Raw genomic sequence first — 72089 nt, 5'->3', positions numbered from 1 at the left:
GGAACTTACTTTGAATAAATCAAATATAAACGGTAATAACTGTCGTTTCATAAATTTAGATATTTCAGATTTACACGAGAAGCTCTATACTAAAATTTACGACAAAAGGGACGATTTGTCTTTTCTTATTGTTAATTTTCCTTTTTTTGGATGGTGATGTTCCTTTGGTACCATCTTACGGTGTTTATATATCACAACTCGTTCGCTATGCCCATGTATGTAGTGACGTTTTGGATTTCAATGAACGTAATCTATGTATTAATGGTAAATTATTAAGACATGGATTTCGTTACCACGAATTACTTAAAACCTTTACTCAATTCTTACAAAGATACAAAGATTTGGTCAGTGAGTTTGGCTGTACCTGTAGAACACTTATTTCAAACGGGATAACACATCATAATTTTTACGGAGATGTTGTTTAGCGAGCCCGGAAATTTAGATATCATCCGGGTAAACTAATCGATCCTTTAAATAAACCTTTCCTAAAAGGTTACCAATTCAACACTGATATTAGATCTTTAAATACTGTTTTTATTGGTATAAATATTGATTTTGTTATCAGTAAATTACATCCAAACTAATATTATTGTAATATACACATACATATGCACATTCAAGTTTTTTTTCTAGATGCCTCTCTGGTTTTGTTGTGTTATAAGGTTGCTTTAAGATAAGATAAGATAAGATACATTTTATTTCCAATAGAGGACCATAATGGGCAAAATCAGGACAATTGAACGGCGACCACAACTTAAGCGGTACTATAAAAAACATGTTTGATGGAGCATCGTTTGTTACGACTAACAGTAAATAATTATCAAAGGTACCAGGATTATAATTTAATACGCCAGACGCGCGTTTCGTCTACATAAGACTCATCAGTGACGCTCAGATCAAAATAGTTATAAAGCCAAACAAGTACAAAGTTGAAGAGCATTGAGGACCCAAAATTCCAAAAAGTTGTGCCAAATACGGCTAAGGTAATCTTTTCATGGGATAAGAAAATCCTTAGTGTTTCGAAAAATTCAAAGTTTTGTAACAGGAAATTTATAAAAATGACCATATAATTGATATTCATGTCAACACCGAAGTGCTGACTACTGGGCTGGTAATACCCTCGGGGACGAAACGTCCACCAGCAGTGGCATCGACCCAGTGGCGTAAATAATTATCAAAGGTACCAGGATTATAATTTAATACGCCAGACGCGCGTTTCGTCTACATAAGACTCATCAGTGACGCTCAGATCAAAATAGTTATAAAGCCAAACAAGTACAAAGTTGAAGAGCATTGAGGACCCAAAATTCCAAAAAGTTGTGCCAAATACGGCTAAGGTAATCTATTCATGGGATAAGAAAATCCTTAGTGTTTCGAAAAATTCAAAGTTTTGTAACAGGAAATTTATAAAAATGACCATATAATTGATATTCATGTCAACACCGAAGTGCTGACTACTGGGCTGGTGATACCCTCGGGGACGAAACGTCCACCAGCAGTGGCATCGACCCAGTGGCGTAAATAATTATCAAAGGTACCAGGATTATAATTTAATACGCCAGACGCGCGTTTCGTCTACATAAGACTCATCAGTGACGCTCAGATCAAAATAGTTATAAAGCCAAACAAGTACAAAGTTGAAGAGCATTGAGGACCCAAAATTCCAAAAAAAGTTGTGCCAAATACGGCTAAGGTAATCCACTACTATTCATGGGATAAGAAAATCCTTAGTGTTTCGAAAAATTCAAAGTATTCTAACAGGAAATTTATAAAAGTGACCATATGATAACTAATCCATCGGTTGTGGTATAAGAGGCTATAGCTATTTAAACAGGCAAGTGTTCCTTGTGCAACTTTTTTAATACGGATATACTTTAGCATTTTACTTTTGCAAATTCGGACAGAAATGTTCTACAAGATAGTTGATGTACTTGACGTAGAAGATTAGTTAGTTTCGTTAATCAGGATGACGAAATTGTAGAGTCGTTACTTTGAAGTATGAACCATACCATGCAAACTCTAAATGCGTGAACCTCTTGATGTGCCACATAGCAGATTATATGTTTAAACTATACCAGGTCTTCAAATATGATCTATATTGTCACATATTTGATCTAAACTAATGTTGTCATTGTATGACGAATAGACTTTTTGTAATGTATTTCCTATAATTATGTACCAATATATATCCTTTCTTGTAGATGTTCTTTAGAATATGTAAATATGTGTATGTAATGTTTGTGATGTTGTTCGTATAATATGAATTGTAAAAATCTTTATATATATATATGGAGGAAATAAAGATAATCAATCAAACAACCAATCATGCATACTATTACGTATATCCCTGGTCTCTTTATACTCCGTGCCACATTAAGCAATTTTCCAGACTATACATGTGTTCTAATTTCCAGATGCAAAAGAAGAGTTCGAGACCAATCTGTATTACTTATACTCATCAAACTAGGCAATGACTGATATATGGTTTACTTCTTTGGTAGACATGTAATAATCGAGACGACAGAAAAAAGAAGTGCATGTGGTTTTAATGAAAATTAATAAATGACCGAAATATAAGCTGAGAAAAATTATTGGTTCAAATCAGAATCCAAACAAATCTGAAAAATGACTATTTAAAATAAACCAATAGCAAATGGAAGTGAACATATAAGTAAGGTGATTCAATACATCTTTACATGGTCTCCCCAGCACATTTAACATGTTTTAACATATTCCTCTTATTTCTGTTGCAGTTAATTTATTTTTTCAAAGGATCAGCCAGTGGGTAACTGTGGGTCTTAGCAATCATCAATGTATAAATAAATCACGCGTTCGTTGTGTGTGTATGTGAACATGTGTGTGAAGAAAATGGAAAATATACAAAGAGCAACATTCTCATCAGCGCCTCATTATTTTTTTTTATTTTTTTTTATCTTCTCACGTAAAGCATGTGGTTGGATGTTTCTAAAAGCAGGTTTTAATGCAAATATTTTGGCCCATAGACATATTTACCAATATGTATTATTTCATTTAGTCTGTCAGGTTCAAGAACATGTAGACTGTTCACCCCAAAGTGAAGATTGAAGTGTTTTAATGAATGAAATATTATGTCATTATTGTACCTTTGTCTGTTTCTAATCATACGTTTTTACTATTGATCATTAAAAACTGACACAAAGAAATCTGTTATTATTTATTATCCAATGAAAAATGGTCAAACGGGAAATATTATATTAAAACGTATGGTAAAACCGCCTTTGTAAAATACATGAAAATTCTTTCAAAATTCCCATTATAAGTAAAGAACAATATAGACTAATAAAAGTCTGACCCTATAATAATAAATGTTTAGGGCAAAACAAAATGAATATGAATATTTGATTATAAACTGATATAGTAGGATAACTCGTCAAACTGCAATATAAAACGACATGTTTATGTATAAAATGTCAGAATATCTACGGTGTCGCCTCAATATTACAATCTTATGTGATGTTTAATTTTTGTTCACAGAATAGACTGAGGATAACAGGTAAGAATTCAAATTTTCTAACACCAAAGTATTGATAATGCTCGTCTTTTTTCAGTTTTCTGAATTTTCAATACAAATTGGTATCATTTGGGTTTTTTTGCATGTTATTTTTGTTGGACTTTTAATTTTCCATAAGACGATTCTGTTAAAGAGGTATATGTATATGACCAAGTTTTTTCACACGCAATGGAAAATTTGTTGAAAACATTGAGCAGCTGGAATATAAAAGTGTTGAAATAATATCCTTAAACGAGTTTGCAACAATACAAAAATGTATTATACATAAAATAAGGAAATGTTATTGAGCTCTTATGTTGATACTATTTCGATTTTTTGTAATAAATTATTTTTTTCTTGAAATGGAATAATAGAATTTTGGCTCTTTCTTATTAGAATTTTTTTTTTTTTGATCAAAAAGCTATTAAACCCCTAATTTTGAGTTTCTTATAAACATTAATAATTCGACTTATGAGTTTGAATGTCCCTTTGGTATCTTTCGCCTCTCTTGAACGCATGTTCAGACATAATGCTCATAGAATTTCAAGTTCACACATGAAGTTTGTACATATGGAATGTATAGTAAATATTGAACACTTTCTTTTGGAATAACATCATTCGATGTTTACCCTGTTTCAACTTGTTTTATATTTAGTCTTTATTTCCTAAAAATGTCACTAATGCAAAACAAATCAAAAGCTTTGATGAAATGAATTAAATTCCATTTCAACGACAAAAATTACCAGACATATATTTTCATCTTTTCAAACTTTTTGGCTGTGATGTTGTAGGACATGATCGTTTCATTTTAATCTTTTATCTTTTTGTATGAAGAAGAAACGAGTTTCTATAACACGTCGATATCAATGCTTTCGTAAAATACAAACTGGAATTACTTTTAGTACATATCATTTCTTACATTCTAATTTTAAATATAACAGCTTTTGTTCTGTCAAGGATATTTGTTTTATTTTGATTGATATAAAATATTACAATATGTTTAGCGGTTGACGAACCAGTCATGGCTCCCATTACCATTAAACTTTGCGTAAAAATGTTCTTTGATAAAGTGAAAATTCGTCATTTTGGCATAGTGTTAAAATAAATTTATTTCGGGAAAAGCTTTCTATTTCCTAAAAGTCAGTATAGCTGTTGTTAATAGTCAATAATATATATGTTCGTGTGAGTATGTGTTTTTTTTTTGCAAGTGTTATATGCGTCGTCAAAGTGCTTTATTGAAGGAATAATTGCAGTACTTTCGATGTAAGAATTTCACCATTGTCGTCTGCTTTGAATAAAAATGTTGTATGAATATGAATAAAAGAAGATGTGGGTTTTATTTTTTTTTATATGTGTATGGTTAAAATTGACAGTCTGTATAATAATGTGAATAATGTTTGATTGAGCGTTGTCTATGTGAAATAGTAATCTCATTTGAACTCGCTTCGGATCGTAACCTTTGCTTTACTATATCTATTTTCTCATAGTTAACACAACATTATTCTATGAATAGATAGCGCTTGAGATAAATAATCACATGAAAAGATTTCAAAAAATATCTCATTAAATATGTATATATATGTACACTTGTAAAGTCATGATAAATTTTATATATAGTAATACATTTTTTTATTTTTTACAGAATCAGTATCATATGGGTGTTGCACGTCTGTTCGTCCTGTTATTGATACTGACTACAGCGCTCTGTAATCATGCCACCAAAACAAGATGCGGACGCACAAGAACTGGACGACTAGTGTGTAACAGAGTTGCAGTGTCGCATAGAACAGCCACAAGAACGTCTACATCATCAAGGCGTACACCTACTAGGACTCAAAATAGAGGTTTTCTTGGTCGTTTCAGTGGTGGTTTCGGACCGAATGCAAGAGTTGGAACAGGATTATTTGCAAGCGATCGATTTTTACAATCATCGTTTGGAGGAGGTGGTGGACCTTCAGCGCTTAGAGGGGATCTTTTGAATAATAATCTGTTTTTTAGAAGACAATTTGGTAGAGGACCTTTCCGCAGTATACCAAACGGCCCACTTGCAAGTTGGTCAAGGTTGCCATTTGGATTTATCTAAGGTAAACGTTTTTATCTGTATCAATTATATAAGATACATTCGATCTGTATCAATTGTATAAGGCACATTCGACCATAATCATCGTCGTTGTTTAAACGTAAAACAAATAATTAACTAAAGAAAATACGAATATGTTTTTTGTTTTGTTTTTTAGAAGTAGAAAGTCAGATAGCTTGGTTGCATGCATTTTCATCTTTTTATAGCGATTTGAATATTTATATGCTATTATCCCGCAATTTAACTCTGTTGCTTCAATTGCAAGCCGTTGCTTTGGCTTTTCCCATGCAATTTACATTAGCCAGAAAATTACCGATAATAGAATACCAAAATGAATAAAGGTGTTAATATTATACATATTTGTACACCTTTATTCGTATAATAAAATGATTGATGTAAGAATAAATAATATCTGACCAGACAGCTCTTCATCGGACCATAATGTCCTCAGGCACCGGTAGAAATCATACTGAAATCGCTGACCAGTTCATTCTGTAATCAGTGTTATTTGTGGTGATTAAGTCTTCCTTTACAACTGACCAGAGAAAGTAGAATATTATAGTTTTAGTAACCTTACATGTAAAAAGCATCGCGAAAGCTTGTAATGGACATGAAAGTAACACCAATGTAAATAGTGTGATTAACATCAAAGATGTCATTTCAATTAAATTTAATATTATGAGACTTCATGAAACCTGTAGGGAGTATTGTTTCTGATTTGTTTTCTCTCTTGAGTGGCAGTATGCAACCGACAGCTGTTCCTATCTTAGCCAGCTTCCTGTAGTAGCGAGCACAATTTGTATAGGGTAGGTTTTCTGGGAACGTGTTGGGTAGTTTTCTGAGAACGAGCTTTATAGAGTATTTTATTCTGATAAAGAGTTGTATACAGCATTTTTTTTTCTTAAAAGGTGCTGTATAGGGTGTTTTCTGGGAACGAGCTGTATATGGTAGTTTTTTTGGGAACGATCTGTATAGGGTAGTTTTTCTGAGAACGCGCTGTATAGGGTAGGTTTTCTAGGAACGAGCTTTATAGGGTAGGTTTTCTGAGAACGAGTTGTATAGGGTAGGTTTTCCGAGAACGCGCGTATAGGGTAAGTTTTCTGGGAACGAACTGTATATGGTAGGTTTCCTGGGAACGAACTGATATATGGTAGGTTTTAGGAGAACGAGCTGTACAATGTATACAGTACTATTTTCTGGGAACGATCTATATATGGTAAGTTTTCTGAGTAAGAGCTGTATAGGGTATATTTTCCTGGAACAAGGTGTATAGGGTAGCTATTCCTGGAACAAGCTGTATAGGGTAGTTTTTCCTGAAACAAACTGTATAGGGTATTTTTTCCTGGAACAAGCTGTATAAGGTATTTTTTTTCCTGGAAAAAGGGGAATATGGTAGTTTTTCCTGGAACAAGCTGTATAGGGTAGTTTAACATTGAACAGGGTGTATAGGGTAGTTTTTCCTGGAACAAGATGTATAGGGTAGTTTTTCCTGGAACAAGATGTATAGGGTAGTTTTTCCTGGAACAAGATGTATAGGGTAGTTTTTCCTGGAACAAGCTGTATATGGTAGTTTTCCTGTAACAAGGTGTATAGGGTAGTTTTTCATGGAACAAAGTGTATAGGGTAGTTTTTCCTCGAACAAGGTTTATAGGGTAGGTTTTCTGAAATATGTTATGATGAATGTTCAGTAACTCGTTTGTACATATAATAACTGACATAAATTTAGCAAAATATGAAAGTGCAAATGTTATACTAATGATAAAATAGAGGTACTCTCGATGTTCCTTGTACTTGGCCAAAATAAATTTTATGACTTCGTGAACTCATTCTGTCAAGTGATTTACTATTCATTGTAGACCAAAGCAGTATGTATCTGTCAAAATCAAGCCTTTTGCTTTAAAGGTCAAATGAATATATTACTAAGATGAACCTAGCAAGAGTAATACAAGAAATCAAAATAAACTAGAGGTATATTCCCATAACAGAGTGGACAACCGTAGCACTTTTGTCACATCGGATGACCGTGAGGGCATTCCGGTGTATTGCTGTCGCCTAGATTTCCATTACGTAACTTTCGTGTTGGGATTGTAACCGCTCTATAAACATGATAAATACGCGGACATTATCATATGCAACTATTCCAGTCATAGTTACGTTCGATAACTCTGCATGTTACTGGTTTAATAAGAATTACGTCAAATTTACTGGTTACCCGTGTGATGATTAGAAAATTGAAAAATATAGATATTTCACCTCGGTTACCATCCATTCGAGGTTTTCTTTTATTGATATAAAATAATAGCATAAAATAATTTCATTCAGAATCGAACAATATTAATCTACATGTACAAAGGTCTTTGTCAAAACTTACATCGTGATTAGGTGCCATGTTTGTTTTCTTTGATCACGTTGATGACTTAAGGATGTACTTAGGTGAGGTTTTGGAATTTGTATCAGATTTTCGGACTCCTTGTTTTTTTTCCATACGATACAATGTAAAATATTTTGCCCCATAACACCCATTTATCTTTTCATACAATACTTAATAGCCCATAAAAGGTCATTTGCCAAAATTTAAGCAGATTCTTGATTTTTATTCTTTTGATTTGAGACACTAATAACACCAATACAAATATAAGGTAAAAGTCCGAGTCAGTCTTTTCCCGCCATATTTTAAAAATAAAATATCTCGAAAAAGAGCTCCATGACCTATCAATATTTTTAGCTTATTTTGTTCCTTAACTAATGCTCTTCCAACTTAAAGTATCAATTTTAAATTCTTGATTCTTTGAATTTCACTTAAGTACATCCTTAATATCTCCTTAATCTAGCTATGTCCTTGGGTATTATTAAACCGACAATAACGTGTCATACTTAATTGCAATATTAACAGTGAAATCAAATTGAATTTTTTGCATGGGTAAAATTATTGTCGAACATCGTCTACGTTTCAAAATTATTTGGTCGCCATTTTTTACAAAATTTTATCAAAACAAACAGCATGTATTCACTTTAACAAAGAGAAACAATGTTTGATTCTATGCTGCTTTAAGGTAAGACAATTACTGAAAACGCATGCATCCAACATTTATTCGATTTTCATCGTAAAAATCTCACAAAATATAACTTCACAAGTCGGCCCAAGCTGTCAATGTAAACTGTATCGTTAATGCATATAAATCTTTATTTTGAGTGCGAGAGACTGTTTCAAATAAATATATTAAAGAAAAGGTGAAATAAGAAATTTCTTAAATACAATAAGACACACTTCAATAAATATTTGAAATATTACTTTTTTGATTAATAACTAAATGAATACATGTCGTTTCGTTGTTTACTTCCAACAGCGGCTGCCATTTTTAAAATATTGCTAACGAATGCCAAATTGTGAAGTTTTCAATCAAATTTTGAAGCAAAAAGTTTGATATTTAAACTGATATGGTTTTCGATTTCATTTAAATGAATATGTTGTCGATCTTTTTAGGGGTTGGGAGGATATTAGTAACATTAAATAAGTTGAGAAAATTGATTATATAATAAGGTCCCATTGCAATTTTATCGCGTTTTAACGAAGAAGTCATCGGAGGCTGTGTGGTTATGTCACCTCAATTTTAAAACTTATTTTGAAGCAAGAAGTCATATATCTGAACTGAAACTTAAAACATTTTTAATTGTAAAAATGAATATACTGTAAAACGCGGGGTTGGGAGGTCAAATACACAATGTAACAAAAAAGTTATGACCGTTTAATCTATGCACCCCGTTCATTTTCATTGATAATCAATCAGCCATTAATGATATACAACTGAAGTGTAAAAGTAATAATATGAAAATGTTTTGTCGTTAGAAATATATATATAAGTAAAAAATCTTTAATATCTATACACACGTACAGAAAATGTGTGTTAACGCATGCGGAAGAATATCTCAAGAACGTTTGCAATCTCCCATGCAGAGTTATAGGTCCTCGCTCTCTCTCAGAACCGATAACTCTGCATGGGAGATGGCCACAGACCACAATTAATTCCTCTATTAGTTCTTTATAACGTTTTGTCTCATTAAAAAAATTGCACCATGCATTTTTGTCAAATCTTTTGTGTGTGTAATGTATAGTACTAGTCCAAAAATATATCCAAAATTCAGAAAGATTGAACCAGTCACTCTTACAAATTTAGCCACTACACAGCCATACCCCTATCGACAAGTCAAGAGATGTTCCGAAAACTGTAAATATTACCTTTTTGCACTTGGCCTAATCACTCTTTCCATATCAAAATCAGTTTAAATACAACATCCAAAAATTTATTTCACCTCTCTTCTTTCACTTCCACCCCATAAAAACTAAGAAATCAATGAGAAAGGCAAAGAAAAAAATTAAGAAAAAATACACTTTAATTAAAGGGAACTATATTACAGAAGAGTGTCCACCATGCACTTGCACTGCACTATTATTAATATAGTAGAATAGAATGATATACAAATGGATGAAAATTATATATACATGTAACTGTAATATACAAATATTAGTATAATATATAACAACAAACCAGAGTATACTGACTTGTATCACTTCAATATCATATTTATTACGGTGAGGTTGAATTCCCTGTCATTTATTTATCATCCACGCACGAACTTGTCTAAGAAAAAAATTATATCTGTACATTAACCTCACTTTCAGGTATAGAGATGTGATTTTTTTTTCTGAGACAAGTGCTTGTGACCATCCACAAGAACTTGCAGTCATCCGATGTTCAGTACTTCAGTACTTTTATTGTTAATAATACTGAATCATTTACCTTTAACTTGTTCGATAACAATGATTTTACGCTCACTCATTCTGTCAGAGGCCTTCCAGTGGGGATTTAAATAATCACTTGTTACACATTTCGATACATAAAATGAAACTCTTTTCACAAAACTTTAAAGGAATTTGTTTGAAATATTCTTTATATCAGCACACAACAGTTTCATTTTAGAGAATAATAAATGTTCAGAGCTAATATCACTGAATAATCGAAAAATACATTTACACATTTAGATTTTCATTGTAAAAACTTTAAGTCGATTGGGTTAATTCACATAATTACACCTTATGTAAGAATCCTGGGTTTTGATTGGTTGATAGCCAGTGTATTTTTCACCAATTTACTTTTATCAAATTAATATCGTTCATTTTTAAACATCGCCGGGGTATATGCAAAAAGGATATGCCTTTTTTACCCTCTCTGTCGTGGTATTTGCCAAAAATACTCTATCCGACTGGACGCTTGTAATGTCACGATCATCAATGCGTTTTATGTCACGATCATCAATGCGTTTTGTACGTTAACATTCGGTGTAATTAAACAGATATAGCATGTTCTTGAGGGGTATTTGCGAAAAATACCAGTCTTGAGAATGAATTTCCCTCGCCTTACGGCTCGCGAAATTTAACATTCTCTCGACTGGTATTTTTCGCAAATACCCCTCCTTAACATGATATATCTGTTCAAAATATATTAAGAGAAAAAATACTCCCACGTTGTGATCATTTAAGAGTAACCTACCATTTATTCAATGCATATGATTTGTATGTGAAAAGAGTTCCGGACAATGGAAAAAAAATCATTTTTTAACTGGATAATTTTCACATGGATCATCGATTGAATCATTCAGTCATACAGAGAACTCATATGATTAGTTTTCCTTGGATATTCCAGTACTACACAACTCAATTGCCTCTATTTATGTATATATCTATATGTATATATAATTAATAAAAAGACTTCTGTTTGTGTAATGCTTAAACCCTTTTATGCAAAGGGGTAACTGTTACGAGTGTGTGATCATTTTTGTCTCTTTGACCAAAGATAGTTAGTCATAAACTAAATTGCGGTACTCGTCGATATATTATTCTTGTATCTCACGAATTTGGGTGTTTAACTTACAAAACTTATTTTCTTGTAACGTATTTTATTGTTGAAGAATGAATGTTGCCCGTTTTTTTATTTTTTTTTTGTCGTTTGTTTGTGTCTCATTGACTTACAAGCGGATCCCCTTTTCTTCATATTTAAAACATACGAGATGACATCAATACCAATTTATGACACAAATGATAACTGAGTTAAACTAACAGCAGAAGAAAGAAAAGGAAAAGCGCTTTCATGGTTGTATTTCATCACGAAGTCACAATGTGGTCTTTAAAAAAATGTTGTAAATAAAAAAAAAAAAAAAAAAAAAATTGGTTGAATTTTTATATTGGAAAAAGTAACGTTCTGTAAATTAAAACAGTTATTTCAATTTCAATCCATTTTAAGCTGTTGCTTTTTTCCGCTTCGAGCATATTTTGACCACATTTTAAAAATTAATTTCCTGCATGATACATATATTATATGCACATTTTCATTGCGATCTTAAAAAGGAGAAGTTGATATATAAACTGTCGGCAATTATTGTGTGTGTGTAAGTTGGGCCGTTTTTTTTTAAATGAATTGATTCTAAAAAAAAATTGGAAAGGAAAAAAATACTTTGTTTCAGGAAAAAGAGGAAAAAAACTAATTGATTTACATTCAAAATTAGGGACGAAAAAAATACGACACTAAGATTAAAAAAGTTATATTCATGTATGTGCATGAGAACCCCTTCCCCTTCCCCAAAAAAACAAAAACAACACACACACACACACTCAGATAAGGAAGAATAGTCGGTGCATAATCACTCTGCTACCAAGGGTTTTTCACAAGTATAGTAGTTAGCAGAAAAGTTCCAGTTTCCAAAATACACCAAACTATACATTTTACCTACTAGTACATGTGTATTACGTAGAGTAAATGCAAATTTCATAAGGCTTGGTCCATATAGATTTTTACTGTCCAATATCTTGCAAGTACGAAAAAGACCGTACGAAAGTATATTTTGTCTATGTTTTGTAATTGCACAACTATTGAAAGTTGAGCATGCATTCGTTCTAAAATAAAAGTTTACACAAGATAAATGTTAAAAGATACTAAGTGAAAAAATTAGACAACCGCAATGGCTTAATCGCTTTGACGTCCGAAAAGATAATAGCCAAAACATACATTGTAACTTTAAAAGCTAGTTAAATTAATTTTTATGTTTAAAGAACGTGCGATATCATAAAAATTATTTATCAAAACATAACAAAAACATAAGTAAGGAACGTTTAAGTATTCAATATTAATCAAAACAAAAAGGTTATTCTTGTACTAGTTTTTCGAATTATTTGATTAAGGCGTTGAGAACTTTTGGTGACCCCACAGTTTAAATGTCTATAATAAATACGACGTGATAAGTGGGCGTTACAGACGAACGTTCACCTAATCTAACCCAGTCAATGGGAGACTTGAGCGCGCGAAGAAATGGTCTCGTCCACATTGTTATGAAAACTATACTATATGCAATTTTTTCACTATTTTTTAGATCCTCACAGAAGTACTTTCTACAAGAGTTCAGTGAAAGCTAGTCCTCAGAATACTTAAGTTTATAAATCCTGTTTTATATTTTAAATGTTTTCCATTAAAATGATAAACGACATTAGTAATTTTATATCTTCACATAAACCCGAAAGATAATATAAAAGGAATGACTATAGGTTCATTCGAAGATCATGAACAAATTCTAACTACGGGCATATGGATGATTTATTTTTGTCTCAGTCGCCACTAACACGTAAATCGAAAGACATATAAATAGGTTTCCTGATGCTTGAAGTGTAGCGTTTTGTGGATTGTTGATTGTCTTTTTCATTATGGTATTGTCTGTATGATCTATAGATTTAGTTCATTATGGTATTGTCTGTACGAACTATGGTTTTAGTTCATTATGGTATTGTCTGAACGACTTATGGTTTTAGTTCATTATGGTATTGTCTGTACGACCTATGGTTTTTGTTTTTCATTATGGTATTGTCTGAACGACTTATGGTTTTAGTTCATTATGGTATTATCTGTACGACCTATGGTTTTTGTTTTTCATTATGGTATTGTCTGTACGACCTATGGTTTTTGTTTTTCATTATGGTATTGTCTGTACGACCTATGGTTTTTGTTTTTCATTATGGTATTGTCTGTACGACCTATGGTTTTTGTTTTTCATTATGGTATTGTCTGTACGACCTATGGTTTTTGTTTTTCATTATGGTATTATCTGTACGACCTATGGTTTTTGTTTTTCATTATGGTATTGTCTGTACGACCTATGGTTTTTGTTTTTCATTATGGTATTGTCTGTACGACCTATGGTTTTTGTTTTTCATTATGGTATTGTCTGTACGACCTATGGTTTTTGTTTTTCATTATGGTATTGTCTGTACGACCTATGGTTTTTGTTTTTCATTATGGTATTGTCTGTACGACTTATGGTTTTTGTTTTTCATTATGGTATTGTCTGTACGACCTATGGTTTTTGTTTTTCATTATGGTATTGTCTGTACGACCTATGGTTTTTGTTTTTCATTATGGTATTGTCTGTACGACCTATGGTTTTTGTTTTTCATTATGGTATTGTCTGTACGACCTATGGTTTTTGTTTGCCTCTTGGTATCTTTTTCCTTTCTAGAAGGTAAGGGCGCTAGGACGGGGTATGATTGAAATGTCATCATGATGAAATAATTTGATTTTATTTCACAATTCTGGTTTTATGACGTCATGAAGTATGACACTATTCTAATGATGATGTTATGTCACAATTCTGGTTTTATGACGTCATGAAGTATGACACTATTCTAATGAAGATGTATATAATTATATTTGATTGATAGTTAAACGTCTTATGAAAGACTCTGGGATCGTCTGTGGTCATTAAATGTCAAAAACGTTAATGTGATTGTGTCAATAAATAAGTTGCTCATAGGATCGTTTTGTTGCTTTGCTCGTCTCATTGACAAGAACACCAGAACTCCTTGTATTCATATTTGAAGTATGTTTCTGACGCAGTTTAAGTATTTTATTTTTGCGGAAACCAAAGTATTTTGTCTTCATATTTTAACAAACAGGATAAACAGATATGATATAAGTTTTGATATGTCAATGTTTTTTTTAGGTTTTTCTGTTATCTTTAGATTACATGAGACATTATTTCTGATATTCAAATTTTCAGGTTAAAAGCGTCAGTTCCAAATTATGTCTATTTTCTTTAAAATTCTTGTTAATAAAACACTGATAAACAATTATCAATAAAAGAAGGTGTTGAGTATACGCAAATGAGGCAGTATCCCCACGGCACAAACAAGCAAAAGTCATCTAGACTAGAACATATACGTTTTCCACAATGAAAAAGGATCTAAATAATCTGTCACACTCCAAAACGCCTTGATTCTAGAAAAGTTAGGTATGCATTAACAGAGACTTCAATGTTTTCCATCAACACCAAATCTCCAAAAGGACAAAACAAACCCAAAAAATGACATTAACTGACGAATACTACATATCAAGTAAAGTCTGAAATGGGCAATATGTATACTCGATTGTAGTGATTATTACTCGAACAATCTTAATTGGATTGAATTTTACTCTATATTACACTTATATTGTACTTGACTGCAGTCTGAACCATACTAAGCAGACTGAACTTGTACCTAAATTATTTGACCAGTTCTTAACCATTTTATAGAGTATGAACCATGCTCCACTCAAGTCTGACTTTTACTTAATCAAGTCTGGACCACACTTGACCAATTCTGACTTTTATTTAATTAAGTCTAAATAATAACCGACAATAAACCAATACTAAGATGGAGGTGAAGGCATGTATATGAAATCTAATATTTATGCAATAGATGATATTTTTTTCAAATTAATTTCCATTTAATTTTACTCTCCGCTTATTTTACCAGACACTGATTTATATTATGCCTTATGGAAAATTCAATTGAAATGGTATTAATTACTCTTTAGAGATTTCATAGATGTACTAAGACTCAGGAGACCAAACAATTGGTAGAAAATAAGTTGGAACTCCAAAGATTGTTATATATTATAATATGTTAAACATCACCGGGATAGTTCAATTTAAATGTATTAAAATCTTTTTTCACAATTTAAATGTTAAACTAATGGAAATGTAAAATACTATAGTTAATATAAAAAAAAAAAAAATGTGTCTTTTGGTTTCTTGTGTTGTTTGGGTTACTGTCTCACTGAATATCTCATGTTATTCATCTTCCAAAACCTGGTATATAGTATTGTTTTCTTTTCCCTTGTAATGGAATTCGTAAAATTAGATATTTTTAAGAAAATGAAACTGAAAAAAAGCAAAATATTTTGTTAAAAAACCCACAAGATAGACTTTGATCAGTTTTATGTGAAACAAAAAGATTTTTAATTTAACTGTCAAAATACATTCCATAATCAATTATAATGATTCACTGATATGTAATGTGAACTCCTAGATTTTACCTATAATTTACGATCTTATTATTTTTTACATTTAATTAAAAGCTGACAATTTTATTACATTACATATTCAACACATTTCAAATTTATATAGAAATAAGAAGATGTGGTATGAACGGCAATGAGACAACACTCCATCCAAGTCACAATGTGTAAAAAGTAAACAATTATATATATAGGTCAAAGTACGGCCTTCAACACGGATCCTTGGCTCACACCGAACAGCAAGCTATAAAGGTCCCCAAAATGACTAGTGTAAAACAATGCAAACAGGAAAACAACGGTCTAATCTATATAAAAAACGAGAAACGAGAAACACTTATACACCACATCAACAAACGACAACCACTGAACAACAGACTCCTAACTAGGACAGGTGCAAACAAATGCAGCGGGTTTAAACGTTTTAACAGGCGCCAACCTTCACCCTAACCTGTAGTGTAACATTACAACATAAAAAGACACACTATGAAATATCAATTGAAATGGCTTAACTCGACCAAAAAGACATATAAACAAAAACAAGTAAACATACACTGAACGAATAAATTTTATCTATGACACAATATAAATACAATATTAATAAAAAAAGATGTAAAACAATGTCAGAAAGACAACTATAACCTGGGACAAAATAGCTTTAAATAAAATAACCTACACATGTAATTTAAATATAATAATTTTGTTGTTAGGAATACGGAAATATTTTTTACAAAACAAATAAATTTGTTGTTCACAGTATGAGTACAGAAGAGAAAATTTATCGTCATACTAAATACTTATCAAAGGTGGTACATATTAAAAATAGGGAGATGAGATATAACACAAAATAAGTAACAAAAATGCATTACAAATTGTGGCAACAGGTCAAATTAACACGAAAGTACGATTTGAAAGTACTCGCAGTTTACTGAAAGCTAGTTAAAAACCAAAAACAATTAATAATAAAAAATCATGCATCAGAGACTAAAATCAATTAAAACACATTGTTGATGACAAAATCGATGTTACAATGAGTACCAATGTAAACAATATTCAAAGATATCATTACAACATTAATAAGATAACCTTTACTAAAAAGTTTGTTTAAATGTTCGATGAGTTAACACGGATCACATAGTGATTTCCGCGCTTTTAGTACAATATTACCGTAAAATTTAGGATATGAAATACCGTTTTTAATTAGTCTTTTACAGGTACAGCCAAATTTTCTAATCAAATCTTTATATTTAGTAAATGTTTATAGAACATTTATTTATTTATTTAAAAAGTTTCTGGTTTCGAGCCCTTTTTATACTTGACATAATCATTCTGAAGATTAAATTTAATTATTCACAAAAGTAATTTGCAAATACTGAGAAAACCAAACGAGTTATGAACAACTTAAAATTAAATATTCTTAATGAAGATCGTTCGACGGGTAGATCGAAAGCGTTCTTAATTTCAATATAACGTTAAACTGCGAAGGCTCTGCGAAAGCTGTCCAAAGGCGTTTGCTTTAGAAAGGTTGCACTGTTTTTACAGAGAAAGCCTCCAAAACATGCATTTAGTATTTTGATAACATGGTATTACGTGAAAAGAACTCGTACCTTACATATTTACGCCTCAAATGTCTCCTTTGTTTTACGTAAAAGCATACGAGTACAGTGATTTGTAATTTATAAATAAATAAATCTCGTAACATTATTAAACTGTCATGAAGAGTCATTAGTATTGTGTTTGGAATGCTGTAATTATAAAAAAGCAAATTAGAAGGCAGTCGTGATCATTTATTATCAGCTTTTTTGTATTGCAGTATAACGTTATTGTCATTCAGACTGAATTCAAAATAATTCCCGAACGGTAGTGACTAATTTCGTAAGGCCTCTTCAATTTGTACACATCTTTTTTGTTAATGCATTTTTGTTTCGCGAGTTCCTGGTAGAACATTAAGTAGCATAGCTTGACAAATTAAATTTGATTGTTTCTCTCATTGAAGCATCTTACAAAAACAAATCAATGTATAGTTTTAGTATATATAAATATAATATTCTTAATCTAAATAACTTGACTTCTTGACCCTGTTTTTATGTAGTTTTAATAATAGTGTATGTTATATTATTTTTTTAATTGAGGTCTGGAGCTGGCATGTCGGTTTGTTAATTTATGTTGATCATTGTCATTTAGCTTAGTTTCGTCTGTGACCTATTCTAACATCGGGCTCGGACCTCTTTTAAACTGAATTTTACTGCGTGTATTGCTGTATGTTTGTTTATTCCACAATGGCTTGAGGTATAGGGGGAGTTTTGAGATCTCAAAAAACATGTTAAAAGCTGCCGCATTTTTGTACCTGTCCCAAGTCATGAACCTCTGATAGTATTGTGTGTGTGTGTTTTTTTTTTAAATTTTAACACATTATTCGTTTCCATTCTCTATTCTATAACAGTTTATGAATATGAAAAACATTCACTGTTTGGAACGTAAAATGTATTTTCAGGAGTCTTAGAAGCAGTTATAAGAGGCGAGCATTGCTATCGAGTTTCATCGAGTACACATTAAAGTTATATCTACAAAGAAAAGCTTATACAAAAGGATGACGATGATAGCTGTAAAGATCGTTACATCAAGTTGATTATAGCGACAACAAAACCGAGTAGGAGCAATAAGAGATCACGTATTTAGAGAAGGTCCCTTTTCAACGACAGCTCTTTCCAATAGCCTCGGACCCATGTTATTCATAACCTGAACATAGAAAGAGAAAAACACTTGGTCTCACTATTTATTTTATTGTTATTTATTGATCTGATTTCACTGACCCTTCTCTGTTTTCATTTTCTATTACTATTTCTATTTACTGTTTGTTTTACTTTACTTTGATACTTTAATACTTGTATATATCGTTTTTATTTGTCCGTTTAATCACAAGTAGAGGAGGGATACAAGTCAACGAGACAGCAACCGAACGGCGATCGAAATCACCAACTGACATCTATTTAGAGGTCAGCACAAGTCTTAAACAAACGATATTTCAAAATTTTTTTATAAAACATATTAGGCTTTCCCCAATTATAATTTGTGTGAGTTATTTCAGAATAACTTGGAAATGGTAACTTAAATATTACTAATAAAGCAATAATTCTGACTGCGTTTTTTTATTATTCCGACACAAACCCAATTTGATAAGTTTGCAGAATGCATAAGATAATTTACAACTTGATATATATTTACACCAATAAATTGAACTTGATATGATGATTGTATCTCCATCATGTTCAGGGTCCTGGTTTTCGAAAGTATTATATGACTAAACCATGTCCTGGGATGGTCTTAGGGGCACAACTTAGAATCATGGTGTTGTCAGTTTGTCGTCGACTTATGAGTTTGAATATCCATTTGGTATCTGCCGCCTCTCTTTTTTGTCCAAAGTGATGTTTTTGAACGTGTATTAAGTTAGAATAAATATTAAAACGTATCGTAAAGTTATGAAACCAAAACACCTCCAGATGGTCTAAGAATAAGCATTAACATATTTCCTTTACCTTTATATCGATAAAACATTTTTTGCTATAATTAGTCTTTTCATGCTTTGAAGGAGTTATAAGACCAGATAGTGTAAGGTAAATATGACTGTTTGTCATGTCAATGGCAACTTATCAAATGTATATTGGTCGTTAAATCTATTCCAATGAAGTTATCGTGTAAGGCGTACATGTAAAATGCATGCAAAGGTTCCAGATAAAATGTTAAAACATGCAAACATTAGTTTTTACTATTGATTACCGCAAGAGCACAGGAAAGAATTTATTCGCTGCAAATATGCACATGTAAACAGTGCAAAATTTATTTGTCCTGTAATTTCATTAATCATCAAAGCCACGATATCTTTTTAACAGATATAATTGTTATATTATATTACTTAATCAACATTTTTTTGTGATGAACAACTTTTCTTTCCTCCCCTTTTCTTTGTATTTTATCTTAGTGATGATGATTATAATTAAGAAGAAAGAATGCTTTTACATAGAGCATACATACAACTTAGGATAATCCTAAGATAGCCGTAAGACCATCCTGAATAGGATTATCCTGAGTCATATTTGATGTACAGTCTAAGACGTATACTAGGATGATCTTTTGATAGTCCTATAACGCATGTCATAGGATATATGTTTAAGGGTAATTTCGAAAAACCAGACCCCTATATACGTATCAAAGATTTTTTCTTTCTTTGAATTGTTACTTTACCAATCATTCAAATTTTGAATATTGACGATTTTCATATGACAATTTATGTACTGTAAGTGTTCTGTAAATTTAATAGCTGACTTCTTGAATTAAATTTAAAGCATGTTTATCTTGTTTTTAGTTCAATCTTGTTATTACAGACCATCGTATAGGCACTGGCTTTTATCCAATTCATTTGATTTATTATCAATGAAATGGTTAAATCAAAATACCACAAGATTGTGACACAGTTTGTCACCATAATCAGATGTTTTGTTTATTTTCAATGAAATAGAAGGGACTAATATCAAAGTAACAACAAGAAGAAAAAACAAACAAACAATTGAGTCCCCAAAATGCAATTAGATAAATAAATTCATCATAGATACCAGGATTTAGATTTTGTACGGCAGACGCGCGTTTCGTCTATAAAAGACTCATCAGAAAATCAAAAAAGTTAAAAGGCCAAATAAAGTACGAAGTTGAAGAGCATTGAGGACCCCAAATTCCTAAAAGTTTTGCCAAGTATTATAACATTCTCTTCGTTTTCTTTGCAAATCAGCATTCCTTTTTGGAAAGCTCTTTATTCAGTATTATCTTAATTTGAAAAATTCAAACTTGAAACGAAAACCCTTCGACGTCCTTATTCAAACCCTAATCAGGTTTTCGTTTATAGACGGAATTTTGTATCTGGGTTCTGCATAATATTATTGTACTTATGTAATATTTCAAATGCTGACTAATTTGTGTTTTATTTTACCGGCTACGCTCATGTACAACTTTACAGATAACTGAATGCGTTATTCTTAATTTATGCGCATAATACAAAAAAATGATGAGTCAAGCACAACGGATACATGCCAGCGAAAGTAAGGAGTTGACTGGCGATTTCAGTCCTAATGACCTATTTTTAGATTTAATTGACTCGCTGACCGTCTTTGCTGCTTATGGTTTCTCTCTATCCAACACAGTTTTAAAGATTAATGGAGGGGTTCATATGTTTGAAATTTTGATATTTGGCTTTATATAGAAATAAGAAGATGTGATATGAACGGCAATGAGACAACACTCCATCCAAGTCACAATGTGTAAAAAATTAACAATTATAGGTCAAAGTACGGCCTTCAACACGGAGCCTTGGCTCACACCGAACAGCAAGCTATAAAGGGCACCAAAATGACTAGTGTAAAACAATGCAAACAGGAAAACCAACGGTCTAATCTATATAAAAAACGAGAAACGAGAAACACTTATGAACCACACCAACAAACGACAACCACTGAACAACAGGTTCCTGACTTAGGACAGGTGCAAACAAATGCAGCGGGTTTAAACGTTTTAACAGGCGCCAACCTTCACCCTAACCTGAAGAAACAGTAGTGTAACATTACAACATAGAAAGACACACTATAAAATATCAATTGAAATGACTTAACTCGATCAAAAAGACATATTAACAAAAACAAGTAAACACACACTGAACGAATAAATTTGATCTATGACACAATATAAATACAATATTAATAAAAAAAGGGGGGATGTAAAACAATGTCAAAAAGACAACTTTAACCTGGGACAAAATGGCGTTAAATGAAATAACGTACACAGGTAAATTTAAATATAATAATTTTGTTAATAGGAGTGCGGAAATATTTTTTACAAAATAGATAGATTTGTTGTTCATAGTACTAGTACAGAAGTGAAAATTTATCGTCATGCTAAATAATTTTCAAAGGTGGTACATATTAAAAAATAGTGAGAATAGATATAACACAAAATAAGTAAAAATTGAATAACAAAAATGCATTACAAATTGTGTCAACAGATCAAATTAACACGAAAGTACGTTTTGAAAGTACTTGCAGTTTACTGAAAGCTAGTTAAAAGCCAAAAAACAATTAATAATCAAAAAATCATGCATCAGAGACTAACATCAATTAAAACACAACCCAGGGATTAAGGGTTTTAACGCCATTGACAGTCAAAGAAGACATGACTTGTGCAATGCCAAAAATAAAAGTATCGACAGGTAGTGGGATAGTTAGGATTTAACCTTATAATAAATATGTATCATGTTATATATAGATAAAGCAATCTCTATATAGAAAATAAACGTGGATGTGTATTTATAAATCCCCAAAAAAACATTCGAAAAGATTACAAATTTAGTTATGTTTTAATTTGTTGATGACAAAATCGATATTTGTGCCAATGTAAACAATATTCAAAGATCTTATTACAACATTAACAAGATAACCTTTACCAATAAGTTTGTTAAAAGGTTCGATGAGTTTACACGGATCACATAGTAATTTCCGCGCTTTTAGTACAATATTGCCGTAAAATTTAGGATGTGAAATACCGTTTTTAATAAGTTTTCTTCAGGTACAGCCAAATTTACTAATCAAATCTTTGTATCTATGAAAGAATTTAGTAAATGTTTTAAATAATTTATGGTGAAGAAATCCCTGACTTAATAATTTACCCGTGATGCATTGATTACGTTCGTTAAAATCTATGACATCACTACACACACGGACATAAGGAACAAGTTGGGATATGTAAACACCGTATGATGGAACGAAAGGAACATCGCCGTTTAAAAAAGGAAAATTAACAATAGGGAATGAAAAATCGTCTCTTTTGTCATAAATTTTAGTATGGAGTTTCCCTTTAGGAATAGAAATGTGTGAATCTAGAAAAGGACAACTACTGCTGTTTATGTTAGATTTATTTGAAGTAATTCCCTTTGGGTAAATTTCGGAAGTATATTTAGAGAACTCTGGCTTATTTAACGAAAAAATATCATCAAGATAACGGTAGGTATTGTTGTATGTGTCATCCAAATCGGAATGTAAAAAAATTGATTAATTAGTTTTGGAGAACTTCCGTGTAGTATATGCGTGACACCACCACTACATTATTGGCTGCTTTGTCTGCCGGTACGAACACAAACCGCTTTGCGAGTAGTTGGAGATTATTTTTTATTCTAGAAATGGGTATATTATGAACCCTATTATTAATTTCAGAATTATTTTCAAAATGAGATATACGAATATCAACAGTATTCATAATTTTATTCAAATAACTGTCTAGAGATTTTTATAAGATTTTTCACGTTTACACCAATTTTTACAGTAGGCAGACAGAGCGTCTTTAATGACCTAACGACACTGTTTCCAATCTATAATAGATGGAGGACGATATTTAGGTCCTTTCTTAAGAAAAGTTTTGACTTCACGGTCTTCAACGATGTTGAGGTCTCTTGTAATGACATGATAATAGGGAACATATCTAAAACTAGATGTTTCACAGTCTCAAGTGGAAGGAGCATTATTTTCTATATTGACGTCTGATGTTACTGACGTATAATTAAAAATGAAACTTCTGCTGTTTTTTTTTGTACGAATACGAAATAATAAGTGGTTCTGTATTATTAAAATATGGAGGTATTTGGCTATGGATGGTAGAGTCATTGAATATACTAGATAAGTTAATAAAATCAATACCTCTATTTATATATTTTAATTTAAGAAAATACCGTTTATGATTTTCAGGTTTATCGATACTAGGAAACAGCCTGTGGTGACAAAAGGCTGTAATTATACGGGTGTATTCATACAACGGGCTAAAAAATGAAATTTTATCACACTCCAGAAAAATATCATATAGTTTACTTATTGGTATATGACCACGTTTGCATAATAATTGATATCTACCATTATTTTTTTATTATAGATAACAGATCAGCAAGTGTATAATTGATACGATGTTTAATACGTAGATTACGGTTTTTACGTATACCCGTTTATCGTTTCTTAGCCGTTTATCGACAATATTAATGACATCGATAGAAGTTTTAGATGTGTTCCCTTGTCCAAATATTTTTTCATTGAGACCGAGAGGATAAGCTGTTTGAAGTCTTTTTATCCAAAATAGTTCGCGAATGTCACGGGATTTTTCAAATTGCTTGTGTGATTGTCCTGGTTGTTTCTGAACGGTTTCAAGTTGTTGGAATTTTATAAATTTGAGATTGTGATTATGATTATCTAAATTAGTCCGGCAGATTGGTGAAAAAATTGTTGGTTTGATGATAAAAGCACCAAATTTGGCATGGTAGTAGTTTTGGGTGTTTCAAGCAATATAAGCTATGGACCCACTTTGAAATTTTAATATGGCGGCTATTTCCAAGTTGGCCGCCATAAAATATCAAAATCAACATATATCACTTATATAAGGTCACGTTTAAGGTCAAATTTGGCATGGCAGTGAGCTGGGTGTTTCAAAAATATTAGCTGTGAACCAACCTTGAAATTTTAATATGGCGGCTTTTTCCAAAATAGTCGCCATAAAATATCAAAATCAACAAATATCCCTTATATTAGTTCAAATTTGTCATTTTATTAGTGCTATGTGCTTCAAACAATATAAGCTAGGGACCCAAATTGAAATTTCAATATGGCGGCGTTATCCAAGATGGCCGTCATAAGATATCAAAATCAACAAATATCCCTATAGAAGGTTACAAAGTGTTTCATTTTGAAGTACCTGCAGTAAAACTAAGTGCCCTATAATACCAAGTGCATGCCACATTTATATACTAAAGACATCCATCAAAACATTTGTGAGGAAAGTATAGAAAATCGTAACTACGGTACCGGTACCATTCTTGAAGAACAGTGGTCAACAACGAGAGATCATGTGTAGATACTATCGTTATTCCAATATTTAAGCTAGACTTAACTAGAATGTATACTTCTCGACTCAAAGAGTTTTCATTATGACCGATTGGAAGAGGACATAGAAATGATCTGAAAAAAAATTGCAGTAATCTCAGGCTTGCCAGGCCATTAACAAGGCATACATTGCTTGATTATCCTGTTGAATGATTATTTTGGTGTTGCGTTTAAAAAAGCAACCGCAACAATCTGTTTGTATGACAACGGTATTTGAAAAAAGCTGCACATGCTGGTAGTTCAAAAAGACATGATGTAGGCACAAGTTTTTTCCACAGTCATTAAAACATGAGTTGATAATCGTTCGGCCAAATATTCAGATGCAGTCGAGTTATTCCATTGAAACAAATACGTCGCTATCCAATTCAAAGTTACTTCTATTTGTTTTTCTCTATTCTTCTTTAATATTACATTCAACTGAAGTAAACCCATTTCTTAATGTATATAGGCCTTCTTATGAATGCTAGGACCAGAAAAGGAGGTACTAAATGACCAAAATGTACAGTTTACGTTTGTATTTTATGAATGATCCAATTATTCATGTATCTACAGTACTAGATGATTCCATCGTTCAAACATTCAACTTTGAATATGTGGTTCCTCCCTCGAATCCTGGTGGTAATACAACAGCAGCCGTGGGCAATATTGACAACAATCGTTACATTCAGCATCTTCTAAGTCTAACTTGGCAAATTCGTCATAACCTTATGCTTTGAAATATATGCATTTCCCTTATAATCTCTGGTACTTTCATCTTTATATTATGCGCCAGCACATCTGTTCGTATTATTGCTCTAACTTTGTATATACACTATAAATATTACTATAGAATAAGACACAATGTATATCCTTAATACCAACCAAATATAACCATGCTTTTCATACTTACATCTTATAATTACCGTGTTATTGACATGCATTCTGTCAATTGTCTAACCAGAAATACATGTATGCCAACCTGATACAATAAGTCAATTGTGCAACTCTATCCTTACATAGTATAAATAAGTTAACAAAAAGATAACACAGATGGCTTGAAACAGATGATAATGAAAAACATTAAATATGTCTGGACATCAGTCCAAGAATGTAGAGCCAAAGCAAATAGTCACCCGCCGTTATATATCAGTCTGCATTGACCAATGTTTCAGGAAGAGATCAAATCTATCACAACGATTCGACATTCCATGAATACAATTCAACAATGTGTTATTTTTTTCCGAGACATGTATCAATTATCACTTGTGAAACAGTGGAACTCGGCAAACATATTTCTAGCAGAACAACGAATGTTTTTGGTTTAGGTCTTCATATAGAAATTGTATCGTTGAGAATCTTATGTGATTGGTTAGAAAACAGTGGTTGAACAAATGTTCAATCAAGGAAACATAATACTTCACGAACAGCAGATTCTGTTTTAGAGGCTTTCATGCATCATGAACAAGACATTTCCATGAGGTTACAGTAGGTGTACTTCTCATTCGTATGCAAATATCCTGAGGAAAATTGAGAGTCCACTTAACTACAACTGGTCTGTAACATTAAAGATTGAACTGGACATGTTGATGTGAGTTCATTAAGAGAATGCTCAATCTGGTTGCATAAAGATTTCCTTATACTGCTTATTCACTGATTCGCTGCATTTCTCCTTCCAAATTATGGCTTCCAGTACTCGTACGCTATATTATCTCATTTGACTATACAGTTTAAATGTTGTAAACGTTATTTGAAAATGGAAATGTAGATTAAGCCCATCTGTTGAATTAAACACTTGTAAAAGGTGGGTCAATCAGATTGACAATAAGTATCACACAACTACAGCATTTAATTGTGTTTTGTCTAGAAATGCCCATAGTAATAATAATAAGTTTCAATCCACCTTTAACATAATTTAACGTGATCAGGTAAACCACATGATGTTCTACATCAGGAACGTTTTAAAAGCAAACACACATCATTCTCAAAGCACGTGAAAGCTTAAGGCGGGGAATGTTTCGCCCTTTTACCAAGAGTGCTACTTCGAGTGACTGTGGATGGCATATGTCATATGGACATTTATCACAAAGGTATCAGCATTTTGTAATGAGCTAATAAAATGTGGTTGACAGATATAAAACGAATGTCATGGTAGATAAGTTGCACTAGGACAATTGTGTTATGTACAGACTAAATGGGCTGTCCGTAAAAAACATTTTGAACACTGCATTGAAAATATGTTGTTGTTTCGATGATAAAAAAGATGTAGAAGATACTTAGGCACTCAAAAATCATTTGTAAACCAAAACCAGATAAGAGAATGGATAAAAAACGCAAAAAGGACTAACAGCAGTCAAGAAATCACTACACAAAAATCTAAAACTTGAGCAACACTTACCCAACTAAAAGCCGGGGATGATTTCAGGTGCTCAAGAATGGTCAGCAGTTCCTGTTCAACAAGTGACACCTGCCTATGTGCTCTTGTTTAAATCCTTTCTAACCCTAAGAATCACAAATTAAAAACATGTAAAAACCATTGGTTCATGTAAATTATACAAAACTTGACCGAATGTGAACGTTTGAAATGAAATAAGGTTTCCAATGCCTGTACGATGGATAAACAAGACTTTCACTGTTTGACAACTCAGACATTAAAACATAAAGAGCAAATAACACAACATTGTAAGCATAAACAACACAAGTCCCTTTCCATTAAAACTGTGGTATTCGTAGATGTTCCGGAAGTGTGTAGTTTCTGGCCAACTGGAAGCACTTGTGATGCTAATGATTACCGTTTTGCAAGTAGAAATTTAGTCATAAGTCGTTTTTATTGATCATCTTGATGTTACCACAATCGAGGAAAAAAAAAGGAGAAGTAAAACAGATTAATTATCATTTGTGACTCGGATGGTACCTAATGGTCAAAGAAATCCTAATGGCGTCCCGAAAACGTTCGAATGTTTCCATTTATAGGATCTTTGATTAAATCATCTTGCAAGCAGATCCATGTATCATGGAAATACAATCCCTGGAATATTGTATGAACTCCAAAATGTAATTCGATAGAATATAAGCAAAACCTTGTCTTATTTTTGGTCATTTTCACTTTTTGGTGGCCATTTTGAAAATTTCCGCCATTTTAAAAAAAGTCTAATATAACATCATGACTTACTAGAAACGTTGGATTACATTTTATATGTTTTTAAAAGATTTGGCTTGAATATTATTTGCTTTTAATTCGACATGGTTGTGAAATTTAGACTGATTGGCAGACATCTTGAAAATGGCCGCCATATTGGGTTTTTCAGAGTGGGTCCATAGCTTAGATTGACTATCAAATACATATCTAATATTGTGCAGTTTCATGCTTTTATCATCAAACCCACAATTCTTCTAAAAATATTGTACGAATCAGCTGGACTAAATGTTGGTATATCAAACTTTTAAATTTTTTAGGCCTTCGAAAGTTGTAAAGTTGCTCTAGATTTCTTCTGTAATATTCTCGTCCCGTATGTCCCACATATTGAATACCACACTTAGGCTGGGTTCAAGTTACCACATAGATAAGTTTTGGGTTTTTTAGGTAATGTCAGAGGAAAAGGAGAGCGAAAAAGCTCTCCCGTTCACTGTTGACCTAACAGTATTGTGTGAAGTTAATCTGAAACAAGTTTGAGCTTTCTAAAAAGCTGTGGACTGCTTCGCTCTATCCTTATTTACGGTAATATGTGTGCATGTGTGTTGGAAATGTGGTATTTTTAGATATTGATTGATATAAAATGGATGTCTTAGACTTGGAATATCAATTTTTGTATATATATTAAGATGAACTTTTCTGAAATTTTAAACTGGCTGTTCAGTGTTTAGTTGTCAATGTGTTTTTGTGGAGTGCGGTTTTCTAGTTCTTTCAGCTAGTCATTGACTTGCGATTTTGATTGCTAGTTCAGTATATAATTTATTTAGATATATATGAATGTTTAGGTATGTTTATAACATATAATTGTAAACGCCAATAAATATTTAGTTTCAGTGAAAATGATGTTGTTTTACTTTAAGAGTGTGCGTTATACACCCACGCGTTTAAAATTTTGTTCACTTTACGTGTTGAAAATTAAAACATTTACAAATAGACACAACTCTGGATGTGTGCTTCTCTGGAGGTGTGCCTAGATTGGCAGAAGTTATAAAATACAGATAATGCATTTTTGTAAACATTGTAAAGGAACATTGTTTAGCAAAACAAATCGTGCAAATTGCAGATTAACAAAGCAAATAAACACGTATCAATAATTGATATTTCAATATTGAATTTCAGTGTGCAATATATGCATAACAAAACGAAGATGAATTAATAACAGTTGATCGGAACTGAAATACACATAGTTAATTTTCCGGCATTTGATGTCTTAACCTGAGACGAGAAAAGTCTGAAATTCATTATCTCATTTAAGCCAATAGCTGTTGCTGTATCTCAGCCGCATCATAAAGCAACCATTAGAATCTATATGTGATAAGTAATTATTTCAAGATGGCGTGTATATCGACTGAAACTAATAGCTCCGCACCGTGATGCTAAGCAACAGGTAAGTCATTTTCTGGCATTGCACGGGAAAATTTGTGGATATCCACGTGCATTTTTGTTTAACAATCTGGCTGCAGAGGCATTACCTCCTTTGACACAATTGTACACAGTGCTAAATGTAGTAGGATAATTTTGATAGGCTGCTGTAGAATTGATATTAGAAATACGATTTTTTAAGCACGTGGATATCCTAGAAGTAAGGCTATGCATGTTTCTCAGCAGTACAATACCACCAGCCCAGATAAGTCGGACTGGCTTAAGTTTTTTTAACGAAGTTCCGAGAAAGGCTTTTTTTCTAATTAATGCGCTCAACATGTTGAAAAGTAGCTATTTATTGCTATATTGTTTTATGTATGTGCGTGTCTACACAGTATTAAACCATGGCGAATAAGACTGTAGTTGATTTGATTTAGGTTTGTAACAGCTTTCCCTACAGTCGAGGTTTTATGAGGTGTTTGATTTGTTAACAATACCAGTATTACGCATCTACAAAGTCAAATGGGTTGAAAAAAATACGTACACGACGAACATCTAGTCTTGTCCTGTCGTTTTTGTTTCAATTTGAATGTGATCTAGAAGCTTTTCCTCTTCAAATTCGAAAAAAAGCATTGGTCTGTTACATAATAAGTTCTTGCCTTATCCTTATTAATTCAAATAGTAATCATATGTGTGGCATTCCATTAAGTTCCAAATAATAACATGCAACGATTTAACTGAAGCAAGAAATTTTCGACCGACAATCTAATCAGTTGTAAAAGTTATAAAGGTCAATTCAATATTCACAGAAATACATTTTGTATAATTACTTAATTATTACCGACTTTTAAACATATTACATTCCTGTCATTATACTTGATAAAATGGACTTTTAATCTGGAGGCGTTTGCAAAATGTCATGATGGACAAAAGATGAGCTGTTGTGATAATCTAAATGATATTAATCTAAATGATATCAATCTTTTTAATACTTTAGGATTTCGAGGGAAAGCAATTGACTTTATCTTTCAATCTGACTGCAACTGCGTACGTTGAATTTCCATTCGACAAAATTATTAACCAATCGAATTTAATCATTTCAACTAGAGAAATTAAATCGCATTTGAAGTCCATTATTTTAAAAGGACCATAAAGTGAAAGAAGAAAAATCCTACACACTGCAAGTTTAAATCATTTGTTTGGTCCTAAAAAAATCAATTTTACCACTTAAGTCAACAAACTATAAAAATAAGGATTGAGGGCTGAGATGGTTAGGTAAAATTCCCTCCACGATAGTTGTGTTCTGAAAATGTAAAATATTTGAAAAAAAAAGATACAAAGGTAGCAATAAAAATCTGAAGTAGGACAAAGATACCACGATCATGAGGGAAACAAGAAAAAGACTTATATACCACGATCACGAGGGAAACAAGAAAAAGAGAAAAGATACCACGATCACGAGGGAAACAAGAAAATGACAAAGATACCACGATCACAAGACAAACTAACAAGAAAAAAAGATACCACGATCATAAGGAAAACAAGAAATAGACAAAGATACCACGATCACGAGAGAAACAAGAAAAGACAAAGATACCACGATCACGACACGAGGGAAACAAGAAAGAGACAAATATACCACGATCACGAGGGAAATAAGGAAAAGACAAAGATACCACGATCACGAGGGAAAAAAGACAAAAATACCACGACCACGAGTGAAACAAGAGAAAACGGTACCACGACCACGAGGGAAACAAGAAAGAGATAAAGATACCACGATTACGAGGGATACAAGAAAAAACAAAGATACCACGATCACGAGGGAAACAAGAAAGAGACAATAAAAACCACGAACACGAGGGAAACAAGAAAAAAGACAAAAATACCACGACCACGAGTGAAACAAGAGAGAATGGTACCACGACCACGAGGGAAACAAGAAAGAGACAAATATATCACGATCACGAGGGATACAAGAAAAAAACAAAGATACCACGATTACGAGGGAAACAAGAAAGAGACAATAAAAACCACGATCACGAGGGAAACAAGAAAAAGACAAAGATACCACGATCACTAGGGAAACAAGAAAGAGACAAAGATACCACGAACACAAGGGAAACAAGAAAGAGACAAATATACCACGATCACAAGAGAAACAAGGAAAAGACAAAGATACCACGATCACGAGGGAAACAGGAAAAAAAGACAAAAATACCACGATCACGAGTGAAACAAGAGACAAAGATACCACGATCACGAGGGAAACAAGAAAGAGACAAAGATTCCACGATCACAAGGGAAACAAGAAAGAGACAAATATACCACGATCACAAGAGAAACAAGAAAGAGACAAAGATACCACGATCAAGTGGGAAACAAGAAAAAGACAAAGATACCACGACCACGACGGAAACAAGAACAAGACAAAGATACCACGATCATAAGGTAAACAATAAAGAGACAAAGATACCACGATCACAAGGGAAACAAGAAAGAGACAAAGATACCACGATCACGAGGGAAACAAGTAGGAGACAAATATACCACGATCAAGAGGGAAACAAGAAAGAGACAAAGATACCACGATTACGAGGGAAACAAGAAAAAAACAAAGATACCACGATCACGAGGGAAACAAGAAAGAGACAAAAATACCACGATCACGAGGAAAACAAGAACAAGACAAAGATACCACGATCATAAGGTAAACAATAAAGAGACAAAGATACCACGATCACAAGTGAAACAAGAAAGAGACAAAGATACCACGATCACGAGGGAAACAAGTAGGAGACAAATATACCACGATCAAGAGGGAAACAAGAAAAAGACAAAGATACCACGATTACGAGGGAAACAAGAAAAAAACAAAGATACCACGATCACGAGGGAAACAAGAAAGAGACAAAAATACCACGATCACGAGGAAAACAAGAAAAAGACAGATACCACAATCACAAGGGAAACAAGAAAGAGACAAAGATACCACGATCACAAGGGAAACAAGAAAGAGACAAAGATACCACGATCACAAGGGAAACAAGAAAGAGACAAATATACCACGATCACAAGAGAAACAAGAAAGAGACAAAAATACCACGATCACAAGAGAAACAAGAAAGAGACAAAGATACCACGATCACAACGGAAACAAGAAAGAGACAAAGATACCACGATCACGAGGGAAACAAGAAAAAAACAAAGATACCACGATCACGGGGGAAACAAGAAAGTGACTAAAAAACCACGATCACGAGGGAAACAAGAAAAAGACAGATACCACGATCACAAGGGAAACAAGAAAGAGACAAAGATACCACGATCACAAAGGAAACAAGAAAGAGACAAAGATACCACGATCACAAGGGAAACAAGAAAGAGACAAAGAAAGCACGATCACAAGGGAAACAAGAAAGAGACAAATATACCACGATCACGAGGGAAACAAGAAAGAGAAAAAGATACCATGATCACGAGGGAAACAAGAAAAAAACAAAGATACCACGATCACGGGGGAAACAAGAAAGAGACAAAAAAAACACGATCACGAGGGAAACAAGAAAGAGACAGATACCACGATCACAAGTGAAACAAGAAAGAGACAAAGATACCACGATCACAAAGTAAACAAGAAAAAGACAAAGATACCACGATCACGAGGGAAACAAGAAAAAGACAAAGATACCACGACCACACGGGAAACAAGAAAGAGACAAAGATACCACGATCACAAGGGAAACAAGGAAGAGACAAATATACCACGATCACAAAAGAAACAAGATAGAGACAAAGATACAACGACCACGAGGGAAACAAGAAAAAGACAAAGATACCACGATCACGAGTGAAACAAGGAAAAGACAAAGATACACGATCACAAGGGAAACAAGAAAGAGACAAAGACACCATGATCACGAGGAAAACAAGAAAAATACAAAGATACACGATCACCAGGGAAACAAGAAAGAGACAACACTGAAAATCTAAATTGGTCATAATGACCATCTGATTGGTCAAACTCTCGGCTTTGGGTAGTCAAATATGGGAATGACCAACTAAGTTAGTCCACTTGACTACGTGGGTAGTCGGGATTATGTTCTTACTAATTACATAGTCAAATTGACCATGATTATAGTCGGTAATTGTCCAATAAAACGAAAGCACGCGTGCGCGGTTTTTGGCGGCATTTCTTTGCATACGCGGCGTGGGTACACAGTCAAACAACATTCAAGTCATTCGAAATCCAAAACAGCAACTACATTTCTTACAAGAAGATTGCATTTAGAACTTTGGTAAGTATACTTTGTTTACATATGAATTATTTCAATGTTGTATTGTTAAAATTAAGTATATATTCTTAGCAAAATTCAAAACAACATGAAAAGAGACAAAGATACCGCGATCACCAGGGAAACAAGAAAGAGACAAAGATACCATGATCAGGAGGGAAACAAGAAAGAGACAAAACTATCACGATCAATTGGGAAACAAGAAAAAGTCAAAGATACCACGATCAAGTAGGAAACAAGAAAGACAAAGATACCACGATCAAGTGGGAAACAAAAAAAAAGGCAAAAATACCACGATCAAGTGGGGAAAAAAGGAAAAGTCAAAGATACCACGATCAAGTGGGAAACAAGAAACAGACAAAGATACCACGATCAACTGGGAAACAAGAAAAAAACCACGATCACGGGGGAAACAAGAAAAAAAACCACGATCACGGGGGAAACAAGAAAAAGACAGCCAACAAAACTCTTCAATTATTAAATATTGCAGAAGAGAACCACAATAAAACCCGGGGTGAATCCCTTCTTGGTGTCCTATGCAGAGACAAAGATACCACGATCACGAGGGAAACAAGAACGAGACAAAGATACCGCGATCACCAGGGAAACAAGAAAGAACAAAGATACCATGATCAGGAGGAAAACAAGAAAGAGACAAAACTATGACGATCAAGTGGGAAACAAAAAAAAGGCAAAAATACCACGATCGAGTGGGAAAAAAGAAAAAGTCAAAGATACCACGATCAAGTGGGAAACAAGAAAAAGACAAAGATACCACGATCAACTGGGAAACAAGAAAAAAAAAAACCACGATCACGGGGGAAACAAGAAAAAGACAGCCAACAAAACTCTTCAATTATTAAATATTGCAGAAGAGAACCACAATAAAACCCGGGGTGAATCCCTTCTTGGTGTCCTATGCAGAGACAAAGATACCACGATCACGAGGGAAACAAGAACGAGACAAAGATACCGCGATCACCAGGGAAACAAGAAAGAACAAAGATACCATGATCAGGAGGAAAACAAGAAAGAGACAAAACTATGACGATCAAGTGGGAAACAAAAAAAGGCAAAAATACCACGATCGAGTGGGAAAAAAGAAAAAGTCAAAGATACCACGATCAAGTGGGAAACAAGAAAAAGACAAAGATACCACGATCAACTGGGAAACAAGAAAAAAAAAAACCACGATCACGGGGGAAACAAGAAAAAGACAGCCAACAAAACTCTTCAATTATTAAATATTGCAGAAGAGAACCACAATAAAACCCGGGGTGAATCCCTTCTTGGTGTCCTTTGCAGGTACCATGCAGGTAAAACCCCTAAGATAAGTCGTATCCTGTGATGACTTCAACTTTATGAACAAAATTCTTGACTATAGTACCTCCCTGTATTAGCAGCTGCAATATATTAAAGAAATCCTGACAGTAAATGATTGTATCAACTTAGAGATATATATTTCATCTGCAGAACGTCCTAGAAAGTTGCAACATACATGGGTCAATAAAAGTATTGAATTTATGGTTCCCCTATGCTTAATTTTTATAACAACGTTTTAAGTCTTTTTAAAAATGACGAATTAAAATATAAACGTTATGACCAATCTTATGTTATACATTATAATTCTAGTTAAAAATTTTGTTATTTTGACTTTTTTGGTGGATAATTAATTTTTATCGACTTTAAAAGTATTAGGATAATGGTGGCATCATACCTCTATTTTTTTTTGCAAAACAGTACTATCTAGAAGCCACTATCTGCACTGTCTTCAATTTAAAAATCATTATGCTTATTGTCTTTCCTGTTACCACATTTCATTTCCTGTTATCGTAAAAATACAACTTTCCCGTTACCAAAAAGTTGGGCGAAACACAATGACATAACTAAACCGACACCGGATACGTAATTGATGTTGTGTTGATTAAAAAGAGAAAAAAAAATTACTGGAGATTGATAAAATTCCTATCTTAGACATTCATTGCTTTACAATCGTTAAAAAGCAATTATTAGTGGTATTTGTTTGGTACAAAATGAAGATTTGAAAGAAAATCCGTCATTGCACAAAAAGCAAATAGATAAAACTGCTTTGATTTTCACGAAAATGCAGCTTACAATTTAACTAATAGCCTAAAATCCCTTCTGAAAATGTTAACAGAAAAGACAAAATATTGCACCACCTAACAGAAAATAATTCAATATATTTTTTTACATGTATGAAATCATGAAGATTGCATTTTTAAATGTTGATCAGGAAGCTTTAAAAATTGATATATTAAGTTTTTTTTTCAGGACAGAGGACAATAAACGAGACTATTTCCGATGTGACCAACACAGAACTAACTATCTTTATTATTTCAATGAGATAGATGGGCTCCCCATAGTTCCAATTATTGAATCACTCAATGAGAAGGCATTATCTTTTAGCAAAAAGGAAGATAAGCATAATACTAGTTTCTTTTCTCATTCTTCCTTTTAATTAAGGATTCAAGTTTAAAGCAAAGCATAACAAACAAATAATTTATGTGGAAGATAGCGGTCATAGTTCACTTCGAATGACGAGATCTGACATGATAGCAGAATGCCGACGTAATTGATTTAATTAACAAGTCTGTGCACCATTGGTGACAAAGGATGCTCAAGGTTAAAAACTAAAGAGAACGAGGGCAATGATCCCCAAATATGTCGGCTCATATTCGCGTCACCCCCTGGTTGTCAGGGGAGTGATAAAGAACAGTTAAGCTCGAACTGATACCAATTCAGAACCGACCACTCATGGTAGACATGAGATGGTCTCAACAGAACTTCCTGCAGTTACGCAGGAAAGTAAAAACCTAATATGACCCGACGTACAATACAGGAAAGGATCATAACCCCTTAATCTTGCCAGATCCCGCCAAACATTTTTGACTGTGACTAATCATTTTATTACAATATAATGAACAAATTAACTTCAAGATAAATGCTGATCGTTAACAAATAAAAGTTAAAGTTTAATGCATTCCTGGCGGATATCTTAATAACGCATATTGATAGTTCCATTTTCACTCTGCTGGTGTCTGAATATCCTGGTAAAAGTGCAAACCACTCACTAAATTAAGCCGATGAATTTGCTTCCTGAATCATACTTTCGATGACTATTTGTTATTATTAGTTTGTCCTCTCTATTTAGTCCAATAGCATTATGAATCCGGCTTTTCTCTGGTCAGCCTGAAAAATTCATAAAACAGCAGCAGACAAAAGAAATTGTATGTAGATTGCAAGGGGAGGTGGGAGTGTTTTTGAAACTTCACTTATCTACAAGAGTGGCTAGTTCAAAGTAAGGCTGAAGAATCACGTGTGATGTTAAATAGCGGGAAACAAGATAAGGATCCGAATGATGCAATAGTTCTTTTACGGAAAAATAAAGAAATTAATCACTCTTTCGTTAAATTGGTTTATCTTATAAATGAGATAAACCGTATTATAAAGATATTGAACAAGTTGACGAGGATAATTGTTGGTTCCCATATGAATTCCGATTGCCTGTTGATAAGTATAGTTGAGCCCTTTCAACTGATTTTTATAGTTTGTTCTTATGTTGTACTGTTACGCCACTGTCTCAAGTTAGGGGAGGCTTGGCGCCTTCAAACTAGTTTAACCCCGCCACATTCGGTATGTGCCTGTCCAAATTCAGGAGCCTGTTATTAGTGGTTGTCGATTGTTGCTGTATATCATATTTGCTTTTGTTCATCATTTTGTACATACATCAGGCCGTTAATTGTTTCACATTTGTAATTTCGGGGCCTTTTATATATATAACAGAGTATGCGATAGGGTTTTACCAATTGTTGAAGGCCGTATGGTGACCACCTATAGTTGTTTACTTCTGTGTCTTTTAGTCTCTTGTGGAGAGTAGTCTCATTGGAAATCATACCACATCTTCTTATTTTTATATGTCTATCAAAATAGGAGACTTGTTCCTGTATTACTTTAACTCATAGTTTAAGGCATACCGCATTAAATGATAATTTTCTCTTTAAACAATAAAGAATTCTCAAATTATACTGCTGAAGAAATTCACCCGAGGGAAGTGACTTTAAATTAATCTGATATAAACAACTATTCTTGTCTTTTTCTAGATTTGATATTTCACACGGAATCATAAGCCTACGACAAAAGAACGAAAAATCGTTCCTTATTGCTAATATTCATTTTTGGACGTCGATGGTCATTCTTACGGTGTGTTTATTTTCAAACTTTTTTGCTATGCCGGTGTCTGTAGTGACGTTTTAGATTTCAATAAACAAAACTCTATGCATAATTGGTCTTCATATATACAAAGTTTGGCTGTAAAGGAAAACTTCTCATGAAAATCTTTTGAATTGTGATGATGTAGCCGCAAAATTAAATGATAGAATGTCAAATAATATTTTGGATGTTGATTTAGATTCTGAAATTAGTATTGATGAAGTTTTAAAGGTATTAACGCAAGCTAAAAATGGCAAAACGCCATGAATCGATTTGATACATGTAGAATTGTTTTAAAATAATTTATTATTACATGTTTTGCCCAAATTATTAAATATATGTTTTAGATTTGGTAAATTTCACCGGTGTGGTGTAAAAGGACAATCACACCTATCCCAAAGTGTTCTACATCGGATCCCAGGGATCCATTGTCTTACCGGGGAAGTACTTTAGAACCTGTGTCTATAAATTGTATTGTAGTATTTTAAACAATAGACTGGTAACTTGGTTAGACCACAGAGACATTTTACATGATGAGCAAAATGGTTTTCGGAAAAGTAGAAACACTATTGGTCATTTAAGTACAATTATGTCCATTATTGAGACGAGGGAACTAAAACAAATGTCAACTTTTGCTGTCTTTGTAATTTTCAAGAAAGCTTATGATACAGTTAACAGGTGTTTATTGTTTAGAGATTTAAATGATCTTGGAATCAGTAAAACATTTTTAAAACGATTTATTCTCATGGTGAATGTGCAATTACATTGACTGGAAACATGACTGAGTGATTCAATGTTAACTAAGGCTTAAAACAAGGGTGTGTTTTATCACCTATATTATTTAATATTTTTATAAATAGTTTAGTCACAGACATCGAATGTCAAGATATCGGTATTGATATTGATGGTGAATAAATGGTATTCTAATGTATGCAGATGATATTGTATTAATTGCTGAAAACGAAATTGATTTACAATTAATATTCTTAATACATGGTGCAAAAATAAATTATTGAATGTTAACTTTGAAAAAATAAAGATTGTTCATTTTAGAAATCCTTCTGTTCAACAAACAAATGTAATATTTTTACCTCGTGGAAAACAATATTGCGTGTTGTATCAAAATATCAATATCTCGGCTTATTAATGACTGAATTTCTTGATTATAATGAGATGGCGAAAGCTGTAGCAAGGTCAGCAGTAGAGCATTGAGTTACTGATTCTAAAGAGCACATGGAGGTTTCTAGTTTAACGCATATACCAAACTTTTTGATAGCCTGGTCTGGTCAGTTATAAATTATGGTGCAGCCATCTGGTGCACTAGAGATTTTTCATGCAAAATGCTGTTCAGCACAGAGCTATCCGGATTTTTATGGGTCTTGGTAAATATACACCCAGTGACGCCATTAATCGGGATATGGGCTGGAAACCTCCGTGTCTTAAGCAGTGGAGTTGTGGTTTAGACATTGGGCTAGATATAGTGTTATTTCAACAGATAGAGTGAATTATAAAGTATTTCAATGGGCTTTTAGAAATGTTATTAATAAAAAGAAAACTGGTGTAACAGAGTTATGACAAAACTTAGAGAATGCAATTTAGATTTATACCCTTACTTAGAGAATGTGTTGCTTAAAGAAGTTATAACACAGTTAGAAGATATTTTATTTGATAAATATAAGGTAAATTGGCATTATAGAATATAGGTTACAAAATGTTGGAAAAAAATGACGGACTTATAAATTGTTAAAAGATGTTTTTGAAACAGGGATGTATTTGAGTAAAAACATTTCAAGTCGATATGAAAACAAAACTGTAAATGAAAGAGTTTGCTTTTAATGTAATAACCAAATTGAAGATGAGAAACATGTTTTATTAGACTGTCCTTTATATGCAGATTTGCATGAAAGTTTATTTTACGAAGTTAAAAGAAGTAAATTAAATGTTGATTTTAATATTGTATCTGATAATGATAAGTTTATATGTCTTTTTAAGAGTACTGATTGTTATGATATGCTTGCAGAGATCTGCTTTAATATTTTTAGTAGAAGAAATAGTTTTTTATATGCTTGATTGATAGTTATGTTTTTACAAAACCGAAATATTTTTATAGACATGATAAATATAGTTATATGTTTTTACAGAACTGAAATGTTTTATAGACATGATGAATATATAGTTATACTTTATTTTAATTTCTATAGTCTCTCATAATTCTTTATAGAATGACATGAAATTACTGTTTTATACAATGTATATATCATGATGACTGTATTTTATGTACTACAAGTGGTGAGACTTTAATAAAATATTGAATCTTGAAACTTGTACCTGTAGAAACTTTATTACAAACGGGATGTCACATCATAATTTTAGAGGCGATGTTGTCTATCGAGCCCATGATTTTAAAACATTCCATGTAAACATATTGATCCTTTGAATAAACTTATTTTAAAGCTTTTCAATTTGACACCATGGTTAAGTTTGAATGTTGTCTTTATCGGTTCTCACACTGATTTTATTTGTTCTTTATATGTTTTGATATATATTTATGAACACGTATGGTCCTACATCCTGTCGATACTAATATTTTGGCATTTTACAAGGCCGTGCTTTTTTCTTGTGACTCTTTTTTTTTCGTTTATGTAACACCTATTGATGGCTGAAATCACCATTTAAGCTTACAACTGAAGTGATATGTTAACAACTCTTTTAAACTTTGACAACACTTTTTGTAATATATTAAAAATCGAATGCTCTAAATTTAACTTCCTTTTCATCAAAATTGTGGAACCTTAAATCACACCCCTTTCCTTTCTCATAATGAATCGGATCATAGGTCTAATTTTCAAAATCCTGAATTTATAACTGTCTGTCAATAATGACACGTTCATCATATCAATGTAACTCACACATTGACTTTAATGAGGTGGCTGGGTGTTAGAATCCTATCAAAATAGCAAGATATTAGTATATCTTTGATGTAATGTATCATAATTCATTTATTTATTCACTTATATTATTAATATTTATGATTTAAGGATACTTAATATGCCTTTTATTATTTTTAACTATAACAATCTCTTTTAAATCTTTTATCAGTCCATGACAAATTTGAAGGGTTTTTAATATGTGATAGCCAGATACGCAATTAATCCTTCTCTAAAATAGAAAATATTTTTTCATTAAAAAAAATCCGGTCCAACACATAACATATAGAGAGCGTCTTGTTGGTCTATCGAAATTGAAATTAAACATATCATTCGAAAACTTATATATTTTGCTATATAACATAAACTAAACTGTTGGACATTTTAATGGACAAATAAAATAAAAGTAATTGTTCTTATATATATACATTTGCCCTGTAAAATTTGGGAATAAAATTGAGAATGGAAATGGGGAATATGTCAAAGAGACAACAACCCGATCAAAGAGCACACAACAGCCGAAGGCCACCAATGGGTCTTCAACGCAGCGAGAAAATCCCGCACCCGGAGGTGGTCCTCAGCTGGCCCCTAAATAAAATTTGTACTAGTTCAGTGAAAATGGACGTCACCCTAAACTCCAAAACATATAAATGAACTAAAATTTAAAAACATACAAGACTAACAAAAGCCAGAGGCTCCTGACTTGGGACAGGCGCAAAAATGCAGCGGGGTTAAACATGTTTTGTGAGATCTCAACCATCCCCCTATACCTCTAGCCAATGTGGAATAAAGAAACATATAGCAATACGCACAGTAAATAGGTAACAAAAGAAACTAAGCAAAATGACAATGATACATAAATGAACAAAGGACTACTAGCAGTTACTGACATGCCAGCTCCAGACCTCAATTAAACTGATTGAAAGATTATAACTTCATCATATGAAAATCAAGTACAATCCCTCCCGTTAGGGGTTTAGTATCATACCATCATAAAATATATGAGAAGAACATAACCCGTATTATGCCAACAACTGGTTTTAGAATAAATGTGTTTATTTCCGATGCAAAGACCCTAAGGGAATCAATATTAATACCAAAATATGCAATCCTTAATGACTTGACAACAGTATCGTAACTATATCCTTTCCGAATAAGTCTGTTTAAAGGTTTGGTTAGCTTTTGAGGTGAATGCCGACATTTTTGTGCTTTGTAAAGAATATTACCATAAAATATTGGATGTGAAATACCTGAACGTATAAGATGTCTGCATGTTGATTTATATTTACGAATGATGTCCTTGTACCGATGATAAAATTTAGTAAATGTTTTGACCAGTTTGTGATATCGAAAACCCTGGTGTAATAATTTTTCAGTAATACAGAGATTTCCTTCGTTGAAATCAAATACTTTGTTACATACTCGAGCGAATCGAACAAGTTGAGATATATAAACACCGTAAGATGGCGACAAGGGAACGTCACCATCTAAAAATGGATAATTAACAATAGGAAATGAAAAATCATCTCTTTTATCATAAATTTTGGTATTAAGCTTCCCGTTAAAGATAAATATATATAATTTTACAAAAACAATTAAAGAAACTTTGAATTAAAAGAATGTTTTACACGTCACAGTACATATATGGTAGGATTTGTTATATTTAAAATTAAACACACGAGACTCATTTAGTCAGAAAATTGCAATCAGACAATGGACAGTACTGAACAACTAATGAGTCGCACAATATGATTTTCCAAGAAGAAAAACAAGGATAGATTTAATGTCTGCAATAAACAGCAAACTTTACAGAATCATCATGCGTGCTAAAAGTTGAATACACAGCAGCATACGATTGTCATAAATTGTTTGTTTCCGTAAAGACATTTTTACAAATTGGTATTATCCTTATTAATTCATTTCAATCAGACCTTAATACAAAAAATCACTACACTTCTTCAACTTGCTAAATATGAAATGACAGATAATTGGTTTCCATACGGTAAAATATTATGAAAAATCCAATTCAGCATTCAGTCAGATAACGCATCCTAAGATAGCAACATAGTTTAACATTTTTCAAACAACAAAATACAGATCACGTTTAACCAACCTTTGAAGAGGAAGTTGGCTGTTATTGAAATGGTAAGCCACATTTTTTTAGACTGCTTCTTTTCAGCTTGTAGCCCAAACATTTCGTAGAGGAAAACATTGTACAAAGAGGTTGATTTCTATTTCAAGTAGTTAAAGACAGATATTATATGAATTTATATATGCGTTTTTTTTAAATATACTTTTTCACTTTTTTGGTCTTTTCGAAAATGTTGTTTGTGCTGTATTTAGACCCCTCTGCCAAGAAATTTGTTTTGCATGCACACGTATAAAAATTGCGGTTTTTATCCAACGCAATCATAGGTTTGAACGTTGTTTTAAATTTAGAATGGTTTATATTTTTTCGTTTGGGCTTGTATTATATTTGCCTTCGGGTTTATATAATCCGTTCTCCCTATTTCGAATCTTCAAAATTCAAGAGTCTATCCTAAATAGAGGCAAATTATATGGCCTTCCAAATACCGTTTCGATTTCTAACATCACTGAAGAGACATTAATTGTCGAATTCCGGATATGGTGTACAAATTTTTGCACCTCACGTTTGCGGTATACCATCTTTTCCGCAGGTTTATTGTTTTCTGTTTGGTATTAAATTAATAATTAAGATCCATGTTACATCTGGTGATCAATTTATTTGGCAATCGTCAATGGCAGTCAGCAGGGTTTAAGAACATCAGTTGTTCGACCTGTTAGTCAAATGTGATTTGTTAAAATATACTTTTCACTTTTTTGGTCCTTTGGAAAATGTTGTTTGTGCTGTATTTAGACCCCTCTACCAAGAAATTTGTTTTACATGCACACGTATAAAAATTGCGGTTTTTATCCAACGCAATCATAGGTTTGAACGTTGTTTTCAATTTAGACTTGTATATATATATATATATATATATATATATATATATATATATATATATATGTTTTCAATTTAGACTTGTATATATATATATAATTATAAAAGTCCTTAAGATTTGCGCAACGGTGCTTACATAAGATGGTTATATACGAAGATGATGTTATAAAATCGGGTTGACAAATAATTCGGCTGAACAAATAGCCTTCGTCAGTGCCAATATGTATACATGTATAGATAAACAATTTTGTAAATCAATTTTGTAAATCTTAATTGTTTGTAAATTGATGTGCGTTTTGACTACATAATATACAATCAATCATGCAAACGTTTTAATGTGTTTAGAAAACTGAGTATTAATTGGTAGGATATTTCCATGAAACACCTTAACTTCGCCGATAGTTAAGCTATATGCATTGTCTTGTAGGAACAAATTTCTTCATTGTGGTCTCAGATGTTATTCGTACCAAAATAAAAAAAAAAGATACAGTTTATTTCAATCCAAAATGATTTCCACAGCAAACTGTTTTTCGGAATTTCATATTTATGAATGCTTGTAGATTTATTAGAAAAATCTTTCGAATATATACATTTAAACTCCGCTGGATATTAAAAATTCACCACCCCAGTAAGGTACTGGCATGAACATACGCATATTTAATTGCTTGACAGGGATTTGGCTATACTTTACGTCCTTTTATGTCTTATCAGTTCTTTAACGTTTGTATTAGGTTTTGGATTTTCAATCATATTGGCCTCGATCATCACTAATGGGAACTAATTCACATTTGGTACCCTTAATGTTATTAGTACCACTGGGTCGATACCTCTGCTGGTGGACTGTTAGTCCAAAGGGTATCACCAGCTAAGTAGGAAGAGCTCTGATTCTTTGTCTGGATCTGGTTTTTTCTTTAGTTTTGTTTTAAGTTTTATCAGCTCTCCAACGTTTGTATTAAGTTTTAAATTCTCAATTATTGTAGCCTCGAGAATCACTAAAGAGACTTTAACTGAAAAACGTCAGTTGGTGCAGTAAAATTGGTACCGTTAATGTTATTACTACCAATGGGTCGATACCTTTAATGGTGGACTTTTAGACCTCGAGGTTTTCCGCCAGCCCGGTAGCAAGCACTTCAGTACCAGCATGGAAATATGGATATTGTTTGGTTGAAATTTTGCTATTATAAAAATTTGGAAATGTTTTAAAATTAAGGAAAATATCTCCCTCATTGCAAAGCTCTGATTCCTTGTCCGGCTTTGGCTATGTTTTAGGTCCTTTTTAGTTCTATCATTTCTTCAATGTTCGTATGAGTTTTTGGATTTTCAATTTTTCAATTATTTTGGTCTCAATCATCACTGAAGAGACATGAATTGTCGAAATGCGCATTTAGTGCAGCAGAATTGGTACCATGAATGTTATTTCTATGGCAAGCCGTTTTATTGTTTATTCTAACTTCAAGATATCTTATAAACTTTATAAGATAGCTTATTTAGTTTATAAGATATCTCATAAAATTTTCTTTATAAGATATCTTATCAAATATATGAGATATCTTATAAACTAAAGAAGATATCTTATAAACTAAAGAAGATATCTTATAAAGTACATGAGATCTCTTATAAAGTTTATAAGATATCTTATAAAAACTAGATTATATAAGATATCTTATATTTCCGTCAGTAAGTTTATAACTACGAGGGAAATAAAGATCAGGGAGGTTGCCATATCCCTTCTGCATAAAATGTTTGTTAACAAAAGACGAACAAAAAAGTTAAATTGAATGTGACAGGCCTCATATAGAATGCTGTTATACTTGGTCTTCCCTCTACCCTTGCCTAAAGGAATAATTAGTTTATAAAATCAAAAATCTTGTAGTAACTATTATTTGAAACACATTTTAAAGTAAAACATTGGCTTATACGATGAAATACAAAAAACAAATGAATACAAAAAGAGTAGGGATAGTAAAACTAGATAAAACTAATTGGTTGGACGTATTCGTAAACATAATATTCATGTCATAAGTTATAATTTTCGTTTATTGCCATAGCGTTGTCATTTTTCTTCGACTGATGAGTTTTGATTGTCCCCTTGGTATCTTCCGCCTCTTTTTTTATAACTGAAATCTTATCATTTATGGACGAAAACAATATTAATTATGCTAGTTTGTACTTTAATACTGTTGGTCTCTAATGTCATATTCACGATACGTATTAACCGAAACATAACAAAAATTGCAGAAATAGCTTGGCTTGTAACATTAAAGTTTCTCGATCGTTGTGAAATGGACACAATTGTTGCCATATTACAACTCGACCTTTGTTCCTTAAGCAGATTTCACATTTGGTAAAAAAAAAATGATAAACACAGAAGCATTTCATTTTGAAAACGGTATTGTAATGACAACTATAACTGCATCAGATTGGTTTCTGAAAAAATATAATGGTAATGAATAATAAATAAATGACTAAATATATCCTCTCAAATTTATACTATTATTATAGTTATATTATAACGTGGAGTTCACGTCATGAGCCAATTTGTTTTGGTGACGTGACAAACATATCATACTTGATAGAAAATAGTAAGTTTTGCAAAATCAGTGACAATTCCAGCCTTACACAAGAAAAAAAAAAAAGAAGAAATACTGGTTAGAACATATTCCTAATCAGAAAATTTGTTTGGTTTTGCGGAATATGTCAAGAACGTATATCAAAGTTTCAAAGCTGGTTACATTTTTATCACCCTTATGCATAACTCTGATTCAGTGTCCGGGTTTGGCTATTCATTTGGTCGGTATTGGTTTTATTAGCTCTTTAACATTTATACAATGTGTTATGTTTTGGGTTGTTAAATATTTTGGCATAGATCATTGCCTAAGAGACATTAATTGTCGAAATTTGTATCTGGTGCAGTAAGACTGGTACCGTTAATGTAATTTTATTATGCCTGGTATCTGAAGTTTGAGAGGTCATTTAATCATGATGTCATGAAAAAATTTATTTCGATAATGCAAAGGTTTTTAGCAGGTAAGTCAGTGCTTCGATCTACACATAAGAACACATTTTTATGGGCAATTTTGGTTTGCTCCAAACTGCATATTGTTCTGTATTCAGATTTAATTGTTTTTTAATGATATGATAAGATTGGTAGGTGTTTTTACTGATTTGGCAAAATTTGAAAAGTTACATGAATCTTTAACCTTTCGTAGCAATGTATGAAATAATACACAATGTGAAGGACTCGTATTTACTTCGTTTGCAAAACATGTCTACACGTATGTATAGTTTGTACACAAATCCTTATAATAAATTAATGGACACGTGTAATGGCTCAGCGAGTTTTTATTTGTTAGAAATGTTTCATATATCCAAGTGAAGTTGAGATTACCACCAAATCAAGCAGGTCTTATCTTGATCTTTCCTGGGAATCGACACAGATGGGCGAATGCAAACTCGAATTTATGAGAAACCTGATGATTTCTTAATTACAATTGTCAACTTCCCATTTCTCAGCAGTAACAAACCCTCTGCTCAATCATATGGCGTATCCAAATCTCCATTAATGCGTTCACTTGTGCATGTTTACTTTATACCAACATCATTATCAAAAACTGACCCAACAGAGTTATGATGAAAAAAGACTGAAATGGACGATGTGTCTGTGTCTCAACTCACTAGCGACATATTTTCGCGGTCTTAGTTCTTTAGATACCATAATAGTCGTCCCATCTATAAATTAATCGATAGATATTTTTTCCTATCTTTATATTTTTTCTGAATGTGGATCTGCATGGCGAGTTAGGCATGCATAATATATATATATATATATATATATATATATATATATATATATATATATATATATATATATGCCTTATAGACGCAACTGGTTTCGTTCCTTTTGAAGTTCAAGCGATTTCCTCAGTTGGTTTTTTTTCACCTTAATTTTGTATCTTCTTAATGGATTTATGAGATTTAAACATTGGTTAACTATTGTTGTCTCTAAAAAGGTATAAGCACATACTGAAAAGCGGGTTACTGAGTGACAGTATTCATCAATATATCTGAAAAAGAGAGGCAAAGGATACCAAAGGGACATTCAAATTCATAAGTCGAAAATAAACTGACAATGCTATGGCAAAAATAGAAAAAGAACAAACGATAAACAACAGTATACATTACACAAAACAAAACATAGAAACCTAAAGACTAAACAACACGAACCGCAACAAAAACCGGAGTGAGCTCAGGTGCTCCGGAATCGTAAGCAGATCCACATGTGTCACCTGTCGTGTTGCTCATGTAAGTACAAACCCGGTGATAAGTCTAATTCGGTAGGTCACATTAGGGGAAAAAGGGGACGGGATTGTGCTTTCGACAATCTGAAAATATCCGTCGTCATCTGTCAAACAGATATTCTATAACGGTCCATCAACTCTTAATGGCGTCCGTATAATTTACGAAGGAATGATTTTTAACTTCACCACTTTGAACTCTTGGTTTGATAGCTTCCTTGTGAGCAGCAACCCTATATCAACGAAATCATGATAGGAAATACAAGCCCTGGAATGTCATATCAACTTGGAGATATATACTCTATATTGAGGTGCTGCTGGAATGTTACTACGTAAAAATGGAAAGTTCACAATTGGGAAGGTGAAATCATCTTTTTTTTGTAGTTAAGTTTTGTTTTCAACCGACCCTCATTGTCAATTTTTAGATTAAAGTCAAGATATGAGGCAGACCTAACTGTATGTGTTGTATCCTTTATCTCAAGTTCGATAATTGCGTTCAAGAAAGTCACCAAACTTTGAATACTTTAGTGACAGAACATTATCTATATAGCAGAAAGTGAAGTTAAATGATAATGTTCTTTTCTGTCTTTCTAAGAAGCTCCTGTGTGAAGTAGTCGACAAGAAGAGGAGCACAGTTGGTTCCCATGGGAATGCCGATTGTTTGTTGAAAAACACGTCATCCAAACGTAACAAATATGTTGTCAATCAAAAGACTTGATAATGTCAGTTTCGGATAATTTTTTATATGAATTAGAGTGATTTTTTACAAAGTACGATTTATCCCTCTCTTAGAAAAGATACTTGTATCTACGTTGACCATTATTTTTTATGAAACAAAGCAGGACCAACTCTTTCAATTTGACTTTTAGTTTGGAAAGGAGAAAACTTGTGTAAAGTGTTCAAACTTTAAATGTTTTAATACTATTGCAAGATGAAAGAGTCTTAGATTGCATGTACTCTAAAAGATCTTTTGAATTTTTTAGCATCCACATCTGTATTACGCCATCACTAGAATAGGTAGTTTCACAATAACTTTGAAGCCCGGCTTAATGTGCTGATAAAATTGAAGTCACAAAATTAGAAAGAGTTTTTTCGTGGAGACCTAACAATATAATGTTGTTTGTAAGGACACTTATGTAATTCAGGTATCCAATACAGTGAATGCAGATAGAAATTTCAAAGGAAAATAGACCAGAACTATGATTATCCAGGATTTTCTCCTTTGTAAGTGTCGTTGGGGTCGTGAAAGTGATATTAAAGTCCTTTCGAAGTATTTTCTTTACTTGTTTTACTTTTAGAAGGTTCTGTATAACTTCTGCTTCATACGAGTACAAAAACAAGTCAGCCTCTAACCGTTGGATTACTGACTGTCTCTTTAAATTAACTAAACTTAACAAACTTGTTACTTCTTCACTGTTTTTGTTGTTGGAATCTGTTCTCCACAAAGCAAGATTTTTCATGAGCTGAAGCAAGAAATTTGTATCTCCGATTCCTATTTTTTGTAGAAAAAGCTCTGTTGAATGAGACAATTAATGATGTCGATCTTTCATTGATCACGGGGAATAGTAGTGTGAAGCAAAGAAAAATTAAAAATTTTGATATTGCTGCAAATTTCTTAAAGATTGTAATAGAGGAGTTTGGAGTAAATCTTTAAAAAATAAGAATCTTCATCTGATTGACAATACTGGTTAAATATATATCATCACAATATATTTAAAGGCCATTTTTTACCGTACAAAGAATGGAAGTAAGAACTTTAGAAATATGTTTAGTCGGACAACTAGACGACCCGGTTGTATGTATCGTTCTCTGTTTAGGTATCCAGTATAAAGACGGCAATTTTCAGTATTCTTTTGTATGTTATTACCTAAGGGGAGAAGGACGGATTTGTGATTTTCTAAATTCTCCTCGTTCGTGAATGATGTGGGGTTACGGTATATTTGGGATTCCATGATTTATTGCGAATTCTAAGTTCTTTATTTAGACATTCTAAGACCTACGTTTCATGTTTATCCGAAGGATATAAATCATTGTATCATATTTGTTATGTTTGTATCTTATTATTGCCGATATTTGACTTGGAAATATCATATTGATCGATTGATTGTTTTTCAGCATGTTCCTTACAATTTGCAAACGCCCCCAGGTCAAAAGACTATTTTATCATCTTAAATTATTTGGATTTTATATGTGGAAAAGTCAGTAAAGATTGAAGTCATTATTTTTAAAATCTGTATTTATGTGAATGGATCTTTATCATTTATACAAGAGTTCTGATTTTTTTTGTCTTTTATTTATTGCTTCATTTAAATCGTAACAACAATGATCTCTGAATTTAAGGGATTGTCACGATTATAGTTACTGTTCTAATTAACCTTAATATTTTAAGTGAAAAAAGGCGAAGGATACCAAAGGGACATTCAAACGCATAAGTCGAAAATAAACTGAGAACGCCATGGTTAAAAAATGCGGATGTGAATATTATGCCACAAACCTGAATGTTTTATTTTTCTTTAGTAGACAGCATTTACCTAAATTTGAGGAAAAACATATTAATTGAAATTGTTTATTGCAATACAAGAAATACCATGTATATGAATTTTGACATACAATGAAATCAATAATACACTAATCTGCTAATGATATAAAAACAGAAAAAATAGGCCAGTCGAAATAATGTTTTATTAGAAATATTATATTCCTATCATACTGTTTTCTAAGTGGTATTATCTGTTAATTGTAATAAGCAACTCTCACCGCACGGAGTTTAGCAAATACGTATACTATAGCAAAAATTGAAATCAAAACGACCTAATCAGAATAACCAGAATGGTATACGACCATTTTGTTGAGTAAATAGAATTCCAGTATAATTCCAAGTTAATAGTGATTGGAAGAAAAATATTTTGTACAATTATTTGAAACAAACACATGCCCTTATCTAAAAAGTACCTAGTATACACCTTAATATAGCATTATGGTATAACGGTAAACACAAAATGAGAGACAGGTGCCTCTGTTTGAAACACATTCTCCGTATATATCATAGGCAGATAAACTAAATAAATTAGAATTATAGATTGTGTTGAATGAATTCTATACATACATTTATAATAGGTAAGCAGAAAAGTTAATAACATAATAAATAGATTCAAGTTAACAAGCATGCGCTTCTTGTCTTCCTGTTAGCGACAAGCGACTAGAAACCAATTACATTCGAGAGAGATGTAAAAGTGTGTACTTGGTCAGATGGAATTTTCATCATTTTTTGCATTGACGTCGGAGTCCAACTGAACTGAATCATACCTTAGAATTCACACAACTCCAAACCTTAACATACATGTATAATCTAACAACTCGTATGATCTGCTACGATTCATTCAGATATTATAGAGACTCGCATGAGACAATTGGCAGTTTTGTCTTACTAATCTTATTAATTTCAAAATAGATGCTCTAAGTAACTTTTTCAATAGAATCCAATGTAAAATTTAATCCTGGTCTAAACCAACGTAACAACAAGCAATTAGGAACCTTTCATGAATGTTTGATGTTAAAAAGTGTGTTTGACCGTGCGATGTTAGTAGTTTATTTTTTATTTCATTCCATTGTTAAAATTATTCAGTAAAACAACCTTATTCTACTAGCAGTGACCTTTGTTTTATCAGTTTTATCTATATAAGACAGATTATTTTTTCTTTTATATAAAAGAAAAACAAATGGACTATATACTCTGAATTTTTAGCCATGATTATTTTTTTAATTGATCGTTTGCTTAAAAAATAAGTTGTCTGTCTGTACCAAGTCAGAAATATACGACACTTGTTTTCCAATTGTACCGTTGGTTGATAAAGTCTAACGCTTGTTTTTTCAGTTTTTATGGACTTCCCATATTTGAATTTACCTTGAAGTTCGGTATTTGTGTTTACACTTTTTTTCACATTTCAGTTACTAATAATCTATGCATAGTTAGAAGAAACTACATAATGAGTTTTGTAATCAAAGATAACAGAAATATAATTTAGTGCACCAGACGCGCGTTTCCTCTTCGGTGACACGCGAACCAAAGCCATTGGAAAACCAAATCATTTACGAAGTAAGAGAACATTGTAATTCCAAAAACTGATCGACGAAACTAGAAACTTTGTACGCCAGTCGAGCGTTACGTATACATGGAACTCATTAGTGGTGCTCGAACCAAAGCAGTATGATAATCAAGTTAATAATAAAGTAAAAGAGTATCCAAAACCAAAATTCCAAAAAGATGTGCCAAATCTGGTTAGGCTATATATGCCTGTTGTTAAAACATCCGACTGTTCGAATGATTTTAATTTTATTTAATTCTTTATTTATTTAAACAGCCAGAGGCTACGTTTGGATCTCCTCAATTTCCTGAATAGTAAATTTACAGAGATTATCGCATCAATAATATTTTATGTCAGCAAAGCAGAGGCAACTACTGGGTCGATAATACCATCGGAGACAAAAAAAAAATACCCATCAGCAGTGGCATCCACCCAGTGGTTAAAAACTTATCAAAGATACTGCCTTCGACTGTTTTCTGCTCTTTGGTCTGGTTGTTGTCTCTTTGACATATTTCCCATTTGCATTCTCAATTTTATAATTCATTGCATCAGATGCGCGTTTCTTCTCTGAAGAGTCATTAGTGACACTCAACTCAAGACATTCGTTGAATCAAATCCTTTACGAAGTTTGAACTCAATGAAAAACTACATTTTCCTAAAAGTTGTGCCCAATGTTGCTAAGGCCTTTAAAATTTACTTCTCCCTTTGAAATTCGTAAAATGCTTCTTGAATATAAAATTAAACACAATCATGTTATATCAAAAAGAATTTAACTAAGATAAGTGGATACAATTCACAATTCTCTATATAAATATTATATATATATATATATACGTCTAAATATGTGACAACTCCTGTGATTAAACAGGGCTACCACCATCATTTATATATACTTCGTCTCAAATCATAAGTTAGCCCAACATTGTTAGATCTGCAAATTTGCGTTAGCAAATTTCTGTTTCTTCCCTCAACGGGATTCAAACCCCTGCACTGTGTCCAACTCCAAAGACCACTCGAACAACTATGCTATATAAAAATAAAGCTTTCGTTAGTCGAGTAATGCCTTTCCTCGTCGGCTTTATTTAGGGTTGTCACACATAACATGATGGATAGTGTAAAATAGATAGTATACCTTGCAGATCAGTTGTTTTTATCTGTCGTAAAGGTTAATACTTGTACTTACCATGCCATACCATCAAATTTTAATTTTATTATATAGTCTAAATATGTGACAATTTACGACAGACGTTCTCCATTGGATAACCTTTGCTTATACAGGGCTAGCGCCATAACTGAATATACTTCGTCTCACATTTAGCGCAATAATGTTAGATATGCAAATTTGCGTTAGCAAATTTTTGTTCTTCCCTCAGCGCGATTCAAACCCCTGCATCTGATATATATATACATAAATCAAACATTCCTTTTGTCTATTCTGTTATGTATATAGACTTTTTGTCAGCAAAAATTGCACTAATCACACCTGTTCTCATACACCTTGGGATGTAAATGACCCAAAGTAAGGTACAAATAAATACATCATAATTGAATTGATTGATGATTTACTGATCACAATGATTTTATTAACATTGGCTGTAATTAATGTTATATTTCAATCAGGTTATCATAAATGATAACTATAAAGACTTCATAGATTATGACATTTTATTAAAAAAAAACCAAACAGCAATTGTTTTCTTTATTGAAAGTAATACAATCGTAACGTGGAAGGCACTAAAGTAAATATATTAATATCTAGCTTCCTGTGTTGCTTACTTATATTAACCTATAATTGTTACTATAAATAAGAAGATGTGGTATGAGTGCCAATGAGACAACTCTCCATCCAAGTCACAATGTTTAAAAGTTAACAATTAAAGGTCAAAGTACGGTCTTCAACACGGAGCCTTGGCTCACATACTACCATATTTGGTGAAAATAAGATAGAGGAAAAAACAGCCAGATAAACGAATCATCCTGATACAAAGGTCATGTTAGAACAGTTGTTTTTGTTTAATTTATTTTAAGTTTCTTAACTTGCTTCTAACTTTTTATTTGTCACGAATTAGGACTAATAGAATTTTGTTTAAGAAGAATTCCCCTTTAGATACAAATTACGACATTGGAAAACACATGTTTTTACATTTTTATATTGACCAATTCGTTTTACGAAGGGAGTGGCTACGCAGATATGATGCTACAAAACAAAGGCAAAATTGAGCAACTGAATGATACCATTGTTTGATATTTATATTTTCCAATAAATTGCTTTTGTTAGTAATTATGTCTTATGAAGTAAACTGTTTCAGTTATCTGCTTGTTTCAGCAGCCAAGGGTTCATTATATTTGACATTTTATTGCAAAGTTCAGGAAAGATATATAGTAATTGACTTTTGTTCTACCGAAACAAATACAAATTAAGTTATACGATTGCCATAAAACAGAGCTTTCGCTTCTGTGTAAGACATTAAGACTTATAATCTCCAAAGCATGTTGATGATATTTCCATATAAAACATGACCTTTTAAATTCAAAGTACTGACGTGCTGTTTACTCGGATAAACCCAAGTTCTGATGGCTGGCAAATTAGTTAAAAAAAATGGTTTACCTCAATATATATAAACTACTAGCAGCTGCTTTTTCAAGCATTTCAGCCATTTTTAAGACATTAACATACTAGTATTTATCATGCAATCAATTGTCTAGGTTCTGTGGGCATTGAGGGTCGAAAGGGATAACAAAATTGGTTAAATGTGTTTCGGTATTTATACATCCCGCCATTGTGTTATTGTACTATGGACATTTTATATTCTTATCTTTCATTTTTGGAAAGTTTGCTATAGCTTGCTATAGCAATATACTTTCCTAAGGCATCGGCCTCAAACCGGAAGTTGGACAGACTATCTTACTATGTCTACTCCTAGATAATGTAGTACTAGTGTTTGAATACTAATTCTAGAAAGATGCTTTCGAAATTTTGAGTTACTTCTATTTTGATTAGCTTACAGCTTGAATTAAAATGTACTGAATGTTCATCGATAATTCAAATGAATTCACCTTCATTTTGAAAATGGCTATCACAAACATTACTTCGCGGATCTGCGCTGCACGGAAATTAAAACCAATACACGAGACAGCAGTTTTTACGTTACGCTTTTATCGGTATTCCCCAGACATGCGTGAGATCTATATATGTGTACCTTCCGACGGGAGTACAATAATCCCGGTTTCAGGGGTTTTCTCCAGTCCTCCGGTTGAAAAGAAAATAAATACCGTGTTTAAAATATTTCATGAATGAACATTTTTCGACGCTATTTTTACTACGATTTTTACAAATGTTTATTAAAGACGTAAAAGCCCGAGTGTATCGAAAGTAACCTGGTATCTCATCTCGGCCCATAACAGACTCGGACTATAACAAACTCTGCCTATTACATTATCGGCCTCACAAAATCGGACCATAACAAAATTCGTATATACTATTTGTTATTAAGTCTCCCAAACAAAGTTTGGAGACTTACTGTTTTTGCTCAGTTCTTATTATTTTTCTTCTTGGGGTCTATTTAGGGGTATTTTAAGGGCATACAGAAGGGAGGGATTTACTAAAGAACCCTATGGGATTTTATTTTTTAAATTTTCAAATAACTATAACTTGAAAACAGTTAGTGATAGACACACGCGGTCTTCAGTAATGATCACAGGACAATAAAACAAATCAAGTAAAATATAGGTTGAGTCCCTGGAGTCAACCCACCCCCCGTTTCAATTTGAGAATGTGCTTTTATCTTGTAAACAGTCGAGATCCCCACACCTAAACCATATATATTTTTGTATTGGACAATAAAACAAATCAAATGAAATATTGGGGGAGTCCCTGGGGTTACCCCACCCCTTTCTGTTTGAAAACTTGTAAACGGTCGAGATCCCCACCCCTAAACCATATTTATGCATGTATGTGACAATAAAACAAATCAAATGAAATATAGGGGGAGTCCCTAGGGGTCACCCCACTCCCTCCTGTTTGAGAACTTGTAAACGGTCGAGATCCCCACCCCTAAACCATATATATTCTTGTATGGGACAATAAAACAAATCAAATGAAATATAGGGGAGTCCCTGGGGGTAACCACACCCTATCCTGTTTCAGAACTTGTAAACGGTCGAGATCCCCAACCCGAAACCATATATATTCATGTATGGGATAATAAAAAAAATCAAATGAAATATAGCAGGAGTTTCTCTGGGTCACCCCCACCTCCTCCTGTTTGAGAACTTGTAAACGGTCGAGATTCCCACCTTGAAACCATATATATTCTTGTATGGGACAATAAAACAAATCAAATGAAATATAGGGGAACTTAACGGGGGTCACCCCACCCTCTTCTTTTTGAAAACTTGTAAACTATCGAGATCCCCAACCTAAAACCATATATATTCTTGTACAGGACAATCAAACAAATCAAATGAAATAAAGAGTCCCCTGAGAATCACCCCCCCCCCTTTTTGAGAACTTGTAAATGGTCGAGATCCCCACCCCTAAACCATATATATTCCTGTTCATGATTTCAAGAAGATTTGAATGACATACAGGGTTAATCCCTAGGCGTCACTTATGCATATCACTTTACTAGACCAAACCAATTTGTACTGGACTTTGCCCAATGTCAGGCGACCATGGGAATGACTAATTATTGGAGCTATGTTTGGGAGACTTCGTAACAGCATCCTGTTACAATTATTTCTTGTATTAAGTAAAACATTTTAAAAGTCGGAAAAAACCGTTAACCACACAATCTACTAATCGTAGTCCGAGTTTGTTCAATATATAACAATTCAAACAAGAAAACTAACTGCTTAATTAATTAGTAATAATACAATTTACTAAAAACAAATATGAAGGACCTTAATCAATAAAAAATACTTAATCACAGGCCCTTTACATGGAATGGGCACAGAAAGAATTTAACAGAGCTTTCTGTATATTTGATTATTTTAAATGTATAATTTAACATTGCAATAGAAAATATCAAAATTTTACATGACAAACACATGAAAAAAGTGATTTTTGATAATTGCTGATGAGACAATGGTTTAGGGAAAACACCAAAGCTGTGATTAAATATATAATTGAGAGAAGTTATGTGACTGGAGAAGTTATGTGACTATAATTCAATACTCATGTGACTCCCGCTTGTGTAAACACTATGCATAGGTTGTCATTTTCCTTAGAACTTCACAGCGTAGACTTTTTTCGTGCTTTGATTAGTTTAAAATATTTCTAATTTACTCACTGTTTCTTAATTATGCCATGACTCCATGACATGTGTGTGTGTGTGTGTGTGCGGGGTGATTCTAAACGTGGAAAGCATAAAAAAAACTTTTCAGTCAAATAGTCTAGAATAAAATTGAGAATGGAAATGGGGAATGTGTCAAAGAGTCAACAACCCGACCACAGAGCAGACAACAGCCGAAGGCCACCAACGGGCCCTCAACGCAGCGAGAAATCCCCGAACCCGGTAATTCAGTTTAATCCATATAATGAAGCAGAAAACAGTTACTAGTACCTACTACAGCGATCCCTACCACAGCCCGTCCCCAGAGTATTAGCATTTCATGGCTCGAAAACCTAAAAAATGTTTTGGTGTTTAGCAAAGTGGGCTTTCTTTCTGGCAAAATACAAAAGAAATATTGCCCAAGGTCAGCAACTGAAAGCATAGAAATGCATCTAGTTTGACCATCCAAATGCATTGTTGTCATTCTTAAATTGTCTGCATGATAGTAATCATTTTCGAATGTGAGCGTTTAAATAGTGATGTCATTTTCCTGAAAATGGATTAGTACTGATGAACGTGTATTATGTATTTACACTTATACCTTGATATGATAGTTTACACTTTTCGGGCATCATAATGATGTGATATGATCAGAGTATGAACCCTACTTTGTACTGAACCGACACACGAAGCCTGGTTCTAAATGTGCTTTTTCACAAGGAAACAGTCAACAGGTAGATATGTCAGCCTACGCGGACAAATTATTCTGACTCCGAGTCGACCAGTCTATGCTCTTACTCCTAAAAGCGCGTGCCTAGCCGAGAAGCAGCAAATACATAATTCCAAGTCTTTGGTTTTACCCGGCCGGGATTCGAACCCACAACTTTCCGCACTCGAGGGGAGCACGCTACAAAAAGAACAAGAGGCGGTCAAAGAAAAATAGAATTAGAATAAATTTTGTAAACCATGCGTTATCATTTGTTATGTTACTACCTATAATGACCTTTATATCTACTAAAAACTTAATTCAGGGGCAAATTCAAGCGGGGCGTGGCGGGCGTGCGCCCCCCTAAAATTTGCAAAGCATGGGTTGTCCTCAGCTTAATAAAGAATTTCGATAATTTTACCTGAAAAAATTTTGCGCACCCTCCCCCCCCCCCAAACTTAAATCCTGGATCCGCCCCTGAAATTGAAATATTTTTTGAAAGTTCGTTTTGGTGACACCCCTGAAAATTTTATGGATCCGTCCCTGTTCATCCTTACATGCATTTGACAAAAACAAAATAAGGAAAGGGATACTTTACTTCTGTTTTCTTAACGTTTACTTAAAATTATTTTTTTTATGTTATCAAACATTCCTTCTTTAAAATGATAAGCAAGCTGTGTATTGGACTATGTGTATTGTGTATATCACACACTAATAAATGGATATTTTTCAAAATTATGTACAATCATGAGATGAGAGTATATATTGTCTCCGTAGTGTTATGTTGATAAACTAAGAGTAGATAAGAGATAAATAAATATCATTGAAACCAGTCGTGATATAATACAACTCTTGGAAACTGGATTTAAATTTAAAAACATATAGGCTTATAATTCAAATTCAAATTCAAAAGTTTATTGCTTTACAAACTTTAAACAATAAGTTTGTGACAAATACAAAATAAGTATATATACAATATAACTGAAATTCACGTATAAAATACACAATAATTTACAGTAAATAGTCCAGAGTCCATGTCCTCAGTTCTAATGATTTTTAATGTAGGACCCCCATTTATTTACTTGTGATGGTGTTGATGGGCTGAGCATAAAAATAACATTTTCATATTAGAATGTCTCCCTTTTTATATTTTTAAATGATGGTCTCTAATTCTTAGGTTTTTTTTTTATTAATTTTCTATATGTGAAGTTTGGTGTTCTTAAATAATCTTCAAAAATCAAATTTTGTTAAAGGTTCTTATTTAAATAAAGTTTACTTATTTCATCATTTTGCATTTTGTTATGAATCAAATTTCAAAGTAGTTTTTAGAACTTGTTTTTATAAAACCTTTAAATGAATTATATTTATTTTTAGGTCTGAACTAGTCATGATCTTGTAGGATTTGTGTAATATCTTAATTAAGTACACATAGGAATATTTTTTACATAGGTAAAACTTATAACGATTACTTGAAAATACGGAAGCACACATAATAATGTCTTTGAAACAATTATTCTAATAATTGCGTGTTTAAAAGCACACACAGAAACTGCCATATTACTTCGGATTCCCAGCATTACTTCGGATTTCCTCACGGTTATCCGAGTAATAAAACAAAGAAACTGGGCGGAGAATATTGTAAAGAAAATCTTTGTACATGAAATAATTGTAAATATCAAACTACATAAGCAATTTTAAGTGTGCAAATTAGGCAGTATTGAGCACATGGCGGCTTCCTAAAAAATCAGTGTGGCTACACACTGAAAAAAATAGCATTGCAGTGTTCATGTAATTAGAACTGAGCTTGATATTGCACTAATTAGTCAACTGCAGATTGATTCAAAGGCTCAAAATGACTCCTATCACATTCTCTTTCGCCACCTTTCTGTCATTGTCTATCAGGATTCAACTGTCTATAATAACAGCAATAACAGAGAAGTTAATATTATAATATGATATGATAATGAAACAATCTAAACAGAATTCAAAGACAACAAGACAACACCATAGCATATAGAACACGAGTGCACACGCTGAATGCCTCGCCTGTTTTACTGACCATTGATTTTATGTTGAAAGTCTTAAAAATAAAGGATTTACTTCACGTATCACATAAACTTAACATTTTTAAAGATGCATGACAATGAGGTCAAGGCCAGATAATAACTGTCACACAGACATGTATACCTTACAATCATTCCATACACCAATTATAGTTGACCTATTGCCATTAGTATTTGAAAAACAGACCAAAACAGAAAAACTTAACATTGACCAATGAACTATGAAAATGAGGTCAAGGTCATATGAAACCTGCCAGTCTGACATGTACCCCTTACAATCATTCCATACACCACATATAATTGACCTGCTGCTTGTAGTATCTGAGAAACGGACCTAATCACATAACTTTAACCTTGATCACTGATCCATGAATTGAGGTCAGGTTAACCCTGTCTGACGGACATGTAGACGTTGCAAGGAACCTATATACCAAATGTAGTTATCCTATTACTCATTATAAGTGAGAAATTCAGATGACAAAAAAATTGTAACTTTTTTCAAGCAGTCACTGAACCATGAAAATGAGGTCAAGGACAATGGGCATATGACAGACGGAAACTTCGTAACACAAGGTATCTGCATACAAGGTATGAAGCATCAAGGTCTTCTACTTTATGAAATATAAAGCTTTATACAAATAGTTTACGCCGCCGCCGCCGGATAGTAATACCTATGTATCGCATACTGCGAATTTCGTCGCAGGCGAGACAAAAATGACGAACAGATAAACATCAGTCCACTCAGCGGAGATTTAGCAACACAAACCCTCCCACAAAAATGATAGAAAAGACTCATCTGATCCGAGAGATTGTCACGTGTAATATATTCTATGTGTTTGTTGTAATTTAAATTTAGAAAATTCGCATACGATTTGTTTGCAAGCATTCCATTTTGATCAGGTAAAGTTCCTTGACTTGTCTTCTTTTACAGTTGTTATTATATAAACGGGCAGGAATACGTGGGTGTTCCACTTTACTATCATATGTAAGTATTTTTTTCCAAATATTTTATATATCGTTTGATTCGGTTTTAATGGAGTTTCATAGAGCACCGGAAATGGCTTTATTCAAACCATAAGTAGTCAATATCTTCCCTAATTTTTCAATCAAGTGCTAAGTTATTAGTCTATAGCATAAGATTCAGTGTGAAAAATGTTTCTTTCTGGCTCAGGAGTGACTTAAAAAGCAACGGAAGTACGTATTTTGTTCAGTATTACATTAAGAATTACCAGCAGCTATATTTTAAAATCAGAAAATAAAAACCTTGTTTGGTACCAAAACCTTACTGAGAATACACCTCGTATGTTAAAGTGTTTGGCAATCAAAATTTTGTGAAATCAAGTTTATGGAAGTCTTCATATGTAACACGAAATTAACAAACATGAAAGAAAATATTTCTATGGAGTTCATTTAGACATTATAATATACCGAATAACCAAATATATTCAGTTCTGGTTTAGCGATGGCGCTTTGCGACAAAACATGAATTTCAAATTACTATGAATCCTGACATTTATCGATTCAATGTCTACAGTACGCGTTAATGGGAAGACAAATCAATGGATTGAAAGACAATTTTAGTTTAACTAACCTTTTGCCCTTTAAATAACTACCATTGTTAAGTCTGCAAACGCGTTGTTTCATAAAAAACTAAACACTAAATCAATAATAAACCCTCAAATGCATTTCTGTTTAAATTTAAAACTTTTGCAAGTAAATTCTTTTTTCTTTTCTCGTATTTACAACAGAAAATATTCCGTTGGTGGTTTTGACTGTTTTTGTCAGTTCCTTTTGGTTTTATATGTTTTTATATGTTTCCGAACGTTTTATATTTTTGGCTTTTCAAACTTTTTTCTCGAGGGAACCGATGAAAGTTGTTCTTGAAAAACGAGTTGTGTACACGGGCATAATATCATATGCTTTTTGACTTCGATATAAATAGGTGTAAATTAAAGGAATTTTTAATAACTGACGCATGACAAAACATTTCTGGTGCCGACTGTTACTGTCTTCTTTGGCATTTATTGATAGTTGACTATTCTAAATTGTCCTTCCTGTTAAATTGGCAATCAAATAAAGGGGAAACGTAGGGAGAGAACAAAAAATAAAGGGATGATTTATTCATTAACTAGAAAACAGAAAAACTTTCAAGCTTGATATTCTGATCAGCTGTGGATGTATGAACATGTGTAAAGGTTGTGGATCGAATTCTTAAACAGACATTATATGAATCTCATTGTAAAAGCTTCATCCTTATTGCAGAAACATAAGCCGCATACAACAGGTCATATTATGTACATTATAAGGAAAAAGATATGTCCTATGTATCGACTCTGGTGCGATTAAATATACAGTTTAATGAAAATAAAACTAACATGAAACGCAACTTTACAAAATATAAGGCCGTATTTAGATGCATGTCATGCAGGTGGACCTTAGATCATATGGCGGCTTGCCAGATGCCGGACGATTTACCGTTTTTGACCTTTTTATTTATTTTTGTCAGCTCTCTTGGATTGGAGATTCCTTTTTTTTTTTCGTAGTGGGAAGAATACAACATACAAATTTATTTGGACAAATAGAAAGGCAGAAATGACAGAATTCAGTTAAATCTGTATCTGATGTACATCAAACAATACAAAACAATGAAATATAAAATCATTCGGAATTTCGAGTTGTAACAAAGGACATTAATTTCGGAAATGACAAAAAAAGTACATGGTCACTTTTAAAAGGGGGGTCTGTAATTCTTTCAAAAAAATACGTAAACTTCAGTTAAGGTTTTTTTTCAAGAAACATTCTCCTTTAATAGTTTTACAATCATGGAATCAATGAACTGCAATCAGTAATGTATACTGAGTCGAGGATAATTTCATGAATGTAGGGCCATTTTCCATGTTGCCATTGTTGGTTTGTATACATTTATAATATAGACTAAAACAATTATAGATAAGAATATGTGGTATGAGTGTCAATGAGACAACTCTCCATCAAAGTCACAATGTATAAAAAGTAAACAGTAATAGTACGGCCTTCAACATGGAGCCTAGGCTCACACCGAATATATTGTATGCATACAAATACTTTTTTGTATCTTAATATTGAAGAGTTCCACAATAAGACTAAAAACCAAAACCAAAAAAGGACATTTTTCCGGATATGGCTAGCCGCCATAGGATCTAAGGTCCACCAAGTCACAGTATACATTATATGACATCGAGAGTTCTGCTATTACTATCTGACGTATTATGCATTAAATTTTAGTGTATCGTTTAATCACATTCGACAAATCTATTTACAAATGTTATCATTTAGCAGCAAAAAATACAGATTTTGGCAATTAAACCAGAAAAAGACAAGATAATACAGAGATATTCATATTGCCATACAAAATAGTGACGAGGTATCAATTTGATGACAGAAAAATAGACCCAATTAAGATTTAATTCCAAATCCATAACTACAAAACATCCTCTGGAAGGAAGTGTTACTGCATCTGGAAAATTTCAGATAATGACAATTTTCCTGTTTTATCAAAACTATAATTGTTCTTTTTAAAACAAGTGAAACAAAAAAATATTTATTACTTCTATGTAAATCAGATGTAATCCTCTCATATCTGAGGGGCATCAAATATGAGAGGCTTACATCTAATACTAAAACAAATCACATAAAGTTTTATGATATCTATCTATTACCGTTAATGTAATGATACAGGTGTAGAACGATGGTTATCTCAGCTATTTGTCGGGATTCTTGTCATGTATTGGGTATTCTAATGGACATGGTCATCATATATTGTCAATGGACAACCGAAGTTTTCATTCCAAAAGATAAGTCTACAGAAACTGTAAAAGGAGGAAAATCTATTTAGAAATATAAAACGTATATAAACATATACAGATCAAGATCGTCTTCAACCTAACAATGTTATGAATAAATCTCATTTATTACAGTTTGATCCCTTACGCACATCTCTTTTTATTCATATTACCATTCTATATTAAACCGATCGTCGGGTATCTGTCATTATTTTACGCCGACAATACAATATATATAACAATACAAATTGAATGTGAGCATACAATTTATAATATAAACAACATAAATATTACTTAACTATACTAAAAAAAGGAAAGGAGATAAAGAAAGAACGAACGAGATTAGGATGATGATGATAATGATGATGACGTGCGTTTTACCTATATATTAAAATTTTGTCTTTGGCAAGTTGTTATAGTAAAATTATGAATTGCCAAAGGCAACATTTTAAATAACACCTATATTGATATATACCACGAGGAATCTTTTTGCTCTCTTTATAGAACTAAAACTTATTTAACAATTTGCAAATTTTGATCATAGGAAAAAGTATCTTTTCCAAAAAACCTATAGTTGTATGTCCAAATTGCAGCCTTCGGGAAGCCAGCAGAGACCATTAAACAAAATAGCCCTTTTATTCAAATAGAAAGAACAATAAAAGAAAAAAATGGCGCATGTCCTCAATATCCAATCCACATCTACATGTTGGATCAGATATTATGTTACCTCTAAACAAGTCACAATTCAAGAAAGATGCCGAACATCTAAATTGGGTTCAGATTATATTCCATTTTTCTAGGTCCATTTAAATGATGTTGAGATGGATTCTCATTCCGAATGCCGTGTTTTTTAAATTTTATTTTAAAATTTTGATAATGAGTCTACATTTGTCTCATCATCAGTAGCATTCATACCACATCTCCTCATTTTAAAAAAGACAACTGACGACGTTTCTGAATTTGGAAAGGCGCGGGAAGATATGGCAGATAAAAACTTTTAGCGCTCATATTGCCATGTTTATACATTATGCAATAAGTGATTTGCTATGGAAGACTTTAAAAATTATTCTTAACCAGAAGTAAATTTAGAAATTATTAAGAAACTGAGGTTTTAACTTCCTCAGGTAAAGTTGACTCAGCCAGTGCTTTGCTTTTTGTGTGTTTTTTGCTGTGCATGTACTGATTTTGTGTCATGGATGGATACCCAATCCTTTGTTTTTATCTCTCAGATGAATTTGACTATTACTTTAGATCCTTTTTGATCATATAGCTCTATTTCGGTACTTATACACCGGTTTGGAAGGAGTTTTGAGAAGACGAACGACCACACTATCACAACAAGCTAAGCGAAGATATAATTATCAGACAAATATGACACTATCTACACCTGAATTTCTCAAGGAATGGATATACCATGCTTTGGTTTTCTTAGAGCTAAATGTTTGCAATGAAATACAGCATATTTTGAAATTAAGTATGCATTGAGAGAATAACTTGTCGATTCTTTTCAGCTAGACATCATTATACACGTCTATAAATCGTTTTTATCAAACGCTAGTTAATATAGTTCTAATGTACATGACTAAAGGATGTTCAGACAGATAAGGCCCAAGCACTTTAGTTTAATTTAAAACATAGTTTATTCGCTCAAAGCAAAAAGGACCAGACACAAGTAAAACATACTTATGAAGTCTTCTCCACAATACAATATGTATAACAATACAAATTGAATGTGAGCATGCATTATATAATATAAACAACATAAATATTATTAAAACTATACTGAAAAAAGGAAAGGAGGTAAAGAAAGAACGACAGAGATTAGGATGATGATGATAATGATGATGACGTGCGTTTTACTTATATTGATATTATACCACGAGGAATCTTTTTGATTTCTTTATAGAATTTAAAACTTATTTAACAATTTGCAAATTTTTATCATAGGAAAGAGTATCTTTCTAAAAAAACTAATAGTTGTTTTTCCAAATTGCAGCCTTCGGGAAGCCAGCAGAGACCATTAGACAGAATTGCCCTTTTATTCAAATAGAAAGGACAATAAAAGAAAAAATTTCCACAATATCCAATCCACATCTTCATGCTGGATCAGATATAATGTTAGCTCTAAATAATTTACAATTCAAGAAAGATGCCGAACATCTAAATTGGGTTCAGATTATATTCAATTTTTCTAGGTCCATTTAAATGATGTTGAGATGGATTCTCATTCCGAATGCCGTGTTTTTTAATTTTATTTTGAATTTTGATAATGAGTCTACATTTCGAACTGAAACAGTTATTACTACATCAGGAATCTGATAACTTTGCATCAATTTGTTGATAAATACGTTGTTATTCCGAGATTTATCCTAGTTCAAATTTTCTTCGATGTAACTATTTAAGTGTCGCACCAAAATGAACACATGTATATTGGCCGATGTTTAGAGCAAGTTTCATCAGTCCAGATTACAGAGATGATTTCAGCTTCCCAATTGTGAACTTTCCATTTCTATGTAGCAACATTATATCTCCCAGTTGGTAAGATATTCCGGGGCTTGTATTTCCTATCATGATTTCCTTGATATAGGGTTGCTGCTTACAAGGAAGCTATTAAACCAAGAGTTCCAAGTGGTGAAGTTGAAATCATCCCTTCGTAAATTTTACGGACGCCATCACGAGTTGGTTGACCGTTATGGAATATCTGTTCACAAATGACGACGGATATGTTCCAATTGTTGTAACTATAATCCCGTCCCTTTTCCCCCGAATATGACCTTCCGAATTAGACTTATCATCGGGTTTGTACTTACATGAGAAACACGACGGATGCCACATGTGGAGCAGGATCTGCTTACTCTTTCGGAGCACCTGAGATCACACCCATTTATTTGTGGGGTTCGTGTTGCTCAGTCTTTAGTTTTCTATGTTGTGTACTGTTGTTTGTCTGTTTGTCTTTTTCTTTTTTAGCCATGGCGTTTTCAGTTTATTTTCGACTTTTGAGTTTAAATGTCCCTTTGGTATCTTTCGCCTCCCTTTTACAAAGTAGGGAAAATTGTGAGTGAAGATAAATCGAATTGAATGAACTCAAATCAGACTGAGATGCACGACAGGTGATCACCTCCTGGCATGCATGATGCATCACCTGTTACGCGATTCGTTTATTTGTAATTACGATTTTTTTTTCAATTCCTTTTATTTTAAGTTCGATATAGCTAACCGTAAAAACGCATTCTAAAATTTCTAATTGCAATTTGTAAAGTGCCTTATTACAGATTAAATTCTTAATATATCGAATATACAATTGGTAACTTACCTTTCATTAGTTATCAGTGGATATTATTTAAAAAAAAAAAGGTCCCTACTCCGTCAGGCATGGTTGACCTTTAGATATATTTTGCTATTGTTTTTAGGTCCCTTTTGTTCATACAGCTTCTCCCGCTTTCATGTGTTTTTGCATCTTTGGCTTTCATTTTTTTTTTGGTTCGAGTATTCCTGATGAAGGCATATATAGAAAAGCGCTTCGGACGCACAAGATTTATAAATGTTCAATCGGTAATTAAAAAAAGATAAAAAGAATGTAATTTCGGATATAGATTAAACAACACAGTTGCATTGTTGTTCTAACAATCATAAATCAAATCTGTAATGATAAATTAATGAAATCGTTATAAAAAATTTGGTAATCCGTTCTACAAATTTTTGATAATTCATTGCATATGTACTGTACTATAGGAATTGAAAAAGTAATAAGAAATAAGAAATATGTAATAACCAAATGATTTCGTTTAAAAAATTGTCATAATGAAATCTACATGAATTGTACAGTTAATATCTGAATATTTTATTCCAGAAGAGCACCTACGTATTTCTGATGTTTGGTTTCCTGGTTTTCATACCAAATACAGAGAGTTTTGGAGTGATGATGATGATGTGTCATAAACAATGCCAAACAAGATTTACGAAATGCGTCAACAGCTGTGACTTTGTTTATGCAATAGCAAATATGGATGAAGAGGACGACTGTTTCGATAACTGCATATCTAATTTGGAGGCATGTCCACATAGCTGCAGCAATGCAATAAAACGGTCATTGCTATAAATGTTTTTGGTCTAAAGCTAATAAATAATCTGTAAAGATTACATATGTATTAGGGTATATTAATGGTGCTTTTTAGATCTAATTGATTAAAAGTGTAATTCACCTTATAATTCAAAATACTGAAAAAAATAAGTTTATATGCAATAATCTGTAAAATATGAAAGTGAATTTAAAATATACACTATTAAACCACGATGACTTGCTATTCTTATTATGTAAATTTTATAATTTTGTTTTTTTCTAAAGAAATTAGTTCTATGATTTCATTTTATAGCGAATCAAAATATGTCGGTGTCTAAGCAGCTTACTTTTTTTCTCTAATGTACAAAATATTGCTTTCTAAAATTTCTTGTTGTATTTATGTCTTTTCCTGTTGTCACACTATTCCTCCAACGATGATAATAACAAGTTTTGATTGGTCGCTTGAGAATATATCATTATCCAGCAAATTGACATTGTTTCTGTTGTCATACAAATTTCAAAGTTAAACAAATTAAAAGTTTATCAACGTTGATGTAACCTACATTGTATATGTGCAAAGCATTATGAAAACAAGACCTCGCTGCCATAAACGCATGAAAAGTAATAGAACAGGAATGGCCTATGTAATGTACTTTCAAAAGTTAGAACTGAGACAATAGATTACAGGGAGACCCAAACTAAACCATCACGTATAATAAGAAAATTGTCACAGCAAACAAAGATTATCACTATTAACAAGAAAATGAACATATAAAAGGGAAGATTCAAATTGAAACAATGATAATAAATTATGGCAAGGCAATGCAAACTCACATGAATAAAATATCACCACATAAATGTTATAAGCAAGGATACATACAGCCTACGTTATACACAGACACAAGAAGTTATACTGCTAGCCATTTGGGATTTCATAAATACTATCCGTTTTCTCCAGTATCACTGGAATGTCAACATAATTTCAACTTAAGTTTGACTGAAGTCCCAAGCGTCTGCACAAAATGGAAGAAACCTGATATATGCCGAGATAAAAAGAATAACTGCTTCTCTTTAATACAATTTTCATGAGATTACTTTATTTCTTGAAGCTACATGCAATAATTATTTTATACATGGTAAGTATGATTGAATTGACTATCAAATCCTCTGCCAGTCATAAATGCTTACTTATCCTAAAACATGAATTTAATCAGTAACTGATATTTCCAAATAGAAAACACGAAGGCAAGATTTGAATGTCTAAACTATAGAAAAAAATTTTGAGCCAGTGATGTTTTAACATGATGTGATAGAATATCAATATTTACCCTATCGGAAGTTCATTTCTAGGAAAGTTCTCTATATATTTTAGACAATTATCTTTAAGCCCATTACTCTTTCATTCATTTACTAGTATCTGACAAACATATTTTAATGTACATGCACACTGTTATTAAATTCATTTGACAAGTAACTACACATGCACACTGTTATTACATTTATCTGACAAGTAACTACACATGCACTGTTAATACATTTATCTGAGAAGTAACTATACATGCACACTGTTATTACATTTATCTGACAAGTAACTATACATGCACACTGTTGTTACATTTATCTGACAAGTAACTATACATGCACACTGTTATTACATTTATCTGACAAGTAACTATACATGCACACTGTTGTTACATTTATCTGACAAGTAACTATACATGCACACTGTTATTACATTTATCTGACAAGTAACTATACATGCACACTGTTGTTACATTTATCTGACAAGTAACTATACATGCACACTGTTATTACATTTATTGTTTATAACTGTGGTCACAAGATTATATCTTTCAAAAGTTCTTACCGATCATATACCTCAATCGTATATATACCGTATATCGGGTTATTTTCGTGTCGGGCTTTGTTTTCGCGATTTTGGCCTTAGACATATACAGGAGTGTGCTCCTTACGCAAAAGCTGCTCCAACAGAAGTATGAGGAGGAAAGATTAAAAACGACACTCCGTAAATTTTATGGACACCATCACGAATTGGTTGATCTATACGATGTGTCTGTGTTTTATCTAACTAAAGACATTTTTACCACGTCTTAGATTGTGGTTTACCATCTACGTCGTCTGGTCTGCTTAGTACCGAACGTGACCTATTCCCGAATATGACTGTTTTGCCAAATGTGAATTCGCATTGCTATACGACGTGTCTCGGTATTTATATATCTAACATTCATGTATTTAGTTATGGTGTTTCTTTTGTAAGTCCGGTTAGATATTTCGTTATGTCTTATGTTCGCTATTGGAGATTGGAGACGACGTGGTTCGGTATTTATATATCCCGCTTTCGGGCATTTTGTTGTTACTTTCTTATACGTGTGGGTTAGGTGGGTCATTTTGTGCTGAGTTGTTGTCTGTTTATTTCGTTTGTGGTTTGAATTCTGTATTTTCGGTACATTTCACATATGTCTTATTTGTCAGTATAGTCGAGTTACTCGTGGTTCGTCTACAGGGTTTTTGTTTTATGTTGTTTGTTTTCATGTGTGTTTACTCTTTGGCCTTACATGATCTTGTCTTATATTACAGTTATTTTATTTTTATTTTCTTTATGTATGAACAATTTAAGATAAAAAAATAACTACTTCATTTATATGATTTAAGTTTAAAGCAACTATATATATATATATGCCGGTTTTTTTGTTTGTTTATACATAGATTTGATTTAGAAGAAAAACCGACATGGTTAGAAAATACAAATAATAACACCATTACAAACACAATTCCATTTTAATATTCTTGTCATGGTTACAAAATACATAAAGTAACACCATTACAAATTCAATCCCAATTTAATATTCGTGTACGTGTCTATATATAAAACAAATCTATTTTATTTTCAGAAATTTACCTGTGATAATATAAATTTCACAACAAAAAAAACGTCATTTTTTGTGACGTTGATCCATTCATGTTACGCGCAGTTTATATTTCGTTTGTGGTGTCCTGGTGTGCTGTCGTAAATTCATGGGAGGTGTCCGTTGTTATTCTGCGGTTTACATGTTGTAATGTACTATTATATTATTTATTTAGGTATTTCTCCTTGCTGGGTGTTTTTGCGTTTGTTTGTACTGTATTCCTGTCACGTAGTGTTGTCATTTTAGCGGTATTATTAACATTGCAATATAAGCAGGAGGTTTGGCTAGCCATCAAACCAGGTTCAATCCACCATTTTTTCTTAAAATGTCTTTACCAAGTCAGAAATATGGCAGTTGCTATCAGACAGTCCGTTTCTATGTATGTAGGCGTTTGCTTTTGTTGTAGTTCAGTGTTTCTGTGGTTCCGTTGTTTTCCTCTAATAGTTTATGTGTTTACTCGGTTTTAGATTGTTACCCGGATTTGTATTTGCCTAATCGAATTATGACTATTGAACAGCGGTATACTACTGTTGCCTTTATTTAACACCACTCCCAGCAATATTGCGCTATTTCGGGGCGGTCAGTTTTTATTGGCAGAGGAAGCCGGAGTGCTCGGAGAGAACCACCGACAATCCTAGTCAGTTAAGATTGAAGTCGAACGCACCTGTCAAGTGTAGGATTCGAACAAACAACCCCAGTGTTGACAAGTTAGTGATACAGTTGTTCGAATTTCATTTGACTGGCATGGACAAAGGTAGGTCTGCACATCAACATTCACGTAAAACGCAAACTTTCTTTGAAGCACATGCACATATTTACCTCAAGTACAGACAATGTATTCTAGGAAGTCCAATATCAATATCACAGTTTGCAAGGCTTACTTAAAAGTACAAATCACTTACATCTGTTTATGTGCATTGAAAACCACCCTACCTATGCCACACATGGTAAATGTGGGGTCTTATTCTGAAA

The 72089-nt window shown here is 32.7% G+C and overlaps 2 long non-coding RNA genes across 2 annotated transcripts; both read left to right on the top strand.

The window, feature by feature from the left end:
* The first annotated feature begins 3433 nt into the window (after positions 1-3433).
* Positions 3434-20336, top strand: LOC127737972 (uncharacterized). The gene is made up of 3 exons (XR_007999897.1): positions 3434-3532; positions 5172-5613; positions 18480-20336. It is a non-coding gene; the product is annotated as an uncharacterized LOC127737972 (long non-coding RNA).
* A 22638-nt stretch (positions 20337-42974) lies between these two features.
* Positions 42975-68421, top strand: LOC127736922 (uncharacterized). The gene is made up of 2 exons (XR_007999244.1): positions 42975-43070; positions 67981-68421. It is a non-coding gene; the product is annotated as an uncharacterized LOC127736922 (long non-coding RNA).
* Positions 68422-72089: the final 3668 nt, after the last annotated feature.

This window comes from Mytilus californianus, unplaced genomic scaffold, assembly GCF_021869535.1.
Source record: "Mytilus californianus isolate M0D057914Y unplaced genomic scaffold, xbMytCali1.0.p SCAF_4, whole genome shotgun sequence".
Taxonomy (NCBI): Eukaryota; Metazoa; Mollusca; class Bivalvia; order Mytilida; family Mytilidae; genus Mytilus; species Mytilus californianus.
The sequence above is the reverse complement of the archived record's forward strand: the minus strand, read 5'-3'. Positions and strand labels throughout refer to the sequence as shown.